Source organism: Oncorhynchus mykiss, chromosome 8 (assembly GCF_057628025.1).
Source record: "Oncorhynchus mykiss isolate SJ-2025 chromosome 8, ASM5762802v1, whole genome shotgun sequence".
Lineage (NCBI taxonomy): Eukaryota > Metazoa > Chordata > Actinopteri > Salmoniformes > Salmonidae > Oncorhynchus > Oncorhynchus mykiss.
The window spans coordinates 37,140,216-37,211,555 of NC_143029.1; the positions used below are offsets into that span (position 1 = coordinate 37,140,216).

Consider the following 71,340-nt stretch of genomic DNA (forward strand, 5'->3'; position numbering starts at 1 on the left):
CACTTGTTGTTGATTCTTCACAAAAAAATACAGTTTTATATCTTTATTTTTGAAGCCTGAAATGTGGCAAAAGGTCGCAAAGTTCAAGGGGGCCGAATACTTTCGCAAGGCACTGTATATGACATTTTCTGTAACTACTACATATGCCCATCTCGTTGATATAAAACGATTAGAGGTACACAAGTTGTTAAAGTTGTTTTAGGTCACTGTAATTACATCTACGCCACCGCTCGTCCTATGCGTAATGGCCATTTAGGCGGGTATTCCAACAGTTTCCAATGTACATTTTTTTATACTGTTGCCTGGGTTTTAACATAGACCCATTTGCATGTATATACAGTGCATTCGGAAAGTATTCAGACCCCTTGACTTTTTCCACATTATTACATTACGGCCTCATTATAAAATGGAATAAGTGGAACAATTTCCCTCATCAATCTACACACAATACCCCAAAATGACAAAGCAAAAACAGATAGACTTTTTATAGACTTTTTAACATAAGTATTCAAGACACTTTACTGAGTGATTTACTGTTGGCAGCGATTACAGCCTCGAGTCTTCTTGGGTATGACGCTATAAGCTTGGCACACCTGTATTCGGGGAGTTTCTCCCATTCTCCTCTGCAGATCCTCTCAAGCTCTGTCAGGTTGGATGGGGAGCATCGCTGCACAGCTATTTTCAGGTCTCTCCGGAGATGTTCGATCAGGTTCAAGTCCGGGCTCTGGCTGGGCCACTCAAGGACATTCAGCGATGTGTCCCGAAGCCACTCCTGTGTTGTCTTGGCTGTGTGCTTAGGGTCGTTGTCCCGTTGGAAGGTCAACCTTTCCAGTCTGAGGTCCTCAGTGCTCTGGTGCAGTTTTTCATCAAGGAGCTCTCTGTACAGTGCTCAGGTGAAATGTGTATATTTTGGCATGTGAGCACTCAGGTCTGTTTGACCTGACAAAGATCAGTTTTACAGGTATTCTTTATTAACCAATCACCTACGTTTTAAAGGATGTGCGTATGACCCCAAACTTTTCTATGGGAACCCCAGTAGGCCTTAGAACACATGATGCCACATGATGCCATGGCCACTGTGGTTCGTAGGTTCAATCTGTCTCTTGGCTAATTCTGTTCAGAAATCGGATCAAGGGTTAACTCTGGAAGGTCATTGTCTGCTGCCATTTTTTGCCCGTCCATGTGTCGCTGTAGGCCATGATCCCTGTTCAACCTCATAAACAAAAAGACCCCTAACGAGGACAGAAACACAGGCAATTGTTGGACGGTTAGCAAGTTTGCTGAACTACGCAGTAGGCACATACATATCAGTATATTCATATGCACTATATATACAAAAGTATGTGGAGTCCCCTTCAAATTAGTGGATTCGGCTATTTCAACAACAGCCGTTGCTGACAGGTGCATAAAATCGAGCACACAGCCATGCAATCACCATAGACAAACATTGGCAGTAGAATGGTCTTACTGAAGAACTCAGTGTTTTTCAATGTGGCACCGTCATAGGATGCCAACTTTCCAACAAGTCAGGCCGTCAAATTTCTGCCTTGCTAGAGCTGACCCGGTCAACTGTAAGTGCTGTTATTGTGAAGTGGAAAAATCTAGGAGCACGGCTCAGTGGTGAAGTGGTAGGGGATCGTCGAGTGCTGAAGTGCGAAGCGCGTAAAAATATTCTGTCCTCGGTTGCAACGCTCACTACCAAGTTCCAAACTGCCTCTGGAAGCAACTTCAGCACAAGAACGGTTTGTCGAGAGCTTCATGAAATGGGTTTCCATGGTCGAGCAGCTATTCACAAGCCTAAGATCAACATTTGCAATGCCAAGCGTCGGCTGGAGTGGTGTAAAGTTCACCGGCATTGGACTGGAGCAGTGGAAATGCGTTCTCTGGAGTGATGAATCACACTTCACTATTTGGCAGGCCAACGGACTAATCTGGGTTTGCGGATGCCAGGAGAACTCTACCTGCCCGAATGCATAGTGCCAACTGTAAAGTTTGGTGGAGGAGCAATAATGGTATGGGGCTGTTTTTCATGGTTCGGGCTAGGCCCCTTAGTTCCAGTGAAGGGAAATCTTAGTGCAACAGTATACAATGACATTCTAGATGATTCTGTGCTTCCAACTTTGTGGCAACAGTTTGGGAAGGCCCTTTCTTGTTTCAGCATGACAATGCCCCGTGCACAAAGCGAGGTCCATACAGAAATGGTTTGTCGAGATCGGTGTGGATGAATTTGACTGGCCTGCACAGAGCCCTGAACTTATCCCCAAAGTAATCAGGCGTAATCACCCAACATCAGTGCCCGATCTCACTAACGCTCTTGTGGTTGAATGGAATTAAGTCTCTGCAGCAATGTACTAACATCAAGTGGAAAGCCTTCCCAGAAGAGTGTAGGCTATTATAGCAGCAAAGGAGGAACCAACTCCATATTAATGCCCATGGTTTTGGAAAGAGATGTTCAACGAGCAGGTGTCCACATACTTTTGGTCGTGTACTGTATTTTGACTTTGAACCGTAAATAGCAGTTTTTGTATTCCAGCAATGCAGGAACTGACATGCTAATGCACTACACTAGGCTATGTCAAGACAAGTTTCCATGGCATCCTTAGGCTATACTCAATTTAGAAAACATGCAGAATTTTTTACTTTAAAAAAGCATCACAGGAACTCATATGGCTGGTACTGGTACACTATTTTTCTGACATGGCATAGTGCTTTACAGTCATTTACCCACTTACAATCTAAATGGAGAAACACAACAACAGGTGGCACAGTACAGGACATGTTAGGGAACATGAGATGCTTGTTTTGATGACCCTGTAATAATCCGAGTAAACGGACACTTGAGCTTGGCCTATAGGCTATAGATAGGCTATAGCTGAAGCACCGGGTCCATCTCTACTTCAGGCAGAGATAGGCACACTCTCATTAGTAGGACTGTAACTAAATAATTGACTTACTCTTAACTGCCTCATAGCTCTTCAGTAGGACATTTGATATACCCAGTGGGCCACATTTGAGAGATACTGATCAGTAATAGCAGGCCTACCAGTTATATATTGAGTGGCCTAAGTAAGCAGTCTTCGTTGAATCTTTATGAAGTATTTCCTGCTTTTACACTTCAGTGATAGCTGTAATCAAATGGAAACTCGAGCGAAGCAAGCATATGACATTTTTGTTTATTGATCTCTGTCTGATCATTATGGCAGGACAAATGGACGAGTTCGATTTGTCTGAACTGAGGTGCACCAGGCTATGGCCTGTGAAGTGACCAGGCAGCCACCTTGGCACCGCTCCTCAATTATCAAACATATTTTGGAAGCTATAGAAATGCATTTATTAATGTCTGCATTCGTTTTTGACATGTTTACTCTATTACATACACTTTAATGCATCATTCCAAATTATATTATGTGAGCTAAGTATAGAAAAAAAATCCTTAACGTTTTTCGGTTGAGAGTACTAATGTGACAGTCACCACTGCAACAACAAAAAGACTTCAATGTAATTTTGTCCTTGAAACATTTAAATGAAATACTGCAGAATTCCATTCATTCCTAAGGAGGACTGCTCCTACTAGTGAGTGCCAATATGGCCGTCCTGTGGCTTCAAAGACCATACATATGGCATCGGCAATATAGGTTTTATATGGATCATCGGTTGAAGACCATCTTGCAATGACTAATCAAAGTTTGATGATGAGTTGATTATTTGAATCAGCTGTGTAGTGCTAGGGTAAAAAACAAAACGTGCAGCCACGGTGGGCCCCAGGACCGAGTTTGGGAAACCATGATCTGATCCAGGGCTGTTCAATGTTGGTCCTGGGCCAAAACACTTCTGGTTTTTGTTTCTACTTGGTAGTTAATAGCCCTCGCCTGGTGTCTCAGGTCTGAATTAATCCCTTATTTGAAGAAGAAGAACCAGAAGTGTTTCGGCCCTCCAGTACCGACATTGAACAGCCCTAGTCCAATTATTGTACAATTCCACTATTTGGATCCGTTTGTTTGACTTTTATTTTGAAGGCTATTTAACGATTGTTGCTCGCCGCTAATGCTGCTCATGTCACACGGGCGACAAGAATAATCGCGTCGCAGTAGCTCCAAACGTTGTCAAACAAGTATGCCAAATCTACCACGCCGAGCAAGATCTGTCTGCTGATGAATTAAGGTAAATTGATACCTTCTGTGATATGTTAGATTTTTTTTATGCGAAGATATTGCTACGTTATAATGGTTATTTCAGTTTTTGTAGCGAGGGGAAAAGTCAACTCGATGTTGTTGCGCTACAATGGCTAGCGCGTTAACGTTAGTAACGTTAGTTAGGTTAGCTGTCTGCCCGAATTGGCGCAAAAGGCGTAACTAGCTAAATCGTTTACGGTAAACAACTGGTTTGCATGGCTAGCTACAGTAGTGTCTGTTTTGCTGACAAATCCGGAATTGGGCTGTCTGCTCGTACAGAGTAACAGTAGTGGAGTTTGTGTGCACTAACTCTGCCGTGGCTCGTTGGTCCAAGCCAGTGATTTGAATATTGGTCAAAGCCTATGGGGACATTTTGTGCTCGTTTTGATTTCATCAGTGTTTTAAACATTGGCTAAAGGTAGTGTGAACTGACAGGTTGAGTAGATGTTATACGTTTTTTTTTCTATGACACAACCAATGTTAACCTCAGAACCTTTTATTTTCTGCTTTATCCCCCAAAAATGTTTTTTATTTTTATTTCCCCTGCACTGCACCAACAAGCCATGGGGTTAACTCATTTTCATGTTAGGACCACAAACTGGCGAGTTCTATAGATACATCAGTCTTGGATGCTCTAATACTAGCTTTTGATCTGTTATCTTAGTAGCTAACTAGCTAGTCCGAGTGGTTGTGTTGATGTGGGCACTTTTTTTTTGTTGTCATAGATTGAACCAGAATCTGGCTTTACAGGAGTTGTTGAATATCCAAGGCCATATTCTGGTCCAGTCATAGAGGTTCTACTACCCAGCACAGCTTTGTTAATCCACTAAATCTATGCCTACATTTATGCCTGTTTTACCATTAAGTTCCTGGTTTTCCAGCTTGATTGCGCCTGCAATTGTCCTTGTTTGTGCCTGTGTCAACTATGGAGACAACTCAAGTGACTTTGGCAGTTAGGGGAGACACATCCCCAGGTAAGACCAACCCCTACTGCAGGGCAGCAGACTCATCTGAAACAAGAAGACTATTCAATTCAAGACAACTTTAGACAGAAAGATTGACAACGAACCAGACAGTCAGGAATGTCAGCTTTTAGTTCATCTCAGTTAGCTGACCCGGAACTAAAATCTTGAGTAATTTGGTCAGATTCTCGATTTACGTAGTTTGTCCACGAGAGTTTAGCTGAAAAGCACTTGATCATTAGAGCCTGCTGAGAGAGAGAGAGAGAGAGTGTGTGTGGTGAATGTAAACAGTTATGAATCGTTTAATTGAACGTAATAATATGGTGTATGACTAGGTGAGGTGATAGCTGTGGTTGGTAGCTGTGAAGCTTTAGGAGGCTGGTGCCATCAAAGAGCTGTGACCCTACAACCGGTTGAACACGATGGGTAAATATCACTTAACTTTTGAATATGCTATGGTCTGAATGATTTCTGTGTGTTTAAGTAATTCAACATTGTGCCGGCTCAGATGGTAAGAGCATGGCGCTTGCAACGCCAGGGTTGTGGGTTCGATTCCCACGGGGGACCAGTATGAACATGTATGCTGTAACTCACTACTGTAAGTTTCTCTGGATAAAAGCGTCTGCTAAATGACTCCAATGTAAATATTCTGTTCCTTCCCTAGCACATTGTGGAAGAGGACCGTCAGTGTGCCCAGAGGTGCTGTGCCAGCCTATCGTTACTTCAAAGGCCACTTCCTGGAGTCAAAGGTGAGCTCATCTTTTTTATGTACGGTCAGCGTGTGAAGTAATCGGACATATTAAAGAAGTGCCCTATTTGATTGTGTTTTGGCCTATTAAAATTCTAGTAACGTTAGAAAGCATGAGGTTAGCTACGCTACAGCCGTTTTTAAGATCATTTGTGGGTTATTTAGCTCACTTTCCCCACATCTGTGTTGATCCCCTCTAGCTCACTTCAGTGCAGTTTTTCCGTAATGCTCAGAGGAGAGTGTCCATGCCTGGAGCTCTGCCAGCTGGCTATAAGCTGAGCTTGGATTTGAGCACGGGACGCGAGCTTCTCCCCCTTGTCTATCCTAGCGCTTTAGTAAACAACACGGAAGTTGGAACACATACAGCGTGTTCTTCACCACTCCAATTATTCATGTTGGTATGCAACGTTCGCGATACGTCCGTCTTGGACGTTCAAATTACACAATAAAAAAAAAAAAGCTTTCCCTCATACAGAGAGAGAGCGTCAGGCTGTTATATGTCCTACAGAAAGCGGCATATGAAGCAACGCTATCACACCCGTGATACGACGGGGAAACGAAGCAAAGCAAACTCATTTGAACAGTGCCGTCTTTCTGCCTGCTCTGAACTACTGCCAGTGGACAAACGGCTTTACTAACTCATCAAAGAGCATACAATCTTGACTCATGGGTGGAGCCCACACATTCAGATAGGCCAGTTGTAATGACAACTGTCTCTGGGGTCTAAAACTGTGACCACATACAGTTTTGATTGTTTTTACAGTTTGTCATTTAAAGGCTTTGTTTACTTTGCACCATTAATGGTAATCTAACCCTTAAAATACCAAATACTGTAGCCGATCAACTTTGCTAAATAAAAACATACAATCTTTCAGAAGTTTAGATATTTTAGCGTAGCTGAAGAGATGATGCTCAAGTTCTTCCACCTACCGACTAATGAATCCCTTTTTCAGATTTCAACCAATAGTGGCTTGCTAATTGGTGACTATACCTTTGAGACCAAAGTGAACATTGACTGTATTTGATGCTGTACTAAACATTGGCATTGCAGAGTGCAGGTGGTCCCTGCCAGGTGATAGTCACTAAGTGGGAGACCCATCAGCAGCCACGTCTGATGAGCCCCACAGGTATATACACCAGAACAATACCTGGCTTGGTTTGGGGGAATGTACAGTATCTATGCTTTGCTGAGGCAAGTGGGTTGGAGGCCACATTGTGTTGTTTTAACTAGAATGTTCTAGAGCGGAGGAAACGCTAGTAGATGTGACCAGTCAGACAAAACAAAAAACTCAGACAAAGGTCATTCAAAATCAGCTTAATAGTAAACGATTGAATAAACCATATTTTTTCCCCCTAAATCCTTCCACCTGACACTTTTTGGACAATGTTTAAAACAAACCTTTTTGTGCTGTTGGATGTTATGTCTGTAAAAGGCCTCATGCCTGTCTATTATCTTGCAGAATCGCAACTTGATATTGACGATGGCCAATTTGGATTCCACAGTAAGTCAAATAATTACATCACGTCTTGATTAATCCATTTGTGGGAAATAATCATTGTCTCGCTGTTGTATGGAAAATACATTGGCCATGTAATGGTAAAATATAATTGCAGTCTCTTCACCCCATTGCACAGGTGAACTAGGAAAAAGCCAATTTGACATTGAATGCATAGACCTCAGGGTAGTACTTTGTTATGCACTAAGGCCCAGATCCCGACCAGGGTTAAGTACGCGTAAATGAAACATTATTCCTTTTGATGTGCTTTTCTCTTTTTATGGCTTGTCTGCTCTTCAACGTAAGCATGCGAATAGCATGCTATTCACCCACTATGTTTATTCGAGCGCCACCTCAAACAAAAAGGTGTGCAGGGGTGTCGACCAACTGCGTCACATTCTGACCTTGACTTAATTCCCTAATAATTCCACCACGTTTACGCACAAGGAAACCTACCGCTTCTTAGTGGGGAAAAGCGTCAACATTCTTTTCTGATAGAAGTACCACCTTCCTCCATGAACTGTAAATTAGTAATCTGTTTGGAGAAGGGGATTGTAAAATACACATAGCAATTGTTTTAGTGGATCATATTAGGTTAACGCTGTTCAAAAATTTGGGATATGTATTAGAATCATTGTGGAACTCAGTCCACACGTTGTAGGTTAAACCTGGCGCCTGGTTCACGGACGGTTCGCACGGACTGGACCTCTGTCATACAGTTCCATGATTGATAGGATTATTCTTCAAAGCTCGTTATATGCGTATTTCCACCTTCTGAAATTTCATGGATTGAACTTGAACAGGACAACTTTCAGGATGAAGTTTTTTATCATTTGGTGCTGAAACGGTGGATTTCATGAATCCCTATATTCTGAGCCCGTTTTCTATTTGACTATGTCGACAAAATTAGAATCAAATGCGCACCCTATTTAAAGGGATAGCTTAAGATAAATGTACTGAAAACCCTATTGAACCGAAAACTCCATGAGAATCAGTTGGCCTTGCAAGTGTGGGAGGGTTTTCAGCGGTTGAATGAAATGGATTCAGTGTGCGCAAGGTAGCCACACCTGCAGAGCGCGTTATGCGACTACATAAGCTAACGCGGCTGGGTAGCCTAGTGGTTAGAGTGTTGGACTAGTAACCGGAAGGTTGCAAGTTCAAATCCCCGAGCTGACAAGGTACAAATCTGTCGTTCTGCCCCTGAACAGGCAGTTAACCCACTGCCTAGGCCATCATTGAAAATAAGAATGTGTTCTTAACTGACTTGCCTAGTTAAATAAAGGTGAAATAAAAATTTAAAAAAAGTCTGAATACTGAGAAGTGCGTAGAGGAAAGGTATACATTTCTTATGTTGGGATCGGGCCCTAAAAACAAGATGAAGATTAACTAAGGGCTCATAAACTGCTAATCACAGACTAAGTACTTAAAGAAAATACTATGCTAAATACCTGAGCTATGACTCAAACCTTTGGTGGAACTGAACTCTTCACAGATTACATGTAAAACACTTTCCCATTAGAGATGGTTAGTTATCTGGTAGTGAATTTGACTGTCTCCCCAACCTACAGTTGACTCAGTGTTTGAACAATTACTTTTATTCCCATATCTCTTTTCTCAAACTCAAAGTGCTTTGCGTTGTTTTGCGGATAGCGAACCTCATCCACCACCAATATGTACTGTTACTCACCTGGGTGAATTCAACGGTAGCCATTTTGTGCCAGAATGCTTACCACCTGTTTCCCTGCAACTCCTCTCTGCAGACGGCTCAGTGTGTATGGACTCTGGGTGGCTGACGTGCCAGACAGAGATCCGTCTGCGTCTGCACTTCTCCAAGACGTCTCCCGTATCCATCACCAAGAAGAAATACAAGAAGTCTCGCTTCAGGTGAGAGCAAGAGATGTGGCTCCTATTCAATATAAGCATTTATGAAAATGCCCATAGAATTGATCCCAAAATAACTCACGGGATCAAACCAAATATGGCTTTAAAATAAACAGCTACACCTTTTATGGATGAAATATACAGCCGTAAATACACTAGTCTATCAGTCATAGTCACGCCTTTTCAGATCCTCTCCCCTTTTTGACCTGTGACCTTTCCCATCTGTCCCCAGGATCAAGCTGACGCTTGAGGGTGTGGAGGAGGATGATGAAGATGAAGAGCCGGAGCAGAGTGCAGCATCGTGGCACAAGATGACCACCACGCTGGAGACCAGTATGATCAGTGGAGATGGGTACAAGTCCCGCCACTCCCAGCCTGAGTGTGGTTACGCCCTGGAGGCCTCACAGTGGACAGAGTACATCATCCACTCCATGGACCCCGACAACCTAGAACTCACCTTTGACTTCTTTGAGGTACAGTTCACAGCAGGATCAATATATTCGCCAGTTGACTATTATGAGCACTATGGAAACAACTGCTTTGTGTTGTAATGTTTACATACTGTTTTACTGTGTGTATAATATATATATTTGGGGTCACTTAGAAATGTCCTTGTTTTTGAAATAATTATTTAAAAAATAAATAAATCCATTTAAAATAACATCAAATTGATCAGAAATACATTGTTAATATTGAAAATGACTATTGTAGCTGGAAACTGATTTTTAATGGAATATCAACATTGGCGTACAGAGGCCAAGTATCAGCAACCATCACTCCTGTGTTCCAATGGCACGTTGTGTTAGCTAATCTAAGTTTATAATTTTAAAAGGCTAATTGATCATTAGAAAACCCTTTTGCAATCATGTTAGCACAGCTGAAAACTGTTGTCCTGATTTAAAGAAGCAATAAAACAGACCTTTAGACTAGTTGAGTATCTGGAGCATCAGCATTTGTGGGTTCGATTACAGAATCCTAACGGCCAGAAACAAAGCACTTTCTTCTGAAACTCATCAGTCTATTCTTGTTCTGAGAAATGAAGGCTATTCCATGCAAGAAATTGCCAAGAACCTGAAGGTCTCGTACAGCACTATGTACTACTCCCTTCACGGAACATCGCAAACTGGCCCTAACCAGAATAGAAAGAGGAGTGGGAGGCCCCGGTGCACAACTGAGCAAGAGGACATGTACATTGGAGTGTCTAGTTTGAGAAACAGACCCCCGGACAAAGGTCCCTGCTCATCTGCGTGAACGTGCCTTAGGCATGCTGCAAGGAGGCATGAGGACTGCAGATGTGGCCAGGGCAATAAATTGCAATGTCCATACAGTGAGACTCCTAAGATAGCGCTACAGGTGATCGTCCTCGCAGTGGCAGACCATGTGTAACAACACCTGCACTGGATCGGTACATCCGAACATCACACCTGCAGGACAGGTACAGGATGGCAACAACTGCCCGAATTACACCAGGAATGCACAATCCCTCCATCATTGCTCAGACTGTCTGCAATAGACTGAGAGAGGCTGGACTGAGGGCTTGTAGGCCTGTTGTAAGGCAGGTCCTCACCAGACATCACCGGCAACAACGTCGCCTATCGGCACAAACCCATCGTTGCTGGACCAGACAGGACTGGCAAAGATTGCTCTTCACTGACGAGTCGTGGTTTTGTCTCACCATGGGTGATGGTTGGATTCGCCTTTATAGTCGACGGAATGAGCGTTACAATCTCTAGTCAGGCCTGTACTCTGGAGCAGGCTCGACGTGGAGGGTCCGTCATGGTCTGGGGCGGTGTATCATCGGACTGAGGTTGATGTCATTGCAGGCAATCTCAACGCTGTGCGTTACAGGGAATACATCCTCCCTCATGTGGTACCCTTCCTGCAGGCTCATCCTGACATGACCCTCCAGCATGACAATGCCACCAGCCATACTGCTCGTTCTGTGTGTGATTTCCTGAAAGACAGGAATGTGAGTTCTGCCATGGCCAGTGAAGAGCCCGGATCTCAATCCCTTTGAGCACGTCTGGGACCTGTTGGATCGGAGGGTGAGGGCTAGGGCCTTTCTCCCCAGAAATGTCTGGGAACTTGCAGGTGCCTTGGTGGAAGAGTGGGGTAACATCTCACAGCAAGAACTGGCAAATCTGGTACAGTCCATGAGGAGGAGATTATTATTAACCACTAGGCTACCTGTTAGGAGAATTATGTTCTCCAGGTACATTATGTTCTCCAGGTACATTACCCAATCAAATTATATTACTCTGTCTGTAAACCAGAATTTGTAAGATCCTGGTCAAATGAAACAAACAGAGGCCCAGCTAAATGGTTAAGGTTTATTCATGGAACGTTCTGAAGTCAAGAAAACAAATCAATTCATTTTATGCAGACTTCTCACGCCCACACACAAACGTACGCACACACAAACGTACGCACACACAAACGTACGCACACACGTCCTGCTACGCACACACTGTCTGTCTCACTTCCCAGCCGACAGAGATAGTGACTTTGTTCTCTCCCAAATCTCTAGTCAGGTCGGCACCAAGCTCAGAGAGTCTGTTGAAAATACCATAAAGGCATATTGTTTTACCTTAATTCTGACTAGGACTACACATTACTTGATTATGATTTCATACATTCTAATCAATTCCATACAATTATATGTTTCAGGGCGGAATATTCTAATCATTCAATTAACAGACAATTCTCACCTTTCACTACCCTGCCGTACTTAACCACTGCAGTACTTAATGCAACTGGTGGTCACACCAGATATTGACTGTTACTTTTGATTTTGACCCCCCCCTTTGTTCAGGGACACATTACTCCATTTCTGTTAGTCACATGTCTGTGGAACTTGTTCAGTTTATGTCTCAGTTGAATCTTTTGTTCATACAAATATTTACACATGATAAGTTTGCTGAGAATAAAGGCTGTTGACAGTGAGAGGACCTTTCTTTTTTTTGCTGAGTTTAGTTGATTGTATTAAAACACACAGGGTGTGTCTATTTATGGAAAAATGCATGTTTAAAAAAAATATTACAGCAATGTTGGTGCTAGAAACACTAGCATTTCGTTGCGCCTGCGATAACCGTTTGTAAATCCGTGTAAACCACCAATACATTTTTGATTTTGTAGGTGTACTCCCAAACCACTATTGTACCAAAAAATGAGCGTCGGGCCCCTGTATGTGTACGATAGTGGGTGTATTAACCCTTTCCTCCCCTTCTACAGGAAGACATGGGCGAACACGTGATGCCAGGGGATGCCCACCCAGGGACGGCGGGTACGGCCTGCCTCCTCTCCTCATTCTTCGTGGAGAGTGGCAAGGACACTGGCGTGGTCACTCTGCCCATCATGAAACGCAACTCCAGACAGACCCTGGGCAAAGTCCGAGGTGAGCAACCCTACCCCCTTCCGCAATGAGTCGTCTGGTAGAAGCATGGAACATTTCAACTAAGTTGCTTGAGATGCATCCATGTAACTCTGACTTCTTTGTAAATCAGGTGTCTATCAATGGAGGATTTGCACGAAACTTGGTTTGGATATTATTGCACTTCTCTGTCACTCTTAAGAGAAATATAGGATGTACTAAAGAGAAATCAATCACTAGGATGCAGCCTGTATTGGCTGACAGGTCTTTGACTTTTTACTAGACGTGGAACTAGAGTACTGTAAGTCTGCGCGTATAGCTCCTCCCGCAGACCTTTTCCCGACGTAAACAATCAGCTTTCCCTTTAGCGTGTAACTGTCAAACAAGATTGGGGGGGGGGACAGGAACTAGAATATAAATAAAGGGTAGGCTGACCTGAGATTACTTGGGGCCACAGGGTTAGCTAAGATGTTTCCTGGGTAAAAAATCAAGCTTAGATTTAAAGTAAAATCTTTTTAAACAAGGCATTTTTCTATTCCAGTGGACTACCTGGTGATCCGTCCTATCGAGGGACTGCAGTGTGACATGAGCTCCTCCTTCACCAAGTACTGGAGGAAGAGGAGTGCCCCCCTGGACGTGGGCCACAGAGGGGCCGGCAGCACACACGCAGCCAAGTGAGAGAAACGCGCACGCACTTTACATAATAGATTATTAGAAGTGGTTAAATGTGTGCGTGTGTTGAAGCAGGACTCTAGGAAGGGCCTACCCATGAGAACACAAAGACCCTTTCATACTTTGTTTATTGAATGTTTGAATGCAATTGTTCCGTCCCGTATGACTTCAAAGTTGCAGTGCAGGTTAGGACATGCTCAGTCCGAGAGCACATCAACAGAGGAAGTCACGGTCAACGAACAGCGAAGGGTTGCCTCTGAATCTCAGCTAGGAGTTGTGTGTGTGTGTGTGTGTGTGTGTGTGTGTTAGCGTGCAGGTCATTAACTAGTAGTCCTTTTACCTTTTACTTCACAAGATTACGCTTATCTTTTATACTGTACATTGTGATATGGATGTCTTTGGGGGTTTTTTGCCTAAAAATTTCTGGTTTTTCAGACATACCAAAGTCAGGGAGAACACCATTGCTTCATTCAAAAGTGCTGCCAATCATGTGAGTATTCCCACGTGGAGTGTAAAAAACAACAACAAACATTTTCCTCTTGACCATCTAAATGTCTCTCTGATCTGTTTGTCGCATCAGAGTTGACTGCATGTGTGTTTCTGCAGGGGGCTGCCTATGTGGAGTTCGACGTCCATCTCTCCAAGGACTGTGTCCCCATCGTGTACCACGATCTCACCTGTTGCATCTCCACTAAGAAGGTCAACCGAAACAAATCCAGTTTGTTTTCTGTTTCAACAATACCATCCGATGCACTCTGGACAGCAGGGTTCCCCCAAACTCAGCCCCCCCCCCCACCTGCATGTTTTTGTTTTTCCCTAGCGCTGCACAGCCGATTCAAATAATTAACTCATTATTTGAGTCAGCTGTGTAGCGCTAGGGCATAAACCAGAACGTGTGTCCCCAGAGATGGCCCGCAGGACCGAGTTTGGGGGAACCCTGCTGTACAGCATCCTTGCTTTACTTTTTCCTCTCTTCCTCCTGTCAGAAAGGAGACAAACACTCTTTGGAGCTGTTTGAAGTGCCGGTCAAAGATCTCACATACGACCAGCTACAGCAGCTCAAGGTAAAAGCTCTGCTAGTCTGTGGTTTGTCACTATTTTAAGACTAGGCAAAAGTGATGTGGTATGACTGATGACTTCTGTGTTTGATCTACAGCTGGGCCATGCTTCTGCCTTGAAGGTGAACGACCACAAAGGTATATTATCTTCCGTTTCATTAACTGCGTGAATGATTTATCCTTGAGGCAAACAATGCTCTCATCATCCTCTACTCTTGCAAAGCCATAGTTGTTTTAGAAGTTATAGATTAACTGACAATAATTCCAATTGGTATGGTGAAGAATGAACCTATGTCCTCTGCTTGTGTCATTGTGTAAAGCAGTTGAATGTGAACCAGCAGAGCAGGTGCTGTGTATAGGTGTGTGTGTGTGTGTGGTGAAGTACATGGTTTACTCCCGCTTTGCTTCTTAGATGACGACGACGAGGAAGAGGTTGACGAACACCAGCCCTTCCCTTCATTCTCGCAGGTAAATGACCTTAGTCGACGTCATCACCTGGGAGGTTACTGAAAGTGTGGACTAGCTTATCCCTTGAGGTTCTGTGTCCCATTACAACTGCCTCCCTATGTCATGTTCCAGATCTTCCATGCAGTGCCTGAAAATGTGGGCTTCAACATCGAGCTGAAGTGGATTTGTCAGATGAAGGTATGTACAGCCAGTCTGTGATACTGGTGATGGGAAGTCATTAGTTGGTCATGCCAGAAAGGACAGAAGTGGCTGTGTTATCTGACCCGACCTATAACCTATTTCAGTATCTCCTGGATTTCAAAGGGAATTCTGGTGATGTTTGCGCACACATTTGCTTGATTTTTGCTGCGGCAATTCTGACATTTTTGCAAGGAAGTAAGTGCTGGATTTGAGCAATTTGTCACGAAAATGCGCTGATGAGGGAAGAAGTTTGTCGTGTGGCTTGATTGAACCATATTATATGGTAAATGTGAGTTGATTGGGTGACATTGCAAGCCCTCTTTTTGTACTGCAGCGATAGGTTAGTTTTATGTGACGATTTGACTCTTTTATACAGCGATGTGCTGATTGCTCAAATTTGCAAACTCTTGCATAATATGCAGGCAATTGTTGATTTTGCGAAACAAATTGCCATCTCAGACAGCTATTTGTTCTTTTAGGGTTTGGGCTCGTGGTTCAAAGTGAAATGGGAAAGCTTTGTACTTTTTGTAAATCCAAACGTGGTCCGATAGTAACAACCCTTTTCTCATTGTATTGTCTTCAACAGGATGGTTCGTGGGAAGGAAACCTGTCCTCGTACTTCAACATGAACCTGTTCCTGGACATCATACTGAGCTGTGTGCTGCAGAGAGCCGGCAAGAGACGCGTCGTCTTCTCCTGCTTCGACCCCGACGTCTGCACCATGTAAGCACTACTCAAAGGCGTCCAACTTTCAGCCTGCTGCACAGTCGCTATGGAAGCTCTAGTCTTGAACGCCCGGTTAACTTGTCATTTGAGGATAAAAGGTTCAGCTAAATGATTAAAGTAGCGGGATTGTCAACATACAGGTAAATGCCCAAATAAAAGGGAACCCCGACAGTTTCTTAATAGGGCGTTTGGCCACCCACCAACAGCTTCATTGCCCATTGGCATAGATTCTACAAGTGTCTGCAGGGCTCCACTGACTTTCCCCGCAAAAATTGTGCAGCGTCCCACAATATTTGAGTCCTCTTATAAAGTAATTTCACAATGCTTTATTGACACGTGTAATAGACTACTGAGATGTTAGATGTAACTTATTTATTGAGTACCATGTCCAAGTAGGAATGCATGATTTTAAATATATTTTGATATGCAACCTAATTCAGTGATTGTCATGAATTTTGGGTTGACATTTAAAGGTAAATTGAATTTGCCTTCATCTTTATGTGCATTGATATTATATAGGTCTAATTCAATTGGTGCCAATTCATCACCTGAGGAAGTAAACTCAAAACACATTAGCTAGATCGCTAACTCTAACTATAACAACCTACTGCTTGTGGCTATGTATTAATCTAACAGTAAATATAATGTCCTAAAAACAACTTTGCAATGAGGCTTAGTGCACTTGTGTTGGCCGATGAGCAATCTTTCTTCTTATAATTGAATTTTGAAATGTTATAGGGGCACACAAGGGAGGAGACCGTCTGAGAGGCTCGCTCATTACAGCACAGCGGCACGGCATGAGGATAATGCAATTCACTGTTTAACAAATTCATGGTTGCAAAAAAATAAGGATGTTTTTGATTCAGGTGTCCAGGTAGAATGTGCAGCTCACACCAGGGCGACCAATTCAGAAACCCAAATAGCATGTGAAATTTGCGGCGCTGTCTGTATAAAAGCCGCTGGCTGTCGCTATGGATTACAGTTAGAACAAGCAAATCAATCTCAGCTCGAGTGGACACGCTTGTTCAATTCTGGTGCGTGTCCAGTTTAAGGTATTACCTGAACACGTGATACTCTACAAATACATTTATATTTTTAGGTCTTCAAATTTCAGCATATTGTTTTGACACTGGGCAGAAATCCAAGACACCCCGAAGCAGCGACAGTGTCATTTTCAACTTGTTTTAGGAATATAAATAATACTTAAACGACAAATGAACAGGATTGTACTTCGTCAGGTAAACTACTGAATGAGACCAAAAACTATGATTTATTTATCCAGAAATCTGTTAGCCTGCTGAACTGAAGCCTAGTTTGCACAGTTGTAATTTGAATGTTGGACTGCCTATGACAAATGTTTTATGTGCCTGTTTATAAAGGCTTAAAGACGTAAGCTGTTAGTGTCTTAACGACCGTTCCACGGGGTGACGCGTAAGTGTAACCATAAATGTTGTCTTCTCCCCCAGGGTTCGTCAGAAGCAGAACAAGTACCCCATCTTGTTCCTGACCCAGGGCATCTCTGAGACCTACCCTGAGCTCATGGACATCCGCTGCCGGACCACACAGATCGCCATGAGCTTTGCGCAGAGCGAAAACATCCTGGTGAGTGGTGGAACTGGGATATGGCGTTCAGTTCGTTGATTAAGTCTCTGTACGAATGTAGCGGATCAGTCAACACACTGACGTCTTGTCTGTCTATCTAGGGTATCAGTGCCCATACAGAGGAGCTGCTTCAGAACTTGGAGCACATCCGAGAGGCTCAATCTAAAGGCCTGGTGGTGTTCTGCTGGGGAGACCTCAACAACGACCACGACAACAGGACCAAGCTAAGGGAGCAGGGCATCGACGGACTCATCTATGACAGGTAAACATCTGGCTGAACGGGTAAATCCATTTTGGCTCATTTAGAGGCGGTTTCCCAGACACAGATGAAGCCTATATTCCTAGAATAAAAAGCACTTTCGATGATTTGATCATGTTTTCTTTTTGTCCAGGACTAGGTTTAATGGAAACCACCTCATGCTGCTACTGTTGTTATACAGAAATCTATTCAAAAGGTTATTTTTGCAGGGTCTTATCCTGAGCGACTTGCGTAAGTGCATACATTTTCGTACTGGTCCCCCGTGGGACTTGAACCCACAACCCTGGCATTGCAAGTGCCATGCTCTACCAACTGAGCCACATGGTCTCCTTTGTGAGCACCTTTTTTTTTTGAGTTCTATTTATTCTGATCACACTATCAACAGCCTGTAATGCACACGGTCTCTCATACTGTTGACTGTTGACTGTTGCTCAAGGTTCTTGATTGGACTTCTGTCAGCATTGCTTTTTACACAGCAGCGCTTCAGTCAGTGTCGTGTGAACCCAATCAATCAGTGTATCAGTTAAGGACATCGTCATAGAGGTTACATAAGCTAAGAACGCACCGTAGGCTATTATTGAATCACTTGGTGTTCCGCCACTGTAGCGAATGAATGTAATAGTTATGTAATTAGGAACCTATGAAATCAGAAGAAAATAAATGTGTTACTTTCTGTAAAGTAGAGATGGCTGGGTCGGAGAGGGGCTTTGTTCAATGAACAGACAACGTCATGTGACCTGACCTCAGAACTGGTTTTCTACTGCTTCAAAAAGACCAGAGCCCTTTTCTCCAGTCCCCTGTGTGTTGTCATGACAACTTGGAGTTGGTAGAACTTTCCCCTAGCCTCTGATACAGGGTCAGATATTCTTTCAACCCTCGTGATTTAAAGTATGAATTCGCAGTAATGTAATCTGACCCTAGATCTGTGGTTGAGAGGGCAATTTCCACCTGCAGCTGATAAGTGACTCTTTCTTTTAGAGTGTTAAATCTGGTGGCCAAATCATGTCATTGACTCTACTGGTTCTCCTGATGCCAGTAATGTCTCTGATTCCTGGTTGTGCTGGTGTTTATTTACTCACCCCCGATTTGGTTCCTCCTGACAGACCAGCAGGGTTCCATGACAATGATGCAAAACATTTCACTTCGAACTTAGCCTAGGTAGTTCTCCACACATTTTGCCATTGTTATGCCTTTCCTGGGATAATTTGCACTTTTTATGAAAGTGTGTAGCCAAATTTCACGACTTTAAATTATATTTAAATTATATTAAATATTCCTAAATATTAGGAAAGCAATGATTGGTCAACTGGCGCCTATGACAAATAAAATACATGTGCCTTATATATCAGGTGTAGACCTTATTATGAAGTTGTTACTTACAAGCCCTTAACCAACAATGCAATTCAATAAATAGAGTAAAAATATATTTGCTAATTAAACTAAAGTTGTAAAAAATTATAATAATCAAAACGTAACACCAAAATTTGAGGTTGTAAACAGAGTCGGGGTACAGGTTAGTCGAGGCAATTTTTTAAAGTGACGATGCATGGATAATAAACAGTGAGTAGAAGCAGTGTGTAAACAAATGTAAATAGTACGGGTGGCCATTTAATTGTTCAGCAGTCTTAAGTCTGCTGACCAATTAATCAAATGGCCACCTGGACTATTTATATTACATAGAAACTGTTAAGGAGCCTTTTGGTCCTAGACTTGCCGCTCCGGTACCGCTTGCCGTGCCGTAGCAGAGAGAACAGTCTATGACTTTGACTGGAGTCGTTGACAATTTATTTGGGGGGGGCCCTTCCTCTGACACCGCCTAGTATATAGGTCCTGGATGTCAGAAAGCTTGGCCCCAGTGATGTGCTGGGCTGTACGCACTACCTTCTGTGGTGCTTTACGGTCGGATGCCGAGCAGTTACCATACCAGGCGGTGATTCATTCGGTTAGGATGCTCTCGATGGTGCAGCTGTACGACATTTTGAGGATCTGGGGACCCATGCCAAATCCCCTCTCCTGAGGGGGAAAAGGTGTCGTCGTGCCCTCTTCACGACTGTCTTGGTGTGTTTGGACCATGATAGTTAGTTGGCGATTCTCAACCTGCTCCACTTCAGCTTGGTCGATGTTAATGGGGGCCTGTTCTGCCCTCCTTTTCCTGTAATCCATGATCAGCTCCTTTGTCTTGCTCACATTGAGGGAGAGGAAGTCGTCCTGGCACCACACTGCCAGGTCTCTGACTTCCTCCCCATAGACTGTCTCATCGTTGTTGGTGATCAGGCCTACCACTGTTGTCAGCAAACTTGATGATGTTGGAGTCGTGCTTGGCCATGCAGTCGTGAGTGAACAGGGAGTACAGGATGGGACTAAGCACCCATCCCTGATGGACCCCAGTGTTGAGGATCAGCGTGGCAGATGTGTTGTTGCCTATCTTTGCCACCTGGGGGTGGCCCGTCAGGAGCAGAGGAAGGTGTTTATTCCTAGGGTCCTTAGCTTAGTAATGAGCTTTGTGGGAACTGGTGTTGAACACTAAGCTGTAGTCAATGAACAGCATTCTCACATGGGTGTTCCTTTTGTCCATGTGGGAAAGGGCAGTGTGGAGTGCGATTGAGATTGGATCTATTTTTGGGCGGGAATGCGAATTGGAGTGGGTCTAAGGTTTCCCGGCATGATGACCAGCCTTTCAAAGCACTTCATGGCTATTGACGTGAGTGCTACGGGACGGTAGGCATTTAGGCAAGCTACCTTCACTTTCTTGGGTACAGATACTATGGTGGTCTGTTTGAACCATGTGGGTATTACAGACTTGGTCAGGAACAGGTTGAAAATGTCAGTGAAGACACCTGCCAGTTGGTCCGCGCATGCTCTGAGTACACGTCCTGGTAATCCGTCTGGCCCCGTGGCTTTGTGAATGATGACCTGTTTAAAGGTCTTGCTCAGATCGGCTACGTAGAGTGTGATCAGTCGTTTGGAACAGCTGGTGTTCTCATGCATGCTTAAGTGTTGCTTGCCTCTAAGCGAGCATAAAAGGCATTTAGCTTGTCTGGTAGGCTCGCGTCACTGGGCAGCTCGTGGCTGCGTTTCCCTTTGTAGTCCGTAATAGTTTTCAAGCCCTGCCACATTCGAGCTTCAGAGCCAGTGTAATCGGATTCAATCTTAGTCCTTTATTGAGGCTTTGCCTGTTTGATGGTTCGCCTGAGGGCGTAGGGATTTCTTATAAGCATCTGGATTAGTGTCCCACTCCTTGAACGCGGCAGCTCTAGCCTTTAGCTCGGTGAGGATGTTGCCTGTAATCCATGGCTTCTGATTGGGATATGCACGTAGGGGACACTGTTGTCAATGCACTTATTGATGAAGCCGGTGACTAAGGTGGTTATACTCCTCAATGCCATTGGATGAGTCCCTGAAGATATTCCAGTCTGTGCAAGCACAACAGTCCTGTAGCGTAGCATCCGTGTCATCTGACCACTTCCGTATTGAGCGAGTCACTGTTACTTCCTGCTTTAGTTTTTGCTTTTAAGCAGGAATCAGGATGATAGAAATATGGTCCGATTTGCCAAATGGAGGGAGAGCGGTATGTATCTCTGTGTGTGGAGTGAAGATGGTCTAGAGTTTATTTTAATTTGTTTTTTTTTATTAAAATTTTTTAATAAAATGGGTTACACATGTGACCTGCTGGTAGAAATGAGGGAAAACGTTTAAGTTTCCCTGCATTAAAGTCTCCGGCCACTAGGAGCGCTGCTTCTGGATGAAAATTTTCTTGTTTGCTTATGGCCTTATACAGCTAATTGAGTGCAGTCTTACTGCCAGCATCGCTTTGTGGTGGTAAATAGACTGCTACGAATAATATAGGTGAACTCTCTTGGTAGTGGATAAAATTTGCCCCTTTTATATATTCATGCGTATATCAATTTTGTGTTCTGCTTTATCACTCCTGCGTACGACTCTTTAGTATTGGCCATTTCCAGACAAAGGCTTATGTTAAGTGCATGGTGTATACAGCACACAGAGACTGGTTGTTTTTTTTGGAACGTCAGGTAGGCAGGCAGTGTGGCTGTAAGAACCTGTTTTTACAGTGAGCTGAAATCTGATCCATGGGTGTGTGTGTGCACTGAGATTATTACTAGAAGCTACTCCCTCCAGCTTTGTGCTACAACATTGTACAGTTGCTGATCATGTAAATGTGAGTTAGATTTTATTGATAAGGTGATGTTGACATGCTATTGATCATGTAGATTAGCACTTTCTGTAGCCACCGCGGAACCAGATTCCAATCCTTATTAACCTCAACAGTGTTTTTGAACTTCCTTGTTCCCTGTTAAATCCTGAACTAGGATTGTGTACCTGCGGCAGTAATTCTGTCTCGACTGTATGTTTGGCTCCTAATAACAGATGTTTTGTCCTCCTTTCTCTTTTTTTTTTTTTTTTTTTTTTTCTGCTCCTTTTCTGCGTTTCACTCCAGGATCTGTGACGACCAGGTTGAGCAGGCCAACGTCTTCAAAGTGGAGGAGCAGCACACTCTGCAGGAGACTCTGAAGAGCTTTGTGTGCTCCTGCTACTCCATCCCCTGCCAGGCGCCTATCTGCGCCGCCAACTCCAAGGTTCACAACGGCAGTGCAGAGTCCGACTCGGGCCTCAGCTCTTCCTGAGCAACTTTCTGCCTCCGAAGGTTGTCTCTAGATCAGCATGCTAGACAGGACAGAAGCGGCAATGAATATAGGCAGAATTTATGAGCAAGTGTACACTATTTTTTTTATTTTGAGTTACATAGGAGCTACACTAGACGCTGAGAAAAACAGTCCGTTTTTTTTACCTGCTACACTGGAAGAGTAACTTTTTGCCAACGTGAGCCACTTTATCCTAATGCAGCTCACTGGAGCACAATCTTGAAAATGGAACCAAGCCTCTCACAAAGCTGCTGTTCTTATTTAATGGTTTCATTTAAATTAGAAGCGTGTCACGTTCTGCAATTGTTACTCGTCCGGTGTTGCTTCTACATTAGGTGATTTTTAAAAAGCCCCTTTGTCCTTTTGTAGCATGGCCAGATATTGACACCCCGAACTGACATCCACTCTGTCCACTGAAGCAATATTCAAGCTGTGTCCAGATGTTTTCTCGCAGCTGTTTGTTTTAACTGGAAGGAGGAGGGTGTTTTGCCAAAAATGGCATCTGGTGTTTGTTATTAGGACTTCAGTTGAAAAACTGTGGGATATGCACCTCAGTCGCAATTTCACAAAGGAATCCACTTGTCTTCACTTGGAAATGAATGCCTACTCAAGGAATTTATTTTGAGCTTTATATTTTATTATGCCGATTTGCTAAATACAAATTGAAGGTAAAATGTACTGTATATTAGCTTTCCAGATTGAGCTTTTCTTATTGGTGACATCTGTCTACACGTATGTATTGCAGTTCATGACTGATAACAGCTCACAGTTTGCCTTCAGCTTGCTGGTTTAATTTAACTAAGATGTAGTTTTATGCGGATAATGATTTACCACACTAGTCTTACTTTTTTGCATCTGCATTATGGTTGTCCGCATATGAAATAAGCCAGCATTTTACAGTGTTATTTTTGTTAGATTTACTAATCTAATTTTGAATGGCAGTGGCTACAATTCATAATAGATTTTCAATGGAACAAGAGAATTTGGGACACTGACCAAAACTCTCTCGCTCAGGTGATTTTATTTTAAATTTGATGTGCATTTTATTTTTTATTCAATGGTGCATTTGAACTCGCGCAAACTGATTTGTATTAGGACTGCCCTGAGCTATGCCATTAATGAAGTGTCATTATTGGATGACCAGATAATGAAGTGTTGCTATGGGTGCCTAAAATCTGAACAGATTCATTTAATATTACTTTAATGACCTGTTGAATACACATTTGTTAGTTTTTTTTTTGCTTTCAGCATCACTTTAAAATGTATGGGTGAGTTGTGAGCTCAATGTTCACCATTAGGGAGGGGTATATAGGTAACCCTTTGTACTGGCTAGATCTAATCCACTTAATAACTCACTCTCTGGCTGATTTGAAGGGAAGTAACGGTGTTTGCGCTACACATCAGAAAGCCTTGCTGGGGAAGTTGTATGAATGAACTAGTCTGACTGCCACTTGTTTGAATCTCGTCATACCTCACTCTACTTAATGCAATAGAAGACCAAGATTGTTTCACATGGCACAGTTTCCCTGTCACATTTTTAACTCATTTTTCCTACCGGATGTATTTTGTTTGTACAGTCTTTTTTTTCTTTTTTTTTTAATGCACATTGAAGATGCAACAGTCTATATTTCCTAAATGGTGTACTGTGATATATCCCTGGAAAACATAGACGCAAGCACTGTCTGAGTTCGTTAAGTAAAATGACTTTTGACTCTTACCCCTACCTAGGTGTATGGAGTCATAATGCATGCCCTTCAGAGTGCTATGGGTGACTGGAATTGAGGGTCACTCATGTCACACCCTTGATACTGTCAGGACAATGCTAACTGATATGAAATGATTTAAAAACATACTATTTTTGTAGGAGTTTCTGTCTTTTTTATATATTGCGATAGACATACTGGTAGGTACTAGTATGAGTGCTTTATTAGAGAAATAATGTTGGGTTTTTGTTATGAATTTACATCCACTAGAGGCCTTCAGTTTTTGCCTGAAAAATTCTCACCAACTGTCACTTTGTCTTGGGTGTACTTGGACTCCCTCTGCCTTGGCAAGTCGCCATGTTTGTGTGTTGGCACTGAAGTGCTGTTTCCAGGAGATGTGCAGCACCTGTACTAGTCTAGTGGACAGGGTAGAGCAGTTGTCGCCACACAAGCACAGCTGGACCTATTCTCTGTCAACTTTACTTGGACACTCCCAGAGTAACACAATCGGAGGCATGCATTTGAGCAAATCCTGGGTGTCTAATTTGGCGCTAATCAATTCAGTTCTTTCTGAATGCAGATTACGTTTTTGCACGTCTGAAGACCTGTAGTACGGTTTATAGGAGATGTGTGTGAATATTGTTGAAGGGGTTTGCCAACCCATAACCAACCAAGCATCTGGTTGTTGCTGTTTGAAAACAATTTTGTAACCCTGTAGAGGCAACCCTGCAAAATATGGATGTGACATGCTTTTTTTTTATTTGTGTTTGTGATTAAAAATCTTATTCCTAACTGGTTTGTTCTCCTGGGGCTGTTTTCTAAAAATGTATGGTCTGTTAGGAATACTTTTTGGTCCGGGAGACCGGCCCCTGGTGCCAGCAGACTGGCTGTTGGAGGATTTGAGGGTAAGCGAGTGAAACTTTATAAGAGAACTGTAAAAAGATCCCTCTAAATGAAGTGAAATACTTACAATTTGTGTGGAAAGGGATACATGTAAATAAAATATTTTATGACATTGAAATATGCTTCTTTAAAAAAAAAAATAACAGATCAAAAACGTGAGTAATTACTTGAGTAGAATAAAGTGACATTTTCTAATTCACCATATTTGAACTTGTTCTGTAAACCGGTGTAAACTAGGAGTGAAATGCTTACTTACAGGTCCTTTCATCAATGCAGAGAGACAAATAAAATAACACAAGGAATTATTACAAAATGAGCAAAGAACTTGGAGAGATATATATACATACACACGGGCATCCAGTACTGAGTTGATGTGCAGGGTTTTGAGGTAATTGAGGTGTATATATGCACAAGTAGCACAGGTGGCCGTTGGCGCATTAAATGGGGAATATGGGCTCATAGTAATTTCTGAAATTAAATGTATCGAACGCATCAAACACATGGTTGCCATGTGTTTGATACCATTCATTCCCTTCTAGCCATTATTATGAGCCGTCCTCCCATCAGCAGTCCTGTGACATGTAGGTAGGGATGAAGTTATTAGGCAACAGAATAGACAATAAGTAGCAGCAGCGTATGTGATGAGTCAAAAGAGTTTGTGCAAAGGAGGGTCTATGCAGATAGTCCGGGTAGCAATTTGGTTAACCATTTAGTAGTCTTATGGCTTGGGGGTAGAAGCTGTTCAGGGTCCTGTTGGTTCCAGACTTGGTCTATTGGTACTGCTTGCCGTACGGGAGCAGAGAGAACAGTCTATGACTTGGGTGGCTGAATTCTTTGATCATTTTTAGGGCCTGACACCACCAGTGATGTGCTGGGCCGTACACACTTGCGGTAGTGTTGTTGTATGTGTCGAACTGCTTTGCTTTATCTTGGCCAGGTCGCAGTTGTAAATGAAAACTTGTTCTCAACTAGCCTTCCTGGTTAAATAAAGGTGAAATAAATAAAGATAAAGTGCCTTGCGATCATATGTAATGCAGCCAGTCAAGATGCTCTCAATGGTGCAAATTTTTGAGGATCTGAGGGCCTGTGCCAAATCTTTTCAGTCTCCTGAGGGGGGAAGCGACATTGTCGTGCCTTCTTCACGACAGTGGTGGTGTATGTGGATCATGTTAATTTCTTAGTGATGTGGACACCGAGGAAGCTCTCGACCCGCGCCACTGCGGGGACAAAATCGCCTCCTTTGTCTTGCTGACTTTGAGGGAAAGTTTGTCTTGGCACCACACTGCCAGGTCCCTGACCTCCCTCAGGGGGCAGCAGGTAACCTAGTGGTTAGAGCGTTGGGCCAGTAACCAAAAGGTTGCTGGATTGAATCCCGAGCTGACAAGTAAAAAATATTTTGTTTTGCCTCTGAGCAAGGCAGTTAACACACTGTTCCGAGGGCGCCGAAGACATGGATGTCGATTAAGGCAGCTCCTCGCACCTCTCTGATTCAGAGGGATTGGGTTAAATGTGGAAGACACATTTCAGTTGAAGGCATTCAGTTGTACAACTAGCTACCCCCCTTTTCCTCCCTAAGGGCGGTCTCGTCGTTGTCGGTCATCAGGCCTACCACCGTCATGCTCGTCACCAAACTTAGTGATTGTGTTGGTGTTGTCCGCAGCCACGCAGTCATGGGTGAACAGGGAGTACGGGAGGGGACTAAGCACGCACCCTTGAGGGGTCCCTGTGTTGATGGTCAGCTTGGCCGATGTGTGGGTGCCTACACTCACCACCTGGTGGCCGGCACATCAGGAAGTCCAGGATCCAGTTGCAGAGGGAGGTGTTCATTCCCAGGGTCCTGAGCTTGGCGGGCACTATGGTGTTGAACACTGAGCGGTAGTCAATGAACAGCAATCTCACATAGGTGTTCCTCTTATCCAGGTGGGAAAGGGCAGTGTGGACTGCAATTCTTTGTGTTGCTGTGTCAACATGTATGGAAGGGGGTGCCTGTATTTCTCTTTAGTTCTATGCATGCCCATCACATCTTGACTGGGGTGGTATGTATGTGGTCCAAGGTTTGAGCCATGTGTTAAGCGCCATCAGGTGCTCAATGACGTAAACAGACTCAAAATGTCTTAGTTAATGTCTCATTGTCACGATAGGAGCTATTTTGCTTCCCAGAATTTGTTTTGTTCTAAGATCAGAAAGGTATAATTTATGACCTAACTAAAGCGTGTGAAATATTACGTAACAGGGGCTTTAATGTATTTGTTTTTCAGATGGGAGTTGTAGTTTAACTGCATACAAGGTCAAGTTTTTTGTGCCTCGATGGAAACTCAAAGTACCATGATTCTCTTGGCTACTGCAAAGGCACGCCTACGCTAAATAAAACCACCGACTGTAATCCTTCGTTACTAGAAGCGAATGCTGGTGTTATTTTTCTGACTGCCACTCAACGTTAGTATTTGCCCTGTTTAATAATCAGAGAATGGACAACTCCGGGAAAGAGAAGGAAGCGATTCAGCTGATGGCTGACGCCGACAAGAAAGTGAAAACGTCTGGCTCGTTCTTGGGAGGCATGTTTGGGTAAGAGCGCTTCAGCAACGACGTTGTCAATAAAGCTAACCTTCGTTAGCTAGTTTATCATCACTCCGCATGCTAACTCCGTCTCTGGGTATTAGCACAGAGCTGTTCACCATTAGAGATTAATCATTGGCACCATGCCATCGTATGTAGCTAGCTCTACAATATGTCGTTATGTGACATCCTCTAAGCATGCCATAGTAAACATTTTGTCATTAAAATAACGAACTAGTTGCTAGCTACATCCTCATGCATGCTTCTGCAGACAGTCTGTTTAACCAGCTATAGTAGCGTTAGCAACCATTGCGCCTTCTAATGAGCTAAATTAGCGAATCTATGCCATTACCTGCATATTTCAAGGCTATCTGTCATTTGGGCAGTGGCTCTGATGCTAAATATCGAACTAACCACCTTTTTGGATGATTTGTGCACGTACACTTAGTAAGTGACTTACTATTGTCTGCCACAAACCAGTTACATTATTCCCTTCAAGTGAATGTAAACAACCTAGAAGCAGGTCACGACTCTTGGGCCTGTGCCATGAAGGCTAAGTAACATCCCAAAGGCAGACGATTACTCTCCATGCATACATTTGTATTATTCTTTTGCGTTTTTAAAATTCTTAAACACCCATCAGGCCATCTGATACAGCACACCAATTCGATCTCGACTTCTTTAACCATTTCTATGAAGTGTAATCCTATATGCCACCTTTGTGTGTGCTGTATTTATGAATGCATGTGCCTGTAATTTATTCCAATAGTAGGGCCTAGGAGTAGGTGTGTCTGCCAGTTCCAAGGCCACTGCAATGCAGGTCAGTCCGGTTCCAGTCTCTGGTGTATATAACCAGCCAGCATTTTGATGATCTCTATTTGGCAGCCTTATCAAATTGTATTGATCACATACACATATTTAGCAGATGTTATTGTGGGTGTAGCGAAATGCTTGTCTTCCTGGCTCCAACAGTGCGGTAGTATCTAACCATCGTCACCTGTCTGTACCCTACCTAGGGTCCTGTCTTTTGCACAATCATGTGACATGCCTGGATTTGAACCTTTATTGAACTTTTTCATCAAACTGTCTCCTTTGACATTGTCTTACATATGTGACATGATTGCCCAAAACACGGGGCCCTCTAATCATACCATGTCAGTGAAGAGAAGAATTATGTTGCATTTGGTGTACACACACTAAGATTCACTGCATTCAGTTCCTGGCAGCCATCCAATAGTCTTCTTAATTAAATGAAATGGCTCTCAAAAGGGCCACTAAGGTGAAAGCAATGGAGGGGTCTAAATCTGACACTTCTAACTCTCCATCGTTAGAGAAAAGCCTACCTGGGTGTCTGGCTTTGGGCACAGCCTTTCTACTGTACTATACCGGGGAACAACCATTAACGTGCTGTATGAGGATCATATCAGATTGAGGTAGGCCTAAAGCCTTTCATTAAATGGCAGTCGACTTTCATACCGATTTCATAGACTATGGCGATATTGTCCATATGAATGCAGGTGCCACTGTATTGAAGCCATGGGATGCAGTTTATCATCGAGTACTTGCTTTATTACGAGTGATAGGTTCAGTACACATCATTGCATTCTGTATATGAAAGTAGACTGGCCCTCTTTGAAGTCTTGTAGATCGATGCATTACACTCTTTTTGTTTATAAAGCCATGTTGCATAAACTTCCGCTGTACCTTACTTCATTGTTAACTTACAGACGTACCAGATACTACATGAGTTATTATGGACAAGAGCAAGCATTATTTTTATTTGTCAAATTGCAGCCAAGCATCGATCATGATGTCACTAGAATAAGACCCTCAATATTTATTGGAAAGGATCATTTAAGCTCATCGCTGTGCACATTCACCACCCTGTGAAGTTCATCATATTTTATATTCATCTGTCGCCTAATAAACTGCATGCTTTCCCGAGTCGTAGTGGGAGGACCACACAATATTTCATTGCGTGACTCCCAAGTTTGCTTCCCTGTGATGGTTATTATATACATTTTTCTACATAAAGGGGTTTCCACCAACATTTCTTGCATAATACATTATACCGACACAAAGATCCACCTTGTCTAGCGTATTTTGTTTTGTCGGAAAGTTTACATACAAATTGGCTGCTTCCATCAGGCCTGCTGCAAATTAGGGAGAGAGAGACAGAGATCAATACCGGCACCACCATCCAACATGGCCGGCTGACTGATGTCTTCTCTCTCAGCATAAGGTGTTTGGTCAATAATGAAAGTGCTTGGTTGATGAAAGCACTGCATTGTAGTCTTTTCCTATACGAGCAACTTCACCTGGATCTGAAACTGTATGGCATAGGGTTAACACTCAAGACTCAAACCTATGTATTTTGCTCTCTTCTCTCTCCAGCGGCCCTCATAAAGTTGAAGAGGCTTGTGAAATGTACTGCAGAGCAGCCAACATGTTCAAGATGGCCAAGAACTGGAATGGTACACTTCTGTGTGCTCTATTTCACACTAAACATGGTTGACCTTGATTGAACGATTAGCCCATTAGTGGTTGTGACATTGTCAGAGTTGAGGTGTGTGTGCCTGTGCATCTCTGACGAAGGTAGTAATTCAAACTAAAGCGTTAAATGCTGTCAGTATGGGAAGTATTGACTATACAGTGCTGTGAAAAAAGTATTTCCCCCCTTTCTGATTTTGTCATTTTTTTCATATCTTGGACACGGAATGTTATCAGATCTTTAACTGAAATCTAATATTAGATAAACGGAATCTATCCATGGAACATTCTTCCAGGAGTCTTGACCATCATCCAGGTGCTTATTGATAAATTTGAGTCAACCTCTTGGATGACTTAGGTCCTGTTGTGTCTGGCGCAAACCGAACACTGCATTCCACATTAAGAACCCCGTAGCAACGGTCAGGCATGGTGGAAGTGTGATGGTTTGGGGATGCTTTGCTGCCTCACGACCTGGACGACTTGCCATCATTGAAGGAGCCATGAATTCTGCTCTGAAAACAGATCAGCCGTCTGTGAGCTGAAGCGCAGCTGGGTCATGCAACAAGAAAGTTATCCGAAAACACACAAGCACGTCTACACCAGAATGGCTGAAAAGCAACATTTTTAAAGTTCTGGAATGGCCTAGTCAAAGTCTAGACCTAAACCCGATTTTAAGATGTTGTGGCAGGACATGAAACTAGCAGTTCACATGCAAAAACCCACAAATGTCGCTGAGTTAAAGCAGTTCTGCATGGAAAGGGCCAAAATTCATCCACAGATTGTGAGACTGATCAACTACAGGAAGCATTTGGTTGAAGTCGTTTCAGCTAAACGTGTCACAATCAGTTATTGAGTGTCGGGGCAATTCATTTTGTTTTTGAGTGTTGCATAACTTTAATTCAACAAATGAAATAAGTATCCGTGTTATTTGTTCACTCGTGTTCCATTTATCTAGTATTCGATTTTGGTTGAAGATCTGATAACATTCAGTGTCAGAAATATGCAAATATAGAGCGAATCGGCACGAGGTTGACGTGTTTAAATAACAGTAGCCTACACACATGAGACTGGCAGGGTGTGCTGCCCACTCCTCTGTGTGGATGGAGTCACTGTGTTTTGAAGTCATTTTAGCTGTGTGATTCCATCCATAATTCTGTAATTGCACAGCACTATTCTTGGAGGGCCTTGAGGAACAAGGTGCAATGAATTTGCTTTATGTTGAGGTTAAATGTGTTTGTTTGTGTGTGTGTCTCCAGCTGCTGGTAATGCCTTCTGCCAGGCGGCCCGGATCCACATGCAGCTCCAGAACAAACACGACTCGGCCACCAGCTTCATCGATGCAGGAAACGCTTTCAAAAAGGCAGACCCCAGCGGTGAGATACCGCACACCAAAATGCCAAACTGGGCCTTTAGGTTACAGTAGTTGACCTCAAACAGCCTGCTTTAACCTTAGTTTACTACATTTCAGTCCCTTGTGAAAGTAGCAAAAACTGCTGCACATTTTCCAGGGCTAATAGAAGTGTGTGGTATGTGTCAGTCAGATCCACAGTTGTGGCTCTAGAAAGGTAGCTTGAGCAGAATGGGCTCTATGGAGAAGCTAGTCTACTGGGAAGAGTGATTTTGAATTAGAATTCCCAGTCATTTCTTAGTGTTACACACGATACGTCCAAGTCTTTCTGGGTACTGTGTCAGAAATCAGGCCACCCTGTATAGGTTGTCTGTTTGCATCTGACATGTGGGCCAACCATCAGCTCCGGGGTCAGAGGTGAGAGAGCCATGCTGTATTGATGACCATAAACTGGGTGGTTCAAGCCCTGAATACTGATTGGCTGACAGCCGTGGTATATCAGACCGTATACCATGGGTATGACAAAACATGACATTTTTACTGCTCTAATTATGTTGGTAACCAGTTTATAATAGCTATAAGGCACCTCAGGGATTTGTGGTAAATGGCCAATATACCACGGCTAAGGGCTGTGTCCATTCACTCCTCAATGCGTCATGTCTAAGAACAGCCCTTAGCTGTAGTATATTGGCCATATACCACATGCCCTCGTGCCTTATTGCTTTACTATATTAAACTGTGACTATATTGCAAAAAGAAATGCCCTTGAGTACCGTTCAATAAATATTTACTGAGTAGAATTGAGTAGCTCCAGTGGGCTCTCCTCTTTACCTTTTGGTATGAATAAAACGGTAGAAAGTTGGGGCTGGAGTACCATCCCTGGGATGGTTATTATTGAGGTTAGCCTGCCATGTTGTCGAGAGTGGGTTTAATAATAAACCCACCCACTGGTGGTGATGGAATTATAACCTACTGTAGATGAAATGCCAAGCCAGCCACAAGGAAAAATAAGATTTAATGTGATGCAACCTTGATCCACGAGAGAATCGTAACGCAAGAGCATGCATTGTTTCTTTCACTACTTTCCAATTTTCAGAAATCTCCTTTTGGATTGTACGAATGTATGCATCTAACCTACCCTAATACTGTCTGTCACTCTTAACTCTCCCCTCTTCCTTTAATGCTGCCAATAGAGGCTATCAAGTGCTTAAACGCAGCTGTTGATATATACACAGACATGGTAAGACAGACGCTCACAGATGAGGACATGCATGGCCAGAAACATACAATACATTGTCATGGTTCATCATCACCAGTGTTCATGAATGACCGATTTTAATTTCCTTGTCAGAATTCCTTTTGGCTGTAGTTGTAAAACTGTTCTGATGATGCAGGTTGTACTATTTCATTCCAATGCTCTTCTCTCAATGGCACCCTCCCTAAAGGAGCCCAGGCTCCTTGAAGATGCTCCCCTCTGTTTCAAAAGAGTGCTGTATTGCGTGGAGTAGCTTACAAAGGCCATTTCAACTGCAGCGTTTGTATTGTGACGCAAGGCTAGATTTTAAAGTACTTGGTTTCTCTGCAAAGCCAGTTCTTAGTAATGATTTCTCTCCTCTCTCTAAAGCCACTTAGTAACGATCAGGGTCCAGAGCATTTCCTGGTCTGGTCACGTACGTAGTAAGGTAAAACTCCCGGCCCCAGTATTGATTCCTGTCCTGTGTTTGGCTCGTCCAGGGAAGGTTCACCATCGCAGCCAAACACCACATCACCATCGCAGAGATCTACGAGTCAGAACTGGTGGATATAGAGAAGGTGCGTTTTGAATATGTTTGTGCTGTCGTCGTATATGGTTATTGGACTAGTAAAGGTGTCTGAAGACATGGAATATTTGGAATAGTTTACCAAATTCTCGCCGTCTCATTTCCTTATTGGTTTACATTAGAAAGAAAATCCATTATTTTGCCTTTTCTGGACCTCTACTCAGTGTTTTGGTTCCCATTTCCCCCTGGTCCTGCTCTAGGCCATCGCCCACTATGAGCAGGCAGCAGACTACTACAAAGGAGAGGAGTCCAACAGTTCTGCAAACAAGTGTCTACTGAAGGTGGGGGCCTACGCCGCTCAGTTGGAACAGTACGCAAAGGCCATCGAGATCTACGAACAGGTGTGTGTGTGTGTCAACTCGGCATGCTTGTGGGTGCACGTGTGTCTGAACAGAAACTGATTTGTATATCAATGGTTTCCCAATGAAATTGATGAACCCAGTGAATTGACCGTGTTCGTGTGTGTGTGTGTGTGTTACCAGGTTGGATCCAGCACCATGGATAACCCCCTGCTGAAATACAGTGCCAAAGAGTACTTCTTCAAAGCCTCTCTGTGTCACTTCATCGTGGATGAACTTAACGCCAAAGTCAGTCGGCAGCGTCATGTCACCTAGACCATAAGGGATTCAGTGCCCTTCTGATTTGTAAATGAAGCAGTCCTCTGACTTAGTGCTTTGTATGAAGGAAAACTGCATTTAAATGTTTTTATTTCTGCAGCTTGCTGTCGAGAAGTACGAAGAGATGTTCCCAGCCTTCTCTGACTCAAGAGAGTGCAAGCTGTTGAAGGTATATCACTGACCCCATCTAAAGCCTTCGATTTGTTATTTGTATCCCTTTATGGTGTTGATCATGGTAATATATTAAAGTTATATTGTGCAAAGTTCACTAGATCTCAAAGCGCTTACATGGGATGCGGTTATGTCATCCACTACTACTGTGTAGCACCTGCACGGCAGCCATTTTGCAGAAGCAATCTGATAAGCTACTGTAAATCACTGTTTTACAGAAACTCCTGGATGCTCATGAGGAACAGAACTGTGAAGCTTTCACAGAAGCAGTAAGTCTAAATGGCTCATTGATTCACAGGGCGGGCTGCTTTTTCCCTTTGGAAATAATGTAGGTCTGATGTCGTTGCCTATCATTGGAATGGTGAAAGCCCTTGACTCCAGTATATGGCATTCACAAATGCAGTCATGCCAGATCAGTAAATAATTTAAGGAAAGAAAGCATGGATTCCTTTTAGTATTTTAACAGGTGCTTAGATTTAATCTTATTCCCTTTCGATTTCCATCAGATTAAAGAGTTTGACTCCATCTCTCGTCTGGACCAATGGCAGACCACCATGCTGCTGCGCATCAAGAAGACCATCCAAGGGGACGAGGGAGACCTGAAGTGAGACCACGACAGGGGGAACACATGGCATGCCACCCCTCTCCACGACTTCACCCCTCATCCCATATTGTTTTTGTGCAATGACTCAGCCCAGGTTCTTACATACAGAATGTCCAGTTAGTTAAATCCGCTGCAATGTCTAGTCCAGGGATCTGACTTTTGGGGAGGGATTTGAGGTTTTGGTCAGCTAAAAAAAATTGTTTAATTTAGCAAATCTGTTCCCAAGTATTCCCACAAATTAAAAAAAGGGATATGCGATCGTGTATCCATGCAATGAAGGTGTGAAATTATGATTATTTTATTTTCAAATACAATCTCTTTTTGGGCTTTGTTGTGGTACATTTGCAGTGTACAAATGATTAGAATTATGTTCTGGCCCCGAAACCATCCGCTCCTACAAAAATGATCCTGCGTCTGAATCTAGCTGCCTACCCCCGGTGTAGGTCTTTATAAAGACTTATGTATACGCTGTTGAATTCTATTATATCAGTGCTCTCTTATCACCAAACTCTAGTTAGGATGTGGGTCCAGTCGCACCTCTTTCTGGAGGATAGATCCGATACGTTTCCTGTTTAGTGGTGAGTGAACTTCTGAGAAGGGCAGAGAGGCATTCTAATTCCAAGGCATTGACCACTGATGTTAGTATTGAGCGCACAAACACTGCATGATTTGTACAGTTGTAATTCATGATTCTATTAGGTTCAACAGGTGTGACTTTTCATGTAGGAATTAGTATTTTAAATATATATTTATATTGTGTTTGCTTGGCTTCCAGCTGAAAAGTCTTACAAGGGAAATGTCCATTACTTATATATCATAAATGGTTCTTGTAAACAAAGGTAATCCAGCCTGAGATGACACAATGAATTGTTTCGTATTTAAAATTTAAAAAATCTTATTATTGAAATGGGACAATTGATACAAATACAATCAAGACATGGCCAGAAAGTATATTTTGCTTAGTTGGTATTTTTTCTCCATATTTCTTATGAGGTTATCTACACAATCTGCCTATGTGAGGCGACTTCCTAATTCTGCTTGTAAATGATTATTTTTTTAAACGCAGAGCTAAGAAAATCTCTTGCCCACTGTAAGAACAGTTTCACTTCTAAACTCCAGCTTTGTTCTTTCATTGTCACTCATGTTGATGTACTATGTGTCGTGAAGTTGTAACCATGTTGGTGTTTGCTAGTGCATCCTCTAGCTGGCAACTAGCAGAGCTGTAGTTCTTTGTGTGTATAGGTAATTGTGTTGCGCAACATTTCCTAGTAGTGATGAGCTGCGGCAAGGTTTTTACTGAGTGCCCCACAACGTAGGAGGCAGTCAGCCTGCATATCAAGCTTCTTTCAGATGGAATGGTGCTCTTTTCTTTTTATTTGGTCTGTGTCTCAAAATTAACTAAATAAAATCATTTATCATTCTGTGGGTCTACTGATATTGCTGTTTGTCGAAAACTTAGTCCACGCAATTTGAAAATGATATGTGCATGTATATTTTAATTTGTATTAGTGATCATGTTAGGAGTAAATGTCAAAACATGAATTAAGCATACTTAGGCAGAGATTCTGATTGCGGGTTATAGACCTTGCAGCTTTTTTTCCCGATCAAGGCTATTTCCGAGTAAGCCAACATATGCCGCGTCGACCGTGAATGGTGTCTCAGCGGAATCATTGCCTTGAATGATACATTTATACACAAACAAGATTGCAACCGTACCATGTATTGTTTATAGCTTAGTTTTGGGTCTGGAACTCATCTTTCTGGTAAAAAAATGTTATACATTGCTGAGATGTACTCACTTGATGCAAGCTCAAATACATAGTACAAATAGTATGAAAATACATTGATTTATTTTCCTATTCAACAAAAGTGGGGCTTAAAATGACATGTTTTTTCTAAATATAGGAACAATCAAATAAACAACTTACCAAGCTAACATATAATTATTTTAAAATGGTAATAGCAAGGATCATTTAGCTATTAGATTTAGACTCGCTAGACCCCTCAGACTCAATCCTGGACCTCAAGCCAGTTCCACTGTTGTCTTTCATCATTCCCCCTCTAATCGGGGACTGATTTAGACCTAGGACACCAGGTGTATGCAATTCATTATCAGGTAGAACAGAAAACCAGCAGGCTTCCGAAATGTGGACCGGAGGCTCAGTACGGAGGATGTGACGCAAATGCGGCGCCTCCGGAGGCTTTCGGAGAGCAAATCGAACTCCATACCGCATCGCCGTGTGCCTCCCAAATTATGTAACAATGTGAAGGTCTCCTTATAGCTCTGTATAGATCCGCATCGACATGAATAGTTGATGGTAGTTGATGGTAGGTGAGGTCCTGTATAAACACAAACCCACTTCCTTGACAACAGCTCTGCTCCGTGAAGAAGTGTGAACGTTCTGACCTCTGCGGAGGCCGCGTCGCAGTAAACGCTGTACGTCCACTGCAGACATCAGATGGACCAATCAGAGCCTTTAAGAGTTGAATACCCTTGCGCTCGACCAGGGTTGTCAAACTCATTCCATGGGCCTAGCGTCAGCAGGTTTTTTTTTTTTTACTAATTAGGGCCCTTAATTCATCAATCAAGTACAAGGGAGGAGCAAAACCCACAGCCACTCGGCCCTCTGTGGAATGAGTTTGACACCTGTGCACTAGACTGTCCCCTTTCATATTCTGTCTCCCAGAGGGAGAGTAAATCGATTATTTGTCTGGATAGGCCAGAAAGTGTGACACGTTACTTCCTATGCGGTCTGAAACCTGACACTTCCAGGTCCGTTCTGAGAGTGGTAGCTGAGTGCAGACAGATAAAGCTTTCGAGGCACTGAACCCTACGACGTTCACATATGGCTTTGTACACCAAAATATCAGTTGGAACCTGTTCAGAACTGCTCAATATTTGAGAGGTTAAAATCCACAATACCTAGAACCCACAATCCGATTCAATCCCAGCCTAAATTTCAAAAAGGCAACCCCGTAACGTTTCGTCAACAGAGTAGAGGACAGACATAAAATATGAATTCAGACCCAATAAATAGACACTTTCATATGTATATGGACAGTGAAGCTACACATTTTAATTTGGCTCTATCCTCCAGCATTTTTGGATGAGAGCAAATGTCTCATATGGGACAACAGTACAGAATGTCACTTTTTATTTGAGGGTATTTTAATACTCTGTGTTAAGTTTTGCCTGATAGGAACTGAATGGTGAATGGAGTAATTGTATTTCTGAGTAGATAAGATGTTTCAGAACACTTCAAAATGAATCCGGATAATGCCATGATTAAGAAAAATCAGGAATGAATAATGACTAGTGAGAAGGTTACAGAACGTGCTAACCTGACCATTAACATGGGAGTTCAGCATTTTTTGGGGGGGATGATCTTTGTGCCTCTAACTTCCTCACCCATCATTATTCACAATTCATTTATGAATGATCCATAATCATGGTAGCATCCACATTCATGTAGAAATGTTCAAAAACGTCCTTATTTACAATAAAAGTCACTCCAAAATGACAATACATGATTCACCATACAGTTCATTGGTCAAAACATAACCCAAAACAAACTGCAAATGCATCCAATTGACACCTGTGCACTAGTTTGTAGTCACAAACTTAACATAGTCATACAAATATGGAACCAAATACTACACTTTTGACAACTTTAATACACTATAAGTGAATGTGTCCAAATACTTATGACTTCTTCAAATGGGAGGGACTAGAGTCAGTGGTGCCAGGGAAACAGCCTCTCCCTCAAAGTCAGCAAAAACCAAGCAGCTGATTATGGACTACAGGAAACGAGGAGAGGAGCACGCCACTATTGTCATCGGCCGGGCTGCAGTGGAGAAGGGTAAAAAGCTTCAAGTTCCTCAGCGTGCACATTACAGAGAACCGGACATGATCCAATCACACCCCCGCCGTGGTTTTAGCAGCAGTGTCTCTCAAACCTCAGGCGCCTGAAGACATTCAGCACGGGCCCTAGGATCCTAAAGAAGTTGAACAATCGAGAGCCTCTTGAACGGCTGCATCGCCGCCTGGTACGGCAAACGCACCGCCCTCAACTGGAAGGCCCTACCGAGGTTGGTGCGGACGACCTAATGAATAACTGAGGGCGAGCTCCTTGCCCTCCAGTACATCTACACCAGCCCGTGTCTTAGGAAGGCCCCAAAGATCTTTAAGGACTCCAGTCACCCGAGTCATGGACTGTTCACTGTTACCATCTGGCAAGTAGTATCCGAGTATTGGGTCTCGGACGAACAGGCTCAGAGACAGCTTCTACCACCGGGCCATCAGACTGCTAAAAATTCAAACCTAGCACAGATCTGCACCGTAGAGACTATTTGCATTAGGCACCTTAGAAATGATTTGCACTACACACATATTCAACCCTTCCACACAAACACACATAAACACACACACACCTATAAACACACACACACAAGCACTGAGCTCACACACTCAATGCTGCTGTTCTAGTACTATTGATTCCACAACCCACTTTATATTTGTTAATAGTGTAAATACAGTCCATTATTACTACTCATATTGCCTCTTCTACTACTTGTTATTTTCTACTTAACTCTTCACTGTTATTGTTGATTGATGTACTGCATTGAGGGAGCTAGGGCAAACATTTCACTGCACCTTGTATACCAGCTGTAAACTGTGTACGTGACGAATACATTTGATTTGATTTCGATACAGTGCTTTCAATTTGTACACGGAAAAAAAGGTAGTGTCCTGTTGTCGCCTCGTATGAAACATTTGACCTCAAAATCCAAAATGCTGGAGTATAGAGCCAAATTAAAGGAATTATCTTCAGTGCCCAAATGCATACGGAAGGGAGTGTACATTGAAATACATGCCAACCTACACCACAGTATCTTCAGTGGACACCTCCAGGTCTTCCACAGTCCCAATGTCCTCTGGTACACTGTGTTGTTCCTCATTAGAGACAGCAGCGCTCGGTGTCTCAGTCTCCAGTTCTGATGTCTGCACTGTGACACACTCCTCAGAGATAGGGGCACACTCTGAAACTGCCTCCTCGGGATCCGCAATGGCCGTCGTATCTGAACACGGCCCAGCTTCCAAATCTGGAGCCAAGATGGTCTGCGACACCGCAGTTTCCAGAACACATGAAGTTGAAAGACTGGTCTCTGAAACTGGGGCAAATATGGCCCCTGAAACAGTGACTGGGACAGAGACAGACACAGTCTGGACAGGGAGGACGCCAGAGGAGGACGAGGACACAGAGATGGAGGACATAGAGACAGGGATAGTAAAGGGGACAGAGACAGTGGATCCATCCAGAGAGATGACACTGGCCCCGGTGCAGTCTGTGGTGACGATGGGTAGCTGGGTCCCAGCCGGCATCTCTGTCTGGATGACCGTGAACCCACCCAGGGTGGTGTGGCTAACCAGGGCGATGGTCCCTGGGTCGCCCCAGCTGGCTGAGAGGGTGATGGGCTCACCAGGAACCAATATGGTCCCCTCCTGGAGCCTACCTCCAGCTCCACTATCCCCTTCCAGCTCCCGAACCACAGTCTCTATTTTAACCTTTCTACCAAGGCTTCTGGGCTTCTTAGTCTTTTTCTCCATGTTGTCCTTGAGGACCACCAGGTAGTTCTTCCATGGAGTGTTTTGGTCGTGAGTCTGTGGAATAAAGTGCACATCTTCAAATAACAGGCGTTTTGCAGCACATATCAATGTCTCCAACATGACGTATCGCACACATTTGAGTATTGAAACAAGTGTTGTTGCAGTAGTGTAGTAACGCACCATGGTGTGCCTGCGTACGGTGGACTTGTCCGTGAAGGTACGGTTGCAGAGGCCACACATGTAGGGCTTCTCCCCTGTATGAATCCTCTGGTGCCTCTGGAGGGCATTCAGCTGGGTGAACTGCTTATCACAATCTGTACAGTGGTACGGACGCTCACCTGAGACAGTTACACACACAGGTCAGACAGGGGTTAAAGGGCAAGGGTCAGCAGAGGAAGACATTTTCAAGGGGTAATAATTCACTATAAAATGCAAGATACCGAACTATTAGACGGTAGTAGCAATGTGTCTTGTGATGACTAACTGTAACATTCGATGCAGTCAGCATGAAAATAAAATGGCTACATAAGATGTAATAACGCAGTGGTTACCTGTGTGTATCTTCATATGCTGGTGGAGGGAGTTTCTCTGGGCGAAGGCCCGACCACATTGTTCACACTTGTAAGGCCTGGAGCCTGTGTGGATTCTGGAGTGGTGTTTCAGGTATTCTTTAGAGGCAAAGCTTTTCCCACAGCTCTCACACATAAAAGGCTTCTCTCCTGGTAGGCCAAACAAAACAGATTGGTTTAGACTGGTTTGTGTAGATCTAAGAAACAGTGTAAAAAATCCTGATTAAATCAGGAAAAGCCAAACCTAGCAGCTTTAAAACATTTTTACAGTGCATCTGTGTAAGAAGTGAAAGTCTTACCCGTGTGGGCCCTTTTGTGATAGGACAACATGTGGTTCTGGGTGAACCTCGCATCACACTGGTCACAGGCGAAAGGCTTCTCTCCTGTGTGAGTCCTGCGGTGTGTCTTGAGGGCTGAGCTCTGGGAGAACTTGGCTTCACAGTCAGTGCAGGAGTAGGGCTTGTCTCCTGTGTGCGTTCTCTCGTGTAGCGTCAACGCTGTCTTAGAGCTCAGCGCCTTGTTACACACAAGACAGGTGTGTCGCTCGCCGCCTCCCTCGTGCACCTAGACGTAGAAAAGAGTCAATATTTATCGTCTCAATTAATGATTAGTCTTGCAGCAAATTGAAAAGGATATACCATTTTCACATTTTGCCTTTTGACCAGACACACATGGGTTTAGCCACCGACGGCTCTGGTCAAAAGTTGTGCCCTACGTGGGGAACAGGGCGTCAATCGAGAGAATCCTACATAAAAGTGTTACAAAAGCAGTCCCAAGTCCTCTGACTCGGACCCATCCCAACCTGTCGTCGGTGGCGCGTCACGTCCTTCTTGCGTTTGAAGGTCTTGGTGCAGACGTCACAGGGGAACAGCCTTTCGTCACTGTGGACGTGTCTCTGGTGGATCTTCAGGTTGCAGCGGTTGGCGAAGGTCTGCTGGCAGGTGTCACAACGGTACGTCACCTCCCCCTGCACACTGTGGCTCGTCCTGGTGGTCATGGTAACAATGTAGTTATTAGAGACGTGATCAGAACAACAATGACAATAGTTGAGAGCTCAGGTTTCCTAACCCCTTTACAAGTGCTCAAAGCACTTTACATTGTACAGTACAGAGTAGGTCTACATTTGTCTTCTCTCATTTTCAAACCCACCCATTCATGATCCAACGAATGTCTAACTAATGTGTAATATCCAACTCCACCTACTTGACGTGCTTCAGGTAGCTCTTCTCATAGTGGAAGGTCCGTTGACATTTGTCACACTTGTATTGAGTGTCAATACGTCTGGATGATCTGTTGGTGGCACGCTCCTCTCCCTCCTCCTCACCCTCCTCTTCCTTGCTGGGCAAGAAGAGGGAGTCATCTGGACAATCCTCTGGTATATCTCCCTCTTCCACCTCATCTTCATCATCAACGTCTGTCGACTCCAGTCCCGCCCCCCCTTTTTCAGGCAGAGGCTCTGGAAGGGCCTCTTCTGCCTCCTGTGTAATAACAATAATCGTCAAGATCAATTGGACAGCACTTTTGTCTAGATGTTTTAAATGCTTTACTACATGCCTCATCCGCCAAATCAAAGCATCAAAACATTGCACCTACCTGTGTGTTGTAAGTGTTCTCCTCCTGACTGGTTGTCTGAGTGTTGTTGTCAGGCAGATCTTCCATCTGCGCCAGGGTCTGGTCCTTCATCTTCCTCACGTACTTCTTCTTAGGAATGTCAATGAAGACTCTGCGCCCTGCCAGCCTGTTACTCCTCCTCCCAGAGACCTCAGTGTCTTTATTCACCTCTGACTTCTCCTCCTCGGCTGTGACCGCGACCTTTGCCCTTTTCTCCCCCCTCTCTGGTTTGGTAGGAGGGGTCAGCCTCTTGGTGGAGGCTATTTTGGGAACTTTGTTGACTCCGACCCCCAGCGCCCCATCCTCCTCTCCTACATCATACAAATCATCTTCCGTGTCTTGTGACATGGATGCCTCAACCCTGTGCAGACTCAAGCTGCCTTCATAGAGAACCGAGCTGCAGGCCTGGACAAGGCTCTTACACTCCAACAGTGTTGCCACTTCATGTATTACACCAATCGTGTCTTTAGCAAACTCTTTATCCACCTCCAGTTTGCCAGTGTATACATATTCCAAGAACCTGGTGAAATCAGTGGTTCGAACGTTCCCCAAGAATAGTTTCTTGGGTGGGTCCGGTGCCAGTAGGATGTTCTTGAAGTAGCCGCTGGAGGCAGCTAGGACCGCCTGGTGAGCCTCAAACTCTTCCAGCTCACCCTGGAAGTCGACCTGGACTGTGACATCGCACAGGTGACCATGTAGCCTGAGCTGGTGCAGAGACTGAAGCATGTCCTCATGGTGGAAGGCTGAGGAGAGTTGGACCACTTGGTCACTCATGGTTCATACTGTTGATGCTGATAAGACAAATGTTATAAAAAACAGATCAATGGTAGCAAAGCAATCCATTCCTGGCTAAAGTTAACTTTTTTGTTGTTGGAGTGACCATGTGGATTTATAACGTTAGTGACGTTAGCTAGTTAGATCTATTCACTTAGCTTGCTAGCTATATAACGTTATGGTTAAGGCCTGTGCTTGGGGATAGCTTAACATAGCTAACGTTAGGTGGCTGGCTAGATGGGAAAAGCAGCTGGCTAGGCAAGCTCAAAAACGAGTTTGACTCAATCAGCTGCCCATGTTTCGACTGGCCAGCCGTCAAAAACGGAGTAACGTTAGCGCACAAGCGAGTTAGCATCAAGCTAACGTTAAGCTTACTAGACTGAGCCGCGGCAATAAGCTAGCTAGTCAAAAGACAGAAAAAACAGTAATGGTTGTTTTTCCACGAAACACTTTCTTTTGCAGTGTTTCGGTTATGATCAGCAAGCAACAGCGGAATATGTGCAATGAACGTGTACGCATCACAACCAACTCTTTCTTACCGTAAGCTCGGTAAAATGGCAGCCCTTCACAAATGCAGCACAACGAAAGTATTTCCTGTAAAATCTGCACCCGAAATCGAGAGATCCGTTTTCACTTCGGCCATGTTGGATAGATTCGGTCCGCTTCGGATGATTTGGGATAGGTTCTAAGTACCCGTTTCAAATGTTCACAAGGAACGTCAGAACAAAGCGACTCTGGATCAGTTCTTAGGATCATTCGAACGTGTTTCTAGAAATAACGACATCAAAATGAAATAAATCATTACTAGTCTATTCGGCTCATGGTGTCGCGGTACCTTTGCAAATGCAAAAAAACAAACAATGTATTTGTCATTATGTAGAAGAAGAAAATAACATCTTCAGACGCATATCAATTGCATTGCCATTTTTTTTTAAATTCATAGATAATAGATTAATAATGTATTTTGTAAATCACAGTGTCCACATGGTGGTGCCCTTTCCTTGTATTTCAATATTGTGCGATTTAGAAGCCCCCGTCTTGCCTCTGCAGAGAATAGATAAGTGCAAACTGTACTTATGGTCTTTTGTCTGGGTCTTGATTATTTCAGGGGTGTAAGTGCTGGGCTGAAACAAAAGCCCGCCCAACCAGTAATTGAATCCCTGGTATATGCATTTCTGAGCTTCTTGTCAAATTTAGGCATTTTGGCTGAGAGGAGCAATAAAACAGAAGCCTTCAGAGTTGATTCCACTTGAACTCGATCCAACACACAAATCAGCCCCACGTTTTCCAGACTGTAGACCGTCATTCCAAGGCTGTACGCTAAGATACTTTAGGAGGAATCACTGGGGGCCTGTGCAGCTGCCAGTGGAGTTTTATTGTCAGAGGAAATCCATATACCTTACATTTCCCTTAATGACTTCTGCAAGCGTTCAGCCTCTTCCGGTAGTGGTGAGTCACCCTGCTAGTGCTCTACTGAGGACAGGAGGCTGTGGTTTTCAGCTCTGGCCTGGAGACTAGCTACCACGTCTTTCTGTCTATCGCGCCTCAACGCACAGTCGCGCACACACACACACACACACACACACACACACACACACACTGACTGCATCTCAAATGATTCCCTATTCGTAGTGCTCTATTGTTTTCTGACCAGAGCCCTACGTGATGCAAATGCTTAGTAAAAGGTGATGAGTTCAGCAAACAATCTCCCCCACGTTGGGACATGTTTTCCCTGCCTCAGGGCAGACAAGCAAAATACCACTGCTTACATTGAACGGTACACAAGCAACGGGACAAAACATTGACTGTGTGAGAGGAGAAAACAAACCCCCACATCCTGGAAATACATATTTTCTGATGGGGGTTTTAGAGGACATTCTCATAAACACTCTGATATTCAATGGCTAAAGGGGAATTCTGTCAGGGTTTGTCAGCTGGAGTCATGCAAACACTTTGATGTGGATTTGGATGTGGTGGGGGAGAGAGCGTGTCCTAGTAAGACCTCTCCATAGTTGCCTGTTAGCCTACGAGTCATAATCTAAGCAGATGATGAACTGAAAGGCTGACTGTAACACCAGACCATTACATAGAGCTGTGGCTTACTGGTCTGGCTGTGAAAAAATAACCTCTCTCTCTCTCTCTCCCCCTTTCTCTCTCTCTCTCTCCCTCTCCCCCCATTTCTCTCTCTCTCTCCCCCTCTCTCTCTCTGTTTCTCTCACTCTCTCCCTCCCCCTCTCTCTCTCTCTCTCTGTTTCTCTCTCTCCCTCCCCCCCCCCCCCTCTCTCTCTCTGTTTCTCTCTCTCTCTCTCTCTGTTTCTCTCAGTTTCTCTCCCTCTCTCTGTTTCTCTCTCTCTCTCTATTTCCATTCAACCACAGGGCTAATGCCAGACCGACCAGACTCTGTCCAACTCAGCATTCAGTCTGTGGTGACTCTCAGTAAAAAGTGTTCTCAGTAAAAAACATGTTTTATGAAATAGCATATTCATGAAGGCTCTTGAATAGCCTGCAGTGATTCTGTGCAAATAGTATTTCTGTGTAACTCTTCAAGTGCGGACATGGTGGACATATAAATGCTGTATTCACTGTTGTTGTTCTTAATATATGCCTCCCTGTCCTGTCCTTGGGATAGTCGGTCTTTGTTAACCTTGTGGAGATGTGGAAGAGGCTTATAGTTGTTTTTGTCAATGAATATGAATCTCCGCCCATAATTACAGTATGTAAGCAATGGAACTGGAGCCAGGTGAGAAACGGACTAAGCTGTGTGTTTATGTAGCTCTGTCAAGGCTAAGGTGCTAACTCCCTGGTACGCCTTAACACTGCCAGGATGCACACAGGCCATTCCAGGTCAGCCACGCACATACCCACATGCACAGAGACACACATCAACACATACATGTACACACACACACACACACACACACACACACACACACACACACAATCCAGACCTGTCACTGGTAGCTGCTCTTACTACTTCAATAGTTCCCTTTTTCCCTTCTTTCCTCAGTGGCTCGGTTCCAAACCACAGACAGGCTGTCCAGAATATAGCTGCAACTCATCAGGATGCATAAACCCAATGATTCAGAGGTTAGACTGTAGGAGAATGTGCCTTCTATTTGTCTTCTTCTCTTTTTGGTTATTGCAAGAAATACAAAGCAGTCAGGAGCAATTGACATACAGCATTAAATGAGAAAAAAAAGTTGGAAAATATGTCTGTGATACACTGCAAATTATATTTAGTTCAAGCTCTGAGTGTAGATAACGTTGGTTTGGAGAGTGACACAGGAGTGGGGTCATTACTAGAGTGACACAGGAGTGGGGACATTAATAGAGTGGCACAGGAGTGGGGACATTAATAGAGTGGCACAGGAGTGGGGGACATTAATAGATAGAAAAGACAAACAGTCAGGATAATGCAGGCAGATCTGGCCCTTCATTCTCCTGAGTCAGAAATAGCTTTCATTTAATTGATGAAAAGATAGAACGGCATTCAGAGATTAAATTACTTTCAGAATGTCCTCTGAGTCATTGGCTCTTCAACAGTGCTCTCCTCCCCCCATCTCTCCTTGAGCTGTCCTTGTGTGGCTCTATGGTGTAACTGTATACAGCCCTTTAGCACATCAGGAGAGAAAGACACGCCACACTCAAGGACAATCACCTGCACTGTGTCTGTGCCGTTCAGAAATAGCACCTTTGTCAGTGCATGGCGTACCAATCACCTTAACCAGCATGTGTGGGAGGTCGGAGGAGACGTTGCATGCTCATGACATGATGTTGTGATAGAAAAACATGGACATTGTAATTGATGATGTGTGTATGTGGATTATGCCAACTCCTTCCTAGAAAAAGGAAAATGAAAAGTTAACCTCCAATGAAATGTGAAAATGAATGAAAGACTATCTATCCAATTATTTGAGTTCCAGGCGTCTAAAGGTAGGGGCGAGGGATCCATTTGAAAATTGTTTTTTGGGTCCATCATGTTCCTTTTTGTTATGAAGGCCTTCAGCAGATGTTGACAAATAGCAAATGTTTCCTGGTTTGATGTGAGTATAAACACAGCAGCAGGTGGTGTCACCTCCTTACACTTCCCCAGCATGCAGTTCTACAATCTGAGTGGGACACAACCATCAGCACACTCCTAGAGAGTTAAAACTTCATGAGTACCTCTCCCTACGTTCTTCCCTCTTCCTTCCTTCCTCCCGACCTCACATCCTCTCCCTCTCTTCTGTAGATCGCATAACTCATATGTCTCCTGGCCTCCTCCACTTGGGCCTCTGTGATCACACACACACCCTTCCCCATTGTGGGGTGTGAGGCTTCCTCCTGGCGTTGGTTTCATGGGGCAGCAGGAATTTCATGGCTGGATAGAGACCAGAGTTCTGGAAGCTGGCCAGCTGCTCTACGCAGTCTCTCTCTCTCTCTCTCTCTCTCTCTCTCTCTCTCTCTCTCTCTCTCTCTCTCCTCCACATCAGCCCCAGCGTTATCCTCTTTCTTACCCCATTCTTTTCCTCCCTCTTCCCGCTCTCCTTCCCTGCACACACAGTCAGAAATATCTTGTGGTTTAGGTTTGATCCCTCCGGATATGCCTTCACACACACGCACACACACACACACACACACACACACACACACACACACACACACACACACACACACACACACACACACACACACACACACACACACACACACACACACACACACACACACACACACACACACACACACACACACACACACACACACACACACACATATATTTATATATACACACACACTTGTAAAACCATCCTTTCTCTCCAAAGGTTCCCAGTATCACCAGGGCCCATTTTTTTTACTTGAATTTGGAATCTAATCTTGAGTTTCATAACTCCTGTGTGGCAGATTCACACAGAGGGGTGTTGCGGGCTCTGGTTAACCCCGCTGTTCGGTTCACCCATCCTAGAGTTGCATAACGTGGCAACAGTCCAACTCTTGTATAACCAGCCGAGTGAATTAACAGTGGTTCTCTGGTCATCCTTTCATCCGTTCACTGGGTTATTGACAAAAAAGAAAAGACTCGTCCTGAACAAAAATAATCCCAAATTGTCCTTTGGCAATACCAGACTGCACCGCTCCATTCTGCTTGTTGACACAACAGCTCAGATGGACTGGCTTTTCAAATACACAACTGCTTCTCAAATAAACAGTCACGTTAGAGACAGAAAATGTGCAGCAATTGTTCCAACCAATTAACTCTGCCATATTTCTTCCATAGCAATCGGATTTGGAACGGTGAGTGAACAAGGCAGAGGAAACACAAACTACCTGTGTATAGCTGAATTCTATTTTATAGCATTCATTGCCTATAAGGGTCCTTGCTCCTGAGTTTTGCTGACTAAGGGAATGAACGAAGCCATACCCACTGGGCACACACTGGGTTGAATCAATGTTGTTTCCATGTCATTTCAATGAAATTACGTTGAACCAATGTGGAATGGACATTGAATTGACGTCAGTGCCCAGTGGCTAGAGAAGGGGGCCATGTTTTGGAATGAAACACAGCCCATGCAGGTATCTCCCTGTGTGTGAACAGAGGAAGCCAGTATTTACAGTTCCAGGTTTTTTTTTAACCCTGAGGCAGCTTGAGGACAGAGTGCTAACCTACAGAACATTCCTTTCTACTCGGCTGATCACAGCTAAGACCTTCATTTTCCCCTCTGGCGCCATCTTGGATGAGCTGTCCAATTAAACCTGTTATGCCTTGATTTACCTCACGATGGAAACCCAATATGGAGAGCGAGAGAAAGAAAAAAAGAAAGAAAGAAAATGTGTATCTACTGGATGTATGCTAAAACACACCAGCGGGTAGGCTATTTGACTGTCAGTAAAGAGGTTAGTGACGAGGCAGCCAGCTGAACCTTCATTCCATTTGATCCAGAGACACACTTACAGGAACACACTTCAAATAGGATTCCACCTCTGTGACGAAGACATATCAAACCACATTTATACACGATTATATCCACAGACAGACATTACCGTCAGAACAGAGAGGCAGTAGTCTCATCGTTCCACAACCTGACATTTTATCTGGTATAATAAATGATCTGTCCAATTGTTTTTCTATTCAGTATGTGGACCACTCATGTGTGCTGGAAGATTATGGATAACACATTCCACATCCATTATAGAGAGGCACAATCGGCCTGTGTGTGTGTGTGTGTGTGTGTGTGTGTGTGTGTGTGTGTGTGTGTGTGTGTGTGTGTGTGTGTGTGTTTGTTTGTTTGTGTGTGCATGCGTGCGTGCGTGAACGGCAGTAATACCTGTGCTATTAGGATGGGTCACCCTGAGAATGTGGCATCGGTGTTAGACGGCAATCTTTTCCACATTAGCTTGCTGAGCCCCATATCAAATCAGCTCTATAAAGCTGGCAGGTATGCTGTGCTGCAGTGCTCAAACCAACACAGCCCAAATCCCATCTGAGCCCACTAAGAGGAATGAGTGTCACGGTCACAGAGGTGTCAAACCTGCACAATACCACATATGGATATACATAGACCAACTAAGTAGCTCCTCTATTCTACCACCTCTGTGATTAGTGAAACAGGCTCTAGTGATAAAATGTCATGTATGCCAATATAACATTTCTATATCAATACTGTGTGTTTAATAGGGGCAGGGGAGTACGCATAATCTCTCCTGGACAGACGCACGTCACATAAATGGTGTTACAAGGAGCTAACAAAGGATTTATGTTCCGGTGTGCAGATTTTTCGTCACTGTTTATTTGGACAAATCTCGATTCTGCAGGTGTTTGCGTGGGGAGTCGACATTTGATCCCATAGACTTGACAAAACTTTCAGAGCCAGGAGGGTGGAACTCCTGCCCTACTTCCTTCCGCTCCTCACGCTAGTATCTTTTCTATCATATCTCCATCGGAATTGAATCGAGCAGCTGACGTAATTACGCAAATATTTTATTTCTGGGTTTCCGAGATTACACCACTCGTGAAGCTAGCAGAGGGAGTTCTGTATCCTTGTGCAGACTTTTGCTGTGACTATTGAGTAGTGTGTGTGTGTGTGTGTGTGTGTGTGTGTGTGGTTTTCATTCATTAAGAAAAATCTCTATGTTCTCTATGGTTCCAGCCAGAGCCGAGTTGTCATGGTGACACTGCTGTATTGTCACAGTTGTTTTCAGTAGGATTACGCGTGCGTGCGTACATGTATGTGTGTGTCTGTGTGTGTGTGTGTGTGTGTGTGTGTATTTGTCTGTCGGTCTCCTTTCAGCACTTCAATGAAATGAAGTAGAACCAACATGGAATTGACGTTTAATTGACGTCTCTGCCCAGTGGGTACTGTGTAAGTATTGCACTACATACTATTTAGAACATACTTTTTTATTAAAGCAACAAATACTGACATATGAGGCTCACCCATACTGAGAATGTATCATCGAATGAGAGATTGTGTTGTTTCCTGCCATATGTTCACTTGGCTACAGCCCGTCTTCTTATCTGCTTGTCAGCTGATTACGGGTTTGAAAAGACGATTATTTATCCTCAACGGCACGCATGTATTCATACTGGGGCCTTGATTCAATCAGATGGAACGTTAACCCGCATTGGCAGACATCTGACAATGCAGATGTCTGCGGATCTTTTGCCGGTGTTGGAGGTGGAACTATGGTATTCGTCCAAAACGAGGATAGAAAGTGTAGGCTAAGATGGCTCTTCATTCCTTAACCCAGCCCAGGACAGAGTCACCTGTATAATACTGTCTTGGACGTGTTTGACTCCATCTACTCCAGGTTACCCACTCCTTATCTATTGAATATCTTTGTTGCTCTAATAACCAACAGCATGGAAATAGATTCTGTTGCATTTGACTGTATAACGTAGATGAAGGGAGCTTTATCTCTGGTCAGACTTCTGCTATCTGTGGGTCTCTGTCATCAGAGGTTATTTGATCGTCTTTCTTCTCCTCTTACAGATCTCTCTGTAATACTTACTGTGTTTCCTGCTTATCACACACACCAGATGTCCAGCACTCTGTGTGTGTGTGTGTGTGTGTGTGTGTGTGTGTGTGTGTGTGTGTGTGTGTGTGTGTGTGTGTGTGTGTGTGTGTGTGTGTGTGTGTAGCCTTATGGAGGCTAAAGAAAAGCATCAAGAGGTCAACGATTCTATCAAAACCCATATGGTTTCTGGTATCAACATCTGTATCTGCAAAGGTGCGACAACATCAAACTACTTTTAATTCAACTTATTTACACTATTTAACCGGGTTGGTCGATTAACAACAACTTCTGATTTAAAAGGATTTTGGTATGGTGGCAAGCAGAAACACAAATACTGTACATTGGTAACCAGGTTACAACGTCAGACAAGGGCAGACCAAGGGCTAAGAAACCTCACGGAGACCAGAGAATGACTGGACCAAACAAAGAATGGTGCTCAACAGCATTCCTGCCTCACCGTGCCCAATCACAAATTGGACCTTGAGGTTAATAAAAGGTTGAGAAATCCTGAGGTGCACCATGTTTAGTCTTCTTGTGGTGCAGTGCAGTGGCCACTTGCACACTTAGAAAAAATGATTATTTGGGGTTCGATTGAGAACCTTTTGGTTCTTTGGAAGACATTAAAGAACCCTTTACTAAAGAAGGTTCTGGGTCGTTCCACCAATTCGGTGCCTACTGAGAAGTAACTTGGTAAAAAAACACCCAATTTTAACATTCTGTCATAAAGAACACATGTTCAACTTCATAAAAAACTATTGAGATCGGAAAACTAGTTTAAGTCAAAAATTACTATAGTAAGTGCTTATAAGTGCCAAATAAAGTAACAAACCATAAAAAGGTGGACAATTTATTCTTAAATCAGCCAGAAATCTCCTTGTGACAGGGGGAATGGAAGCTTGTTGTGTGCAACAGAGAGTGACAATTGAATGCAACCCTTTCTTGCCTGAGTGTATAGAACATTAGGAACACCTTCCTTTCTTTCCAACATTTCATTTGAAATTTTCCATACAGACAAAACCAACAATTATACCAAAAAAAGTTTGGACACACCTACTATTCAAGGGTTATTCTTTATTTTTACAATTCATTTTCTTTACTATTTCACATTGTAGAATAATAGTGAAGACATCAAAACTATGAAAGAACACCTATGGAATCATGTATTGACCAAAACAGTGTTAAACAAATTAAAATATATTTTAGATTTGAGATTCTTCAAAGTAGCCACCCTTTGCCTAGATGACAGCTTTGCAAGCTCTTGGCATTCTCTCAAACAGCTTCACGAATGCTTTTCCAACAGTCTTGAAGGAGTTCCCAGATATGCTGAGCACTCACTTGTTGGCTGATTTTCCTTCACTCTGTGGTCCAACTCACCCCAAAACATCTCAACTTTGTTGAGGTCGGGTGATTGTGGAGGCCAGGTCATCTAATACAGCACTCCATCACTCTCCTTCTTAGTCATATAGCCCTTACACAGCCTGGAGGTGTGTTGGGTCATTGTTCTGTAGAAAAACAAATGATAGTCCCACTAAGCGCAAACCAGATAGGATGGCGAATCGCTGCAGAATGCTGTGATAGCCATGCTGGTTAAGTGTGCCTTGAATTCTAAATAAATCACCACCAAGGCACCACCAAGGCACCCCCAAACCATCACACCGCCTCCTCCATGCTTCACGGTGGGAACCACACATGTGGAGATCATCCGTTCACCTACTCTGGGTCTCACAAAGACACAACATCTCAAATTTGGACTCATCAGACCAAAGGACAGATTTCCACCGGCCTAATGTCCATTGCTCGTGTTTCTTGGCCCAAGCAAGTCTCTTCTTATTATTGGTGTCCTTTAGTAGTGGTTTCTTTGCAGCAATTAAACCATGAAGGCCAGATTCACGCAGTCTCCTCTGAACAGTTGATGTTGAGATGCGTCTGTTACTTGACCTCTGTGAAGCATTTATTTTTTGCTGCAATTTGGCTGGTAACACTAATGAACTTATCCTCTGCAGCAGAGGTAACTCTGGGGTTTCCTTTCCTGTGGCGGTCCTCATGAGATCCAGTTTCATTATAGCGCTTGATGGTTTTTGTGACTGTACTTGAAGAATACTTGAAGAAACTTTCAAAGTTTTTGAAATGTTCCGGATTGACTGACCTTCATGTCTTAAAGTAATGATGGACTGCCAATACTCTTTGGTTATTTGAGCTGTTCTTGACATAATATGGACTTGGTCTTTTACCAAATAGGGCTATCTTCTGTATACCACCCCTACCTTATCACAACAAAACTGAATGGCTCAAATGCATTAAGAAGGAAATAAATTCCACAAATGAACTTTTAACAAGGCATACCTGTTAATTGAAATGCATTCCAGGTGACTACCTCATGAAGCTGGTTGAGAGAATACCAATAGTATCCAAAGTTGTCATCAAGACAAAGGGTGTTTACTTTGAATAATATAACATATAAAATATATTTAAATTTGTATAAACACTTTTTTGGTTACTACATGATTCCATATGCGTTATTTCATAGTTTTGATGTCTTCGCTATTATAGTAAAAATAAATAAAAACCCTTGAATGAGTAGGTGTGTCCAAACTTTTGACTGGTATTATGTATATGTATATATACACTACCATTCAAAAGTTTGGGGTCACTTAGAAATGTCCTTGTTTTTGAAAGAGAAGCACATTTTTTGTTCATTAAAAAAACATCAAATTGATCAGAAATACAGTTTAGACATTGTTAATGTTGTAAATGACTATTATAGAACATCTACTATTGTAGAACTATTATGGAACATCTACTCAGGCGTTCAGAGGCCCATTATCAGCAACCATCACTCCTGTGTTCCAATGGCACGTTGTGTTAATTTGCAATTATGTTAGCACAGCTAAAAACTGTTGTCCAGATTAAAGAATCAATAAAACTGTCCTTCTTTAGACTAGTCGAGTATCTGGAGCATCAGCATTTGTGGGTTTGTTTACAGGCTCAAAATGGCCAGAAACAAAACATTTTCTTCTGAAACTCGTCAGTTTAATCTTATTCTGAGAAATGAAGGCTATTCCATGCAAGAAATTGCCAAGAAACTGAAGATTTTGTGCAACGCTGTATACTACTCACCTTCATAGAACAGCGCAAACTGTCTCTAACCAGAATAGAAAGAGGAGTGGGAGGCCCCGGTGCAGAACTGAGCAAGAGGACAAGTACATTAGAGTGTCTAGTTTGAGAAACAGACGCCTCACAAGTCCTCAACAGGCAGCTTCATTAAATAGTAACCGTAAACACCTGTCTCAACGTCAACAGTGAAGAGGCGACCCCAGGATGTTAGCCTTTAGATCGGTTTATAGGAGAGGAGTGTGCGAATGTACTGTTGAAGGGGATTGCGAACCCATTACCCACCAAGCATTTGGGTGTTGCTCTTTCTACCATTTGGAATTCATTGATTATAATAATTTGTTTGGGCGGGAAGGGGAATAGAGAGAGGGGTGCGAAAGGAATATACAGGTATTTATCATGGAAGTAAAAAACAACGACATATATTTATTTGCCTATTTGATCTTGTTTAATTCTTGAAAAACCTGGACATTGTGTGTACAGTATGTACAATATATACAGTATATATATGTATACACACATTTCTGTCGCTTCCTGAGGTTGAAGAGGCTCTGTTGATCTTTCATCACCACACTGTCTGTGTGGGTGGTCCATTTCAGTTTGTCAGTGATGTGTATGCCAAGGAACTTGAAGCTTTCTACCTTCTCTACTGCGGTCCCGTCGATGTAGATAGGGGGGTGCACGTTCTGCTGTTTCCTGAAGTCCACGATCATCTCCTTTGTTTTGTTGACGTTGAGTGAGAGGTTGCTTTGCAGGCACCACACTCCCAGAGCCCTCACCTCCTCCCTGTAGGCTGTCTCATCATCGTTGGTAATCAAGCCTACTACTGTTGTGTCATCTGCAAACTTGATGATTGAGTTGGAGGTGTGCTTGGCCAAGCAGTCATGGGTGAACAGGGAGTACATTAGGGGGCTGAGCACGCACCCATGTAGGTCCCCAGTGTTGAGGATCAGCTGAGTGGAGGTGATGTTTCATACCTTCGCCACCTGGGGGCGGCCCTTCAGGAAGTCCAGGAACCAGTTGCACAGGCGGGGTTCAGATCCAAGGCCTCAAGCTTAATGATGAGCTTGGATGGTACTATGTTGTTGAATGCTGAGCTATAGTCAATAAACAGGATTCTTACATAGATATTCCTCTTGTCCAAATGGGATAGGGCAGTGTGCAGAGTGATGGCAATTGCATCGTCTGTGGATCTATTGGGGCGGTAAGCAAATTGAAGTTGGTCTAGGGTGGCAGGTAAGGTAGAGGTGATGTGATCCTTGACGACAGAGGTGAGCGCTACTGGGCAATAGTCATTATGTTCAGTTATCTTTGCTTTCTTTGGTACATGGTGGACATCTTGAAGCATGTGGACAGCAGACACGGAGAAAGAGAGCCCACAGTCCTTGGTAGCGGGCTGCGTCAGTGGCACTGTGTTATCCGCAAAGCGCGCAAAGAATGTGTTTAGCCTGTCCAGAAGCAAGACATCGGTCTCGGCGACGTGGCTGGTTTTCCTTTTGTAGTCCATGATTGTCTGTAGTCCCTGTCTCATGTCTGAGCCGTTGAATTGCGACTACATTTTATCTCTATACAGACGTTTAGCTTATTTGATTGCCTTGCGGAGTGAATAACTACATTGTTTATATTCTGCCTCATTCCCAGTCACCTTGCCATGGTTAAATGCGGTGGTTTGCACTTTCAATTTCGCAGGAATGCTAACATCTATCCACGGTTTCTGGTTAGGGTAGGTTTTATTAGTCACAGTGGGTACTACATCTCATATACACTTTCTTATAAACTCAGTCACTGTATCCGCGTATGCGTCTAGATTATTTTCGCAAGCTACCTGGAACATATCCCAGTCCACGTGATCAAAACAGTCCTGAAGCGTGGATTCCGATTGGTCAGACCAGCATTAAATATTACTTTGGGTACTTCCTGTTTGAGTTTCTGCCTATAGGAAAGGAGAAGCAAGATGGAGTCGTGGTCAGATTTTCCGAAAGGAGGGCAGGGGAGGGCCTTGTAAGCATTCCCGGAAGTATGAATAGCAGTGATCGAGAGTCTTAGCAGCGCGAGTAGTACTAACTATATGTTGATAGAACTTCGGCAGCCTAGTCCTCAAATTTTCTTTGTTAAAATCCCCAGCTACAATAAATGCAGCCTCAGGATATGTGGTTTACAGTTTGCATAAGGTCCAGTGAAGTTCTTTGAGGGCCGTTGTGGCATCGACTTGAGGCGGAATGTAAATGGCCGTGGCAATGACGGAGGAGAATTCTCTTGGGAGATAATATGGTCGGCATACATACGGAGGAGTGCCTCTCCTCCGCCGGTGAAGTCTTGGGTCGGCCTCTGGAATAAGTTCAATTGCTCTGGGGAGAGTCTGGGATCTGCTCCAGGGAAGTAGTATTCTTGGTCGTAATGCTGGTAGTTCTGGTGAGTTACCGCCGCTCTAATATCCAATAGTTCAACCTGGCTGTATGTAATGACACAAAACATTTCCTGAGCTAATAATGTAAAAAAAAATAGTACATGATAAAACAAACTACTGCAAGTTTTCTAAGAGCTAGTCACGATGCTGCCATCTCCATCGGCACCATCATTCTACACCTATGTGTAGTATATTACAGCCAATGTGTTGTGATAATTGCGTTGTTTGCTCTATAACCTGTTAGTTCAATTCTATGCCTTGACACCGTGATATGTAGGCCTAAGGCCGAGACAATAAGAAGAGACAGTGACAGAATAAATGTAACCACACCTTTGTTTCATCACAAAACCGGAGAGCAACAGCTGATTGTCCACAAAACACATTGCGTGTAACAAACAGTTACATGACCTACAGCGTGGTCAAGCAAGTTAATGTTTCTGACATTTTCGGAATACTAGACAACAATTGATTTAGAACCAAGGATAGTTACCACAAGTCACAAAGAAAACAGGAGCTGCCTCCACTACTGCAGCACCATTTCAGCTTCAACATTTCAACATCCTCTAATCACCTATGCAGTGACAACTAAAAGATACCATAAACTATTTAGTCCAATAAACATAAGCTAAACATGTTGTGGTTGTCCATGGTACTGATTTATGGGTAGAAAAAACATGTTGACTCACCCTATTTGTAGAGAAACACCAATCCCATCCTCCTCTTTAACTTTGCCTAAATGGTCTATGACTCGGTCACGCTTGAAGTTTTTGTTGTCATAGGCTACCTCGCTTGCTCGATAGCCTAACGTCCTTCATGGGCAACGATGCGCCAATCCAGCTTGTTAACATTAGCCTACTACATCTAGCTCCATCCTTTCAGAATGTATGAATTTATGGTTGGATCAGAATCGCCGGCCAGTACGGAGAATGAAGTAAAACCACAAGTCCAAATCCCTATCTCCATCCATGGCTAATTTAGGAAAGGGATGATTGTAGCTAGCTAGCTAGCCACCGGAGGACAACAACACAACGAGATGCAACAATTCAATGACATTTGGCTTCTGATGTGATGTGATTGGTGTGAAACCAAATCCAAACTGGCTTCCATTGACACTTGTTTTTTGGTGTGCCAAGACCATTCACAGCTGAGCTCACTCAGTTTAGCTCAATGCAAATTGGCCATTATTTTATTTTTTTTATTATCGAGGGAGGCCAAATAATCACTGGCTTCCCTTGCATTCAATGATACGGGCGCCAATAATGTCATACACTTTTTGACCAGATAGCATCAGATAGGTGGGCTACACATTCTGAGCGGGGCGCTGTTTCGTTCGCTCGGATGCTTTCTCTCCGGTGAGACGCATTCAGCCTCTTGCGAATTGAAGGACATTTATGAAACACAGAGAGACAAAAGATACATAATTTTGTATGTGTTTTTCTCTTTTCTTGGTGCGTTTTTTTGGGAAGCCTGGCTTCCCTTGGTATGCATGAATACACGCCACTAGTTTTGTGTCATTTAACCATGATTGAAGAATTGTTGAAGGAACACCTTTCTAATATTGAGTTGCACCCCCTTTTGCCCTCAGAACAGCCTCAATTCGTCGGGGTATGGACTCTAAAAAGGTGGCGAAAGCATTCCACAGGGACTCCAATGCTTCCGACAGTTGCGTCAAGGCGATGTCCTTTGGGTGGCGGACAATTCTTGATACATGGGTAGCTGTGGGTAGCTGTTGAGCGTGAAAACCCAACAGCGTTGCAGTTCTTGACACACTCAAACCAGTGTGCCTGGCACCTACTACCATATCCCGTTCAAATGCATTTAAATATTGTGTCTTGCCCACTCACCCTCTGAATGGCACACATGCACAATCCATGTCTCAATTGTCTCAAGGCTCAAAAATCCTTCTTTATCCTGTCTCCTCCCCTTCATCTACACGGATTGAAGTGGATTTAATAAGTGACATCAATAAGGGATCATAGCTTCCACCTAGATTCACCTGATCAGTTTATGTCATGGAAAGAAAGTGTTTTGTACACTCAGTGTATATGGGTAACAGGGTTAAGATGTTATGCTCGACCCGCTCCGTCTTCCACCTCAAAACACCAGAAAATGGCCAAAAATAGTAGAACCAGCTCACCTGCTTCTACTCTATGATCTGGCTATTAATGTTCAATGTTTTTTATTGAATAAAAAAAGGAATAATTTCACCTATTAAAAAGTAACCATAATCTTAATCCTAACCACACTGCTAGCACTACTGCCTAACCTTAAATGAAGACCAAAAAGCTCATTTTAGTTTCAGGAATGTTTATGATCTATTCAATTTTTGCGGTTGGCAAATTTTCTGCTTCCAGGGCAAGATTCATGACAATAATTGTCTACCTGACATTCTGACAGTAACCCAGGTAGCGGAGCTCCCTTTCGGCTGCTGCTGACAATCACTGCATGTAAGTTGTTCTACTAAATCATAATAACTATGTGTCTGTATCAGAGTATGTGAGCGGAGCAGGGCGAGGAGCAGGGCGAGGAGCTGAGCGTGCCCAATTTGACTGAAGCACAGAGGGAGACTCCCAAAGGCTGGAGCTCGGCCTTCTTGCCCGCTCCAATTTCACTCCAGTAGGGCTCCAGTAGCGCTCACTTCAGGAGCTTAGGGCATGCCCGGCCCAGCATGCATGTATATTCTACTTGTGTGCTTGCTATATCCCCTTGCTTTACCTACTGTCATGGAGTTCACTAAACATGTTCAATAAGGAACTGATAAAACACACAGGTGCTAAATCAAGGTGAATTACAAAGATGAGGACCAAGAGCAAGAGAGGGAGTGTGGTGATGTGTCCACAACTAAATAATCAATGTGGAATCTGAAAAGACACATATCTCGAAAGCATGATGGTATACTTACTGCTAAATGAAAGGAACGAGGTGGGTAAATAACCAAGTGTGTCATTGTACCGAAGTATTTATAAACTAAAAATATCTTAAACGTTTCGTTCATTTTTGTTCTATTATCTATACAATATACGCCATAATTGATTTTGGCCCAATAGGCCTGACATATTCCCATGTTCATTGGGTTATTTTGACTAAAAACGTTTAAGCCTACCTATATAAAAATAAAAATAAACAACTGCAACTGATATTCTCCGCGGCTGGACTGCTCTCCAGGCACCATCGCATGAGCCTGAAGCCACAGACTGGCCAAACTACTGTTTCTAAAAATGTATCCCAAAAATGTATTCAAAGGTACTAATACGTCTAATAATTAATACTTTGCGTTTAATTTGTATTTGATTCTAAGTAAGTCACAGCCTATATTATTATTGTTATACCTTTATTTCAACAAGGAACACAGACTGAGACCAAGGTCTCTTTTACAGCTGGGGCTTGCGTATACATGTTTACACATACAGTTTAGGTACAATGATTAAGAAACTACACAAGACAAACAAAAAGATCACAGATAACACAAAAAAATACAGCAACAGATTAGTGCAGATAAGACCTCATCTTCTGTGACTTTTTGAAAATGAAAAACCGGCATACTGTTTTCCACATCAGCTGAAGGCCGAGGGACTGAAACAATAGACCGGTCAGGATCATATTGGACATTTCCTCTTTCAAAAAGAAAACCAGCAGAAATAAAATGCTAATTAAAAACGTCACAAATTTCAAAAAACTGCCTTTTCCAGTTTCTCTTCTCTCACCCTTGACCTGTCGTTTGCCTGCCCCTGGTGTTACAATAAACATTGTTACTTCACACAGTCTGCACTTGGGTCTTACCTTTATCCGTGATAGTACTGGCCATGACTGACCCAGCAGACTTGGACCAGCTCTGCAATGCCATCTCCTCCCAAGGAGCCACCATTGGTAGGCACAAAGATTTGCTTCGCGGTCTGATGGAAGGTTTTCAGGCCGTGCCCAACCGTCACATCATAGCCTTGGACGCATTGCGGGAGCAATTCTGTGGTTTGCCTACTTGGCACCCTACCACGACGGTTACCTCCCAGCCTCTCTGTAACCCAGCTGGTAGCAGCAACGTCACATAGGTTTCCCGGGAACCCTGGGAAGCGCTACGATGCCGATTCCAGAACCTGCCGGGCCTTCCTCTCCCACTGCAGCCTTATTCCCCTCAGACCACTTGAAGATAGCATACATTATTACGCTGATGTCCAGGAGGGCACTTGCCTGGGTCAAGGCGTTGTGGGAGCAAAAATACGCCATCTGCCTCAGTCTGGAGGTATTCGTGGTGGAGGTGAGAAGTTTTCGAGGCTCCGATGTCCGGGAGAGAGGCTGCCCAGAAGTTAATCCAACTTCAGCAGGACAACCTCAGTGTGGCAGACTATGCGGTGGAGTTTTACACGCTAGCAGCGAAGGGCATCTGGAACCCGGAATCGTTTTTCGACACATTCCTGCACGGATTATCAGAGGAGGTAAAGGATGAACTGGCAGCCCAAGAACTACTGACGGATCTCAACTCACTCATCACTTTAACAATCCGGATCGATGGTCGGCAGCAGGAACATAGGAGGGAGAAGAGGTTCGATTGCGGTCTCAATCGCTTACTCAAGAATCCTACCTTGCAGCTGATGAACTCCAGAAGTCCCCGGCGTCTACATCCCCGAGAGGATCCGGGGATTCACCTCTTCCCGAGCCGATGCAGCTCAGCAGGGCTAGGCTGCCTCAAGCCGAACGCGTAAGCAGACTTGAGACCCAGAGTTGTCTGTTCTGCGGTAATGCCGGTCATTTTGTCTACCTGTCCCTTCAAGAGACCTAGCTCATTCGTTGGAGTGAGTACACTGGTGGGTCTTTAAAATATGTTTTCTTCTCCCCTTACTGCCCCCCTCTCCATGCCACCCTGCTGTGGGGAGACCAGTCCAAATCTCTCCAGGTACACATCAACAATGAGTCTCATGGACCGAGCTGGGCATCCCCACTCAACCCCTCTCCATTCCCATGTTAGACCGCTGGACGGGCGCTCTATAGGCCGGGTCACCCACCAGTCCACCCCCGTCAACATACGAGTGTCGGGGAACCACAGCAAGACAATCCAATTCCTGCTGGTTGAGTCTCCGCAGGTTCCCGTGGTATTGGGATTCTCTTTGCTCCAGCGACACAATCCCTCCATTTACTGGGCTACTGGTAATTATTAAAGTGGCTATGCATAGATAACAGAGTAGCAGCAGCATGGGGGGGCAAAAAGTCTGGGTAGCATTTAATTGTGGCTTGGGGGTAGAAGCTGTTTAGAAGCCTCTTGGACCTAGACTTGGCGCTCCGGTACTGTGCAGTATCAGAGAGAACAGTCTATGACTAGGGTGGCTGGAGTCTTTGACAATTTGTAGGGCCTTCCTCTGACACAACCTGTTATAGAGGTCCTGGATGTCAGGAAGCTTGGCCCTGGTGATGTACTGGGCCGTACACATTACCCTCTGTAGTGCCTTGCCATCTGAGGCCGAGCAGTTGCCATACCAGACAGGGATGCAACCCATCAGGATGCTCTCGATGGTGCAGCTGTAGAACCTTTTGAGGATCTGAGGACCCATGCCAAATCTTTTCAGTCTCCTGAGGGGCAATAGGTTTTGTCTTGCCCGCTTCACGACTGTCTTGGTGTATTTGGACCATGTTTGTTGGAGATGTGGACGCCAAGGAACTTGAAGCTCTCAACCTGCTCCATTACAGCCCTGTTGATGAGAATGGGGTCGTGCTCGGTCCTCCTTTTCCTGTAGTCCACAATCATCTCCTTTGTCTTGATCACTTTGAGGGAGAGGTTGTTGTTCTTGCACCACACAGTCAGGTTTCTGAACTCCTCTCTGTAGGCTGTCTCATCGTTGACGGTGATCAGGCCTACCACTATTGTGTCGTCAGCAAACTTAATGATGGTGTTGGAGTCGTGCCTGGCCATGCAGTCATGACTGAACAGGGAGTACAGGAGGGGACTGAGCACGCACCCCTAAGGGGCTCCTGTGTTGAGGATCAGCGTGGCAGATGTGTTGTTGTCTACCCTTACTACCTGGGGGCGGCCCGTCAGGAAGTCCAGGATCCAGTTGCAGGGGGAGGTGTTTAGTCCCAGGTTCCTTAGCTTAGTGACGAGCTTTGAGGGCATTGTGGTGTTGAACGCTGAGCTGTAGTCAATGAATAGTATTCTCACATAGGTGTTCCTTTTGTCTAGGTGGGAAAGGGGAGTGTGGAGTGCAATAGAGATTGCATCATCTGTGGATCTGTTCGTGCGGTTTGCAATTTGGAGTGGGTCTAGGGTTTCTGGGATAATGGTGTTGGTGTGAGCCATGACCAGCCTTTCAAAGCATTTCATGGCTACAGACGTGAGTGCTACGGGTCGGTAGCCATTTAGGCAGGTTAACTTAGTGTTCTTATGTTCGATTGAATGGACTGCTGTCTTTCTATCAGCCCGATGCAGTGGTGTAGTGGTGCCTGGAGAAGTGGGTCCTGTGTGAAGGAAAGGCTCCCTGTGTGACAAATCCTATGTTTATCTATAGATTTGTCAGATTTTCACTCTCAAAATCACACTTTAAAAAAATATAATATGTAATGTTCACAACAATACTTAAACCACATCAGGAAACCATTTTTTAGGTCTGGGAAAAAAAAAAAGAAAAAAAAAAATTGGAGGCTGTAGTCTGTAGACATGAATTAAATTGAGCAAAACAAATGCCCTCCCCACTGATACAAATCATCATGATATCCCTCTGCCAAGACTAAGGGCCAAACTGTTTTAATACCTGGCTGCATACCCATTGTTGGCTTAGTAAGCATTTACTGGTAGATAACATAAGTTACCTACAGTGCCTTGCGAAAGTATTCGGCCCCCTTGAACTTTGTGACCTTTTGCCACATTTTAGGCTTCAAACATAAAGATATAAAACTGTATTTTTTTGTGAAGAATCAACAACAAGTGGGACACAATCATGAAGTGGAACGACATTTATTGGATATTTCAAACTTTTTTAACAAATCAAAAACTGAAAAATTGGGCGTGCAAAATTATTCAGCCCCCTTAAGTTAATACTTTGTTGCGCCACCTTTTGCTGCGATTACAGCTGTAAGTCGCTTGGGGTATGTCTCTATCAGTTTTGCACATCGAGAGACTGACATTTTTTCCCATTCCTCCTTGCAAAACAGCTCGAGCTCAGTGAGGTTGGATGGAGAGCATTTGTGAACAGCAGTTTTCAGTTCTTTCCACAGATTGTCGATTGGATTCAGGTCTGGACTTTGACTTGGCCATTCTAACACCTGGATATGTTTCTTTTTGAACCATTCCATTGTAGATTTTGCTTTATGTTTTGGATCATTGTCTTGTTGGAAGACAAATCTCCGTCCCAGTCTCAGGTCTTTTGCAGACTCCATCAGGTTTTCTTCCAGAATGGTCCTGTATTTGGCTCCATCCATCTTCCTATCAATTTTAACCATCTTCCCTGTCCCTGCTGAAGAAAAGCAGGCCCAAACCATGATGCTGCCACCACCATGTTTGACAGTGGGGATGGTGTGTTCAGCTGTGTTGCTTTTACGCCAAACATAACATTTTGCATTGTTGCCAAAAAGTTCAATTTTGGTTTCATCTGACCAGAGCACCTTCTTCCACATGTTTGGTGTGTCTCCCAGGTGGCTTGTGGCAAACTTTAAACGACACTTTTTATGGATATCTTTAAGAAATGGCTTTCTTCTTGCCACTCTTCCATAAAGGCAAGATTTGTGCAATATACGACTGATTGTTGTCCTATGGACAGAGTCTCCCACCTCAGCTGTAGATCTCTGCAGTTCATCCAGAGTGATCATGGGCCTCTTGGCTGCATCTCTGATCAGTCTTCTCCTTGTATGAGCTGAAAGTTTAGAGGGACGGCCAGGTCTTGGTAGATTTGCAGTGGTCTGATACTCCTTCCATTTCAATATTATCGCTTGCACAGTGCTCCTTGGGATGTTTAAAGCTTGGGAAATCTTTTTGTATCCAAATCCGGCTTTAAACTTCTTCACAACAGTATCTCGGACCTGCCTGGTGTGTTCCTTGTTCTTCATGATGCTCTCTGCGCTTTTAACGGACCTCTGAGACTATCACAGTGCAGGTGCATTTATACGGAGACTTGATTACACACAGGTGGATTGTATTTATCATCATTAGTCATTTAGGTCAACATTGGATCATTCAGAGATCCTCACTGAACTTCTGGAGAGAGTTTGCTGCACTGAAAGTAAAGTGGCTGAATAATTTTGCACGCCCAATTTTCCCGTTTTTGATTTGTTAAAAAAGTATGAAATATCCAATAAATGTCGTTCCACTTCATGACTGTGTCCCACTTGTTGTTGATTATTCACAAAAAAATACAGTTTTATATCTTTATGTTTGAAGCCTGAAATGTGGCAAAAGGTCGCAAAGTTCAAGGGGGCCGAATACTTTCGCAAGGCACTGTACCTATCGGCTACCGATGTCATTCTTCTGTGAGTTGTTCCATGCAACAACCAGTTGAGAGCTGCGCGCTCTTGCTGTCTGCAGATGATTTCCCGCTGATAATAGGCTGTGTGATGCACGCATGTGAATTAATTTCACGTGCGTTGTGATTGTGCAGGTCACTTTGTGCATTATTTCTCTACTGTACTATATAATTAAGTTGTATTTTTATTTTATTTTTTATTTTTTATTTCACCTATATTTAATCAGGTAAGCTAGTTGAGAACAAGTTCTCATTTGCAACTGCGACCTGGCCAAGATAAAGCATAGCAGTTCGACACATACAACACATGGAATGAACAAAACACACAGTCAATAATACAGTAGAAAAAGAAAACGAAAACAAAGTCTATATACAGTGGGGCAAACAAGTATTTAGTCAGCCACCAATTGTGCAAGTTCTCCCACTTAAAAAGATGGGAGAGGCCTGTAATTTTCATCATAGATACACTTAAACTATGACAGACAAAGTGAGATAAAAAAAATATCCAGAAAATCACATTGTAGGATTTTTTATGAATTTATTTGCAAATTATGGTGGAAAATAAGTATTTGGTCAATAACAAAAGTTTATCTCAATACTTTGTTATATACCCTTTGTTGGCAATGACAGAGATCAAATGTTTTCTGTAAGTCTTCACAAGGTTTTCACACACTGTTGTTGGTATTTTGGCCCATTCCTCCATGCAGATCTCCTCTAGAGCAGTGATGTTTTGGGGCTGTTGCTGGGCAACACGGACTTTCTATGGGGTTGAGATCTGGAGACTAGGCTGAAAAGAAGCCCAAATAATGACTTTGAAGAGAAATGTCTGCAGTTGTGTTCACTGCTTCCAGCAATCAGTAAATACCACGGAACACAATTATAAAATCACCCCATCAGTGTCATGCCATGTACAATATATGGAAGGTAATGGTGACTGCCTAATTGTTATGATGTTTTATCATATTGAGGACGTGGAGAGATGCAGATAATGAAGCTGGGTTACTTCTAAAGTAACTTTGTCTGACTCCTAAGTTATCATCTTTGACAATTGCGACCTTCCATTATAGAGCTTTGCTTTGGTACGGTTTTAGGCCTGTACAGTACATTCATATCAGTTGTGTTCCTTCCTTGTATTCACCTTTCCTTATTTCTGTTGTGGATTGTGTATCTGTGCACCAATGAAAAGTCTACAAAACTATCAGCAAACCACATTGTACTGGATACATGGAATTGTATTGCGATGATACCAATGAATGAATCCTGCCACACAATGTGCTTCTAGAATATGTTCAAATATCAGGAATAATATTTTATTTGATGTGTATGAAATTGTTTGGTTAAATATACATAAAAGTAGAGGTATTTACCATGATTTTGCAGCTTTGGATCGTTTTACCTCCAATTTTGATCAGCATGATTTAGTGACAGCAAAGATCATGGATTGATCTACTGGGATTTAGAATAGACAGGCTAACTTTCTGTTTTGTCTGCTTGGACCCAAGAGATAAGAATGGTTGCATTAATCTTTTTTTCAGGCGGTCATGTTCTTTTGATGAATCTATTTGCAATTTTGACTGTATAATATGTATTTTTTAATTAGATTAATTAGGATCCCAATTAGCTGACTCTAATGACGACAGCTAGTCTTGTTGGGGTCCGATGTATAACAATAAAGACATTACAATTGACATACATTGAAAAACCTTAACATGTAGTGTGTGTGTATGCATCTATCAGTTACACATACGTATTCAGAAAGTATTCAGACCCCATTACTTTTCCCACATTTTGTTACATTACAGCCTTATTCTAAAATGTATTGATTTTTTTTTTTAAAGCTCATCAATCTACACACAATACCTCACAATGACAAAGGGGAAACTGTTTTTTTTAGAATTTTTGCAAATGTTTTAAAAATAAAAAACAGAAATACCTTATTTACATAAGTATTCAGACCGTTTGCTATGAGACTCGAAATTGAGCTCAGGTGCATCCTGTTTCCATTGATCATCTTTCAGATGTTTCTACAACTTGATTGAAGTCCACCTGTGGTAAATTCAATTGATTGGACATGATTTGGAAATCATCAGAGTCAGAGCAAAAACCAAGCCATGAGGTCAAAGGAATTGTTCGTAGAGCTCAGAGACAGGATTGTGTCGAGGCACAGATCTGAGGAAAGGCACCAAGACATTTCTGCAGCATTGAAGGTCCCCAAGAATACAGTGGCCTCCATCATTCTTAAATGGAAGAAGTTTGGAACCACCAAGATTCTTCCTAGAGCTGGCTGCCTGGCCAAACTGAGCAATCCGGGGACAAGGGCCTTGGTCAGGGAGGTGACCAAGAACCCGATGGTCACTCTGACAGAGCTCCAGAGTTCCTCTGTGGAGATGGGAGAACCTTCCAGAAGGACAACCATCTCTGCAGCACTCCACCAATCAGGCTTTATTGGTAGAATGGCCTGACGGAAGCCGCTCCTCAGTAAAAGTCACATGACAGCCAGCATGGAGTTTGCCAAAAGGCATCTAAAAGACTCTCAGACCATGAGAAAAAAGATTCTCTGATGAAACCAAGATTGAACCATTTGGCCTGAATGCCAAGCATCACGTCTGGAGGAAACCTGGCACCATCCCTACGGTCAAGCATGGTGGTGGCAGCATCATGCTGTGGGGATGTTTTTCAGCGGCAGGGACTTGGAGGCTATTCAGGATCGATGCAGAGCTGAACGGAGCAAAGCAGAGAGATGAAAACCTGATCTATGACGCTCAGGACTTCAGACTGGGGGGAAGGTTCACCTTCCAACAGGACAACGATCCTAAACACACAGCCAAGACAACCAGGGGTTGCTTCGGGACAAGTCTCTGAATGTCTTTGAATGGCCCAGCCAGAGCCCAGACTTGAACCCAATCCAACATCTCTGGAGAGACCTGAAAATAGCTGTGTAGCAACTCTCCACATCCAACCTGGCAGTGCTTGAGAGGATCTGCAAAGAAGAATGGGAGAAACTCCCCACATACAGCTGTGCCAAGCTTGTAGCGTCATACCAAAGAAGACTCAAGGCTGTAATCACTGCCAGTGTAACCGATGTGAAATGGCTAGCTAGTTAGCGGTGGTGCACACTAATTGCGTTTCAATCGGTGACGTCACTCGCTCTGAGACCTTGAAGTAGGTGTTCCCCTTGCTCTTCAAGGGCTGCAACTTTTGTGGAGCGATGGGTAACGATGCTTCGAGTGTGGCTGTTGTCGATGTGTGCAGAGGGTCCCTGGTTCGAGCCCAGGTAGGGGCGAGGAGAGGGACGGAAGCAATACTGCTACACCAAACTTGCTTCAACAAACTGAGTAAGGGGTCTGAATACCTATGTAAATGTGATATTTCATTTCTCCATTAGCAAAATTTTCCAAAAACCTGTTTTTGCATTGTCATTATGGGGTATTGTATGTAGATTGATGAGGAAAACAAATCCATTTAATCAATTTTAGAATAAGGCTGTAACGTAACAAAATGTGGAAAAAGTCAAGGGGTCTGAATACTTTCCGAATGCACTGTACATGTCAGTACATACACACAACAAGTAGGTCACACGGAGAGAGGCGTTGTGCCGTGAGGTGTTGCTTTATTTGTTTTTTGAAACCAGGTTTGCTGCTCACCTCCGCTATATAAGATGGAAGGGAGTCCCATGCATTCATGGCTCTGTCCAATACTGTACTTTTCCTTGAATTTGTTCTGGACCTAGGGACTGTGAAAAGACCCCTGGTGGCATGTCTGGTGAGGTAAGTGTGTGTGTGTCAGTCCTGTGTACAAGTTGAGACTGGCATGCATAGTATTAATATTAGCCCTCTGATTACAATTAGGAGAAAGACGTGCCACTCTGTTCTGGACCAGCTGCAGCATAACTTGGTCTTTATTTGCAGCACTTGACCATTTGACAATAATCAAGATATGATAAAACTAGTTTTGATGAATGTATTTTGAGAAGGTTTTGAGAGAAAGGTTAATGTAAAAGCAGGCTACTGCAAAAATGATTCATCTAAACTGCTTCTCTGATGGAGGTCAGTAGACTGAAATGTGTTTTCAAAACAAAACTGCATTTGCATTCGTATTCCATTACACCTACAGACTGTTACCATTGTAGATACTCTACTCACACATCTCTTGCCCCTACTGGCTGGATCTGGATGCCCTAATAACAATCCTCAAAGCCACTCCCTGACAGACCTGGCTATGACTCATCCTACCCTATCACATGTCTATTCCGTTCGCACACACACGTGCGTGGGTATGAGGTTGTGTGTGTCTGTTTGTGGCTGGTTCTTAGAGGGTTGCCGTTTGAAGAGTGTGACTCATCCCTGAGGAGACCCCAAGGATGGGTGTGTGTGTGTGTGTGTGTGTGTGTGTGTGTGTGTATCAGTGCTGACTAATATGAGGGAGGATTATTTTTAATGAGCATGGCCTTATTTATTTTACAGCATATTGGATGACTGTCATTCATATTCCATTCACCCAGCTCAATGTAACATCGATAGGTTTACGCTACTACATGATACTCAAATTTTCCCTATACCCATCATGAGGTTGCTACAGCCTAGCCTATGACTGAAAGTGTACAATGTAGGTGTACAGGTTGAGAGAAACTTGAGAAATTAAGGTGACAGACATTGACACATCCAATAGCGCCTTGCACACTCTTACCTGCATCTAGCTGATCTAAGGCGTAATCATTAGTCCAACAGTTACAAACTGGAGCTTCTATTGGACAAATTCAGGTATGTTAATTCCCGTTTTGTTTGCTTCCTTTTTGCTTTTGTTTTTTCTCTCTGCGACTCTGCCAAGCCGCACTGCTTCTTGACACACTGCTTACTTAACCTGTTTGCTTCCTTTTAAGAATGTTTTTTTAAACAGAATTTGTAGAATTAATACACCCCTGATAATACGAGAGCACAGTTCACTTTTATAGCAGCCACATACAAACAGCATGATCTCTTTGAACGCGGTATAATTCCTTCTCAACTACGTGCTCTCCTCCTCTCCTCCTCTCACCTATTTCAGTGCATAACACATCAGCTGTCTGTGACCAGGTGAAAACTTTCCAAGCTAAATCTTCATATCATAACCGCAAATCGCTATACACAGAAAAATTGTTGTCACTATATTAGCCAATAACGTTAATAAACCTGTTTCAAACATGCAGTACAGTGTACAGTCAGCAAGCAGTTTAGCAGTTACCCCGGCTGACCCCGGTGGCAATACATGAATAAAAACAAAAACATCCCTTGACTTGGAAGAGTTACAGTGTTGGATAGCCATAGCCAGCTAGCTAACATAGCACCCCTCTCTGTTTGAGCCAGGTGTTTGAGTAGGCTTAACAAGCTAGTTGCATTCGCTAGCTAAGTAAGTGAAAGTGAAAATAAAATACTACGAGATACAGCTAGCTCTCTCTCTCTCTTGCTTCTCCTTCATTTTTGAATACATGAATTTGTTGTCTTTATCTCTCTTTGAGTCAACCACATTTGATGCAATGCAGTGCTAGCTAGCTGTAGCTTATGCTTTCAGTACTATATTCATTCTCTGATCCTTTGATTGGGTGGACAAAATGTAAGATTATGCTACAAGAGCTCTGATATGTCTATGGAAGGGGGTGAGAACCAAATGCTTCCTAGGTTTTGTATTGAAGTCAATGTACCCAGAGAAGGACGGAAACTAGCTGTCCTCCGGCTACACCATGGTGCTACCCTACAGAGTGCTCCTGAGGCTACTGTTGACCTTCATTGCAAACAATGTGCTTTAATAAATTATTTGGGGATATGTGAATATATTTAGTATAGTTTTATCAAAAAATGTGAACTTTTTTAATGTTTCACTATTTTTATGGTCCTCCCTTTCTTCCTCTAAGGAGCCTCCACTGGTTTGTGTGTGTGTGTGTGTGTGTGTGTGTGTGTGTGTGTGTGTGTGTGTGTGTGTGTGTGTGTAGGCTGTGGGTCGATGGTGTATTTGTGTGTTCTCTGGACATGCTCTGTGAGTGTGAGTGTGTGTAATCAAAGGAATGCTTGGGGGATTGGTTGACCCCATTACACCTAATGTACTGTATATCAGAAGGCATCAGAAAGCCCCTGATCCCCAATCTACAAATCACACTGCAAAGTAAATAAAAAACTTGCTCTGCTCCTTAGCAACATTATGAAGGGAGTGGGCTCTGAAAAGGAGCAGAAGGATTGAAGACTCTTCTAGCATAGTGATTACCCTCAAAAACTCGAGACTTGGTGAGTACAAGGTTCTGCAGCAGAAAGAAGAGACATTAAAGATGTTAGAGGTTATTAGAGATTCTACTGGAACCTGATTAAAAGAGGAACAGCACATATTAAAATC

General features: G+C 43.4%; 3 protein-coding genes across 12 annotated transcripts; 2 read left to right on the plus strand and 1 right to left on the minus strand.

Annotated features, from left to right (window-relative positions):
• Positions 1–2,888: 2,888 nt before the first annotated feature.
• Positions 2,889–24,115, plus strand: gpcpd1 (glycerophosphocholine phosphodiesterase 1). 7 transcript variants are annotated; one of them, XM_021612515.3, is made up of 20 exons: positions 3,818–4,161; positions 5,054–5,146; positions 5,470–5,560; positions 5,799–5,883; positions 6,934–7,009; positions 7,343–7,384; positions 9,139–9,262; positions 9,492–9,732; positions 12,491–12,653; positions 13,171–13,303; positions 13,737–13,791; positions 13,908–14,000; positions 14,288–14,365; positions 14,458–14,497; positions 14,772–14,827; positions 14,939–15,004; positions 15,594–15,730; positions 17,200–17,335; positions 17,437–17,597; positions 22,051–24,115. In XM_021612515.3, exons 2-20 carry the CDS (start codon positions 5,098–5,100, stop codon positions 22,235–22,237), a joined length of 2,013 nt encoding a protein of 670 aa, XP_021468190.3. In that variant the 5' UTR covers positions 3,818–4,161; positions 5,054–5,097; the 3' UTR covers positions 22,238–24,115. The 7 variants fall into 7 exon arrangements, with proteins under 7 accessions (XP_021468192.3, XP_021468190.3, XP_090099496.1 ...); XM_036985422.2 differs by having other exon boundaries at positions 4,044–4,161; positions 5,039–5,146; XM_021612517.3 differs by lacking the exon at positions 5,054–5,146 and having other exon boundaries at positions 2,889–4,161.
• A 3,002-nt stretch (positions 24,116–27,117) lies between these two features.
• LOC110529878 (beta-soluble NSF attachment protein) lies at positions 27,118–35,888 on the plus strand. 4 transcript variants are annotated; one of them, XM_021612521.3, is made up of 10 exons: positions 27,118–27,426; positions 29,812–29,891; positions 31,164–31,280; positions 32,449–32,495; positions 32,990–33,067; positions 33,276–33,416; positions 33,558–33,662; positions 33,793–33,861; positions 34,082–34,132; positions 34,370–35,888. In XM_021612521.3, exons 1-10 carry the CDS (start codon positions 27,329–27,331, stop codon positions 34,469–34,471), a joined length of 888 nt encoding a protein of 295 aa, XP_021468196.1. In that variant the 5' UTR covers positions 27,118–27,328; the 3' UTR covers positions 34,472–35,888. The 4 variants fall into 4 exon arrangements, with proteins under 4 accessions (XP_021468196.1, XP_090099498.1, XP_021468198.1 ...); XM_090243372.1 differs by lacking the exon at positions 32,449–32,495 and having other exon boundaries at positions 27,205–27,426; XM_090243371.1 differs by lacking the exon at positions 29,812–29,891 and having other exon boundaries at positions 27,241–27,426.
• A 1,621-nt stretch (positions 35,889–37,509) lies between these two features.
• On the minus strand, positions 37,510–43,988 carry gzf1 (GDNF inducible zinc finger protein 1). Its single transcript, XM_021612520.3, has 8 exons — positions 43,569–43,988; positions 42,238–43,046; positions 41,848–42,122; positions 41,447–41,630; positions 40,944–41,208; positions 40,627–40,794; positions 40,256–40,413; positions 37,510–40,129 (listed from the first exon to the last, which is right to left on the minus strand). The coding sequence occupies exons 2-8, from the start codon at positions 43,027–43,029 to the stop codon at positions 39,347–39,349; spliced, it is 2,625 nt and encodes an 874-aa protein (XP_021468195.3). The 5' UTR covers positions 43,030–43,046; positions 43,569–43,988; the 3' UTR covers positions 37,510–39,346.
• Between the last annotated feature and the right edge of the window lie 27,352 nt (positions 43,989–71,340).

Excerpts from the sequence above, each read along its gene's own strand:
- gpcpd1 (XM_021612515.3), top strand. The coding sequence starts at position 5,098 with ATGGAGACAACTCAAGTGACTTTGGCAGTTAGGGGAGACACATCCCCA. Across the intron at positions 7,385-9,138 it reads TGGCCAATTTGGATTCCACA|ACGGCTCAGTGTGTATGGAC; the intron begins GTAAGTCAAATA and ends TCCTCTCTGCAG. Across the intron at positions 17,598-22,050 it reads GACGGACTCATCTATGACAG|GATCTGTGACGACCAGGTTG; the intron begins GTAAACATCTGG and ends GTTTCACTCCAG.
- gzf1 (XM_021612520.3), bottom strand. The coding sequence starts at position 43,029 with ATGAGTGACCAAGTGGTCCAACTCTCCTCAGCCTTCCACCATGAGGAC. Across the intron at positions 42,123-42,237 it reads AGAACACTTACAACACACAG|GAGGCAGAAGAGGCCCTTCC; the intron begins GTAGGTGCAATG and ends GTTATTACACAG. Across the intron at positions 40,130-40,255 it reads CCGTACGCAGGCACACCATG|ACTCACGACCAAAACACTCC; the intron begins GTGCGTTACTAC and ends TTTATTCCACAG.
- LOC110529878 (XM_021612521.3), top strand. The coding sequence starts at position 27,329 with ATGGACAACTCCGGGAAAGAGAAGGAAGCGATTCAGCTGATGGCTGAC. Across the intron at positions 32,496-32,989 it reads TTGATATATACACAGACATG|GGAAGGTTCACCATCGCAGC; the intron begins GTAAGACAGACG and ends TGGCTCGTCCAG. Across the intron at positions 34,133-34,369 it reads GTGAAGCTTTCACAGAAGCA|ATTAAAGAGTTTGACTCCAT; the intron begins GTAAGTCTAAAT and ends GATTTCCATCAG.